This window comes from Uloborus diversus, chromosome 3 (genome assembly GCF_026930045.1).
Source record: "Uloborus diversus isolate 005 chromosome 3, Udiv.v.3.1, whole genome shotgun sequence".
Taxonomy (NCBI): Eukaryota; Metazoa; Arthropoda; class Arachnida; order Araneae; family Uloboridae; genus Uloborus; species Uloborus diversus.
In genome coordinates this window covers 125,868,912-125,941,000 of record NC_072733.1, presented here as the reverse complement: position 1 = coordinate 125,941,000, position 72,089 = coordinate 125,868,912, and the positions used below count along the sequence as shown (strand labels likewise).

At 32.6% G+C, this 72,089-nt stretch overlaps 1 protein-coding gene across 3 annotated transcripts; it reads right to left on the bottom strand.

Annotated features, from left to right (window-relative positions):
- Nucleotides 1–15,421: 15,421 nt before the first annotated feature.
- LOC129218391 (flavin-containing monooxygenase 5-like) lies at nucleotides 15,422–56,689 on the bottom strand. Of its 3 annotated transcripts, none has more exons than XM_054852639.1 (5): nucleotides 56,648–56,689; nucleotides 32,177–32,550; nucleotides 28,832–29,098; nucleotides 24,601–24,924; nucleotides 15,422–16,376 (listed from the first exon to the last, which is right to left on the bottom strand). In XM_054852639.1, exons 2-5 carry the CDS (start codon nucleotides 32,540–32,542, stop codon nucleotides 15,702–15,704), a joined length of 1,632 nt encoding a protein of 543 aa, XP_054708614.1. In that variant the 5' UTR covers nucleotides 32,543–32,550; nucleotides 56,648–56,689; the 3' UTR covers nucleotides 15,422–15,701. The 3 variants fall into 3 exon arrangements, with proteins under 3 accessions (XP_054708614.1, XP_054708613.1, XP_054708615.1); XM_054852638.1 differs by lacking the exon at nucleotides 56,648–56,689 and adding an exon at nucleotides 40,986–41,048 and having other exon boundaries at nucleotides 15,423–16,376; XM_054852640.1 differs by lacking the exon at nucleotides 56,648–56,689 and adding an exon at nucleotides 39,500–39,739 and having other exon boundaries at nucleotides 15,423–16,376.
- Nucleotides 56,690–72,089: the final 15,400 nt, after the last annotated feature.

Below are 72,089 nucleotides of genomic sequence, written 5' to 3'. Positions count from 1 at the left end.
GTCACGTGCTGGACAATCCGACTCGATAATTTCACCAACATTTTGTTAGTTCTTAATATTTACATCAAACTGGAGTAAACACATTTTTTATTCTTTACATTTGATGCAAAGATACTCCTGTTACAGTATTATTTTTATTGAATAATTTTGTTACTGAAAGTTTAATTTATTTGCATGAGTCACATGGGACAGCGAAAGCCAATCTCTTGTAGCATTACTTAATATTTTTGCTTCGATAACATAGCAATGACGAAATAAATTGAACGTTTTGAAAGCTATGATTATATCTTTTCATCCATAAGCTCATTACTTTTTGCATTAAAAAAGGCGTTCCCCGTAACGCCGAAACACGTGTCTGCAGTAATCTGCAATTTGTGCTTTTTTTTTTTTTTTGACGTTGTTACATCTTACTTTACTGTTCAGCACAAAGGTATTTATTTATCTTATATCTCACTTGTTGAAAAATAATTTAAACCATTGAAAAAAAAAACAGCGTTAATGACCATTTCACTGAAAACTGTCATTTTGTCCCGTACGTGACGGTTCTTATATTTCATGAAAAAGAAGTAATGTTAAAAGGTTATGACGATTTCTTTTTTGCTTAAGAAGTCACACATACGCTTGTGCTTTCTTAAGCTACAAATTTTTGTTCATCACCATTTTAAATTATTGTTATATTGAAATAAATGAAATTATTATTTTATTGAAATAAATGAAGCGTCACGTGCGGGACGAAATGGTCCGTGTTCCGTTTAATGGCCCTTTAACGTTTCATAAAGTTATTCATCCTCTCACACTGGATATCCTCGGAAGAAATATTTTTTGGCTTAGACAAAACATATTATTATTTTCAATTTGAGAAGTATCTTAAAATCACCCATCCGAGACAGATAAGATTTCTGGGAGGTCTCAAAAGTTGAAATTTTCTCTACTGAGACAGTCTGTAGCTTAGTTGTGGTTTTTTAATTTCTTTTATTTGATTGCAAAATTCGTGTCGAAAACAGCAGTGTTCGAGTAGGGAAGGTTTTTGTTTATTAGAGATTCGGGTGGGTGTACTAGTTTTCTTTCTCTATTAATTCAACATTCTTTCCGTGTTTGTGAGAGGTTTTTTAATACGCCTTCCAAACAGGCCCGTCATTTGGGCAATCGGGGGGGGGGGGCAATTGACTCCACCTGGATTTTAGTAACATAATGAAATTTTTTATTTTTGTACGCATTTTGTTGTTTTTTCCCTACAAAATGCATTGAACACAACACTTCGCCCCCTCCCCTGGAAAATTTTGAAATGACGGGCCTGCTTCCAAAACCTGGACGAAATTGTGACACACATTTTTATTTACTTATTTACTTATTTTTATTTACTTATTTACTACTACTACTACTTTACTACTTACTACTTTATTTACTTATTTTTATTATCATATTACTATGTTAAGTCCGAAAACTAGTAAAGTTGATAAGTTTTTTTTTTCATCCAATGAATATCAATATCCACATCCAAAGAACCATCCATGCACGAAATACCCAATACTTTCGCTAATCCACCAGTAAAAATTGATATTCTTCAATTTCGGTCTCTTTTAGTTATTATATACATATATAGGGGGAGATGGAGCACGTTGGTTCGCTTTTTCGCTTCTCATATTTTATATCATCGAAGATTTAAATTAGTTTTGTTCCATATTCTACAGTTAGTTTCACTAAACATTTCTTATAATCTCAGATTTTTTTGAAAATTTGGAATTGATTAACTTAAAAAATAAATAAATAAATAAATGTTTTTTTTTTTTTAACTGAAACTTGTAAAGTGGACCAACGTACAACATGCGTGAGGTACCTTGGTTCGCCTATTATAAAACTAGAAAATCGCCTGTCAAGGTATGACAGGTGAAAATTGCTTCTACATTTTAACGAAGCAATTGCATGTTTGATGATATTTTGATAGTTGTAAAATTTCAACTATCCATGCAATATAACTTTTCAACAATTTACCCTAACTCCAGTGGATGAACCCTAAACTGCAGTAGATAGCGTTAATTGTTGTCCACTTTTTCGTTTCTTCATTATCCTAAAATGACAGTCTTACCAGTAAAACAGTTAAGATACCGGATCCAGTTCAGCCAGGTCAAAATAAAGCATTACCCTGCATGTCAAGCATTACCGAAAATAATATCAAACTATCATGCTATGGCGCGAGCTCCGTTGTTGAAGATGTCAGAGCGTTACTCGATCAGTGCATTTGTTATTATATTTATGAGGATACAGTCGACAGAATCCCGACTTACGCGAGGGATGCGTTCCAAGACCCCTCGCGTAAGTCAAAATTTCGCGTTGTGGAAAAGGGTATGCGTAAAATTTTTCATAAACATACCTAATTATTTTAGACATTTGTTAACAACACTTCAAACTGTTTTAAACCATTCCTTAATTATACATTACCGTTTCTTACGTGAAGAACTGAATTTTATTTGTATTAAAAAGTTGTTTTAATCAACATAAAATACTGTTACAATGCACAAAATCTGTACTGTATGGTACGTACAGTATGTAGTAATAATAAAATGATGACACTGTACAGTAGATCCAGTAATGATATTTGTAACTTTAAAAAATTAAATTGTTGATGATTTATGCTGCATAATCAAATCGTTATTCTAATACATTTTAAAACTCAGTTGCTTCTTTAGTTCTTTCATAACGTTTCCGTTATGACAACACCCTTCTTCCTGGTTTCCTTAATTCTCAATACAAGAGCAGTTTCCATTTTCATAATTTTTGAATTTCGTCTTAGACACTACTCGGCGAACTTTTACAGATTTTCTTTTTCTTGGCTTTTAATTGTACATATGGAAGATTCACTCAGACCTACTTGTCACGCTACCTTCAACGCATTTTTTAGTTGTTAAAGTACATCGAGAACCTTTAGCTTTTCTTTAATTGTTAGAAACTTTCTCTTTTTCTTGCTGTCTTCACAAACTTTGGATAAAACAGTGCTCTTAGGTGTCATTATATTTCATTCACTTTCGCATAGAATGAAAAAAAAATTAACGGTTAATGAGGAGTAGTTATTTGTATACATAAATAAAGTTATGTTCATATTAGTACAGTGTGGGAACTCCTGCTGTTAGTGATGCTAAAGGGATAAAAGTCCGTTCACGAAAAAAGTATTTTAGTAGCCAATAACAAAGCCGATACTTTACACCGCGATGTCCTTCTGAAAATTTTCGTGTTGCGGGCGAGGAATTCGCTTTAGGTCTAAAATTATTTACTGGTGAAAAATCGCGTTATAGCCATTTCGCGTAAGTCGAATCGCGTTGTAGCGGGAGTCGACTGTACTTCAACTAACTTATTTTCTTTTGAGTATAGAATGAAAGCATAATGTTTACAAATCAAGAGTACATATTAAATGAATTTTAATTGATTAACCACCTTTAATTAAATACAGTAATAAGCATTCACCATTAGTAAATAATTATTTTTTAAAGATAAAGATAAAAATTAATTATTGAACATTCATAAGAAAATTGATGCAGATTTATGTTCACAAAAGATGTGTTAAATATCTGGGAACATAAAAGTGCTACTTCCTGACACACTGGGTTCTGGAAGAATAAGTCCTATGTAATTTTTATACAATGTTACATATATTTGCCTTGGGGGGTGGGGGGGGGAGCTATTTGTTTCCTTATTACATTGCAAAAAGCAATGTCAAAAAGAAAATAATCCTGGTAACTTATACTATATATTTCAAAGAAAAAGTACTATAAAATTGATATCTTGAAGTTAGTATATCTTTATATTCTAAAATTAAATGTAGAAAATGAAATTAGATATTTCTTAAGAAAAAGCTTATCTTTTCCTTCTTTCAATCAATTATTTGTTTCATTTAGTCTAGAAATGTGTCTAGAATGTTTGTTTGACCATTTTTTTGTTTATTACAGGAACTTTATTAGAGCATGTATTACATATTTTATTCTTCAAAAACAATTGTCTGCAAAAATTTGAAAGAATATTTGAAAATATAAATAGTTAAAAAGTGCAGATATGGAATAAATCTTTCGGTAAAAATATTTTTTGTAAATGATTAAGAGATATACTTTTGTTCCCCTCCCCCCCCCCCAACCAGCCTGTTTAGTTTTTATTGTTATGATTTCCAAATTACAGGGGTTTGTAACATGAAATGAATGTCATAGTGTACAAACACTTAGAATATTGTTTTATTAGAGACTTGAGAGAAAAAAAATTGAATTACTTGTGGTAGGTTGGTCTTGTCCAACGTGCCCCGCGAAAAGTGGACCAACGTACCTCACATCCTCGGTTTGAAAACTGATGCCATAACTCTTTTTTTGACAAAAAATTTAGAAACTTCAAATAATTGTTTAAAAAAAAATAAAAAAAAAACGAACTTACTATAAGAAAGGTGTTCAAATTTTTTTTTCTGCAATCACGATGAAATCTTAAAAGAAAAATAAATATAAGTAAAAATAAATTTGCTGTTTTCCAAAAATCACTCAACACAACTGAAATAACACTTTCTGGAATAAAATATTTTCAATTTCACTATACCATGCGATTTCATTATAGGATTTGTAGGACCATAGGTGCTATTTGTAAGTCATAAATTAAAATAAAAAATATTAAAATAAGTACTAAAATAAGCATTAAAATAATTGAAAGGAAGTAAGAGTATTAAAATAACTGAGACTGGTCCGTATAAACCCTATTTTTCCATACAATCAATTTCCTAGAAGCACTTATAATGTTTTCATTTTTATTTTATCTATTTCCTTTTCAAGTTACATTTCCAGCTGGTTCCTTGTAATTTATTATTTTACAAATACATTTGTTATAAATTTTTTATTTAATAAGATAATAAATAGATGGCGCCAAGAATTGAAAGTGGTTTCAAGCTATTTTTATTTGCAAGATACAGTGGCTCCCAAAAGTGTTCGTACACCTACGACTTTCAATGAAATTGATCCATTGGTTAGAATTAATATTTCGGAATAATTATTTTAGTGTAAGATCTATGATTCGTTTTTAACAAAACTACATGAAAATTTTTAATAAAACATTAAAACATGATTTTTAAAAAATCAAAAACCAAAAATTGCCGGAAATTTTATCTCACAAAAGTCTTCGTACACTTTGAAAAAAATGTCAAAAAATAGGTAAATAACCTAACTTTTTACAAAGTTATTATTTAGTAGAATATCATGCAGTATCAGCAACAGCTTTAAAGCGTCTGGGAATAGATTTCATTGTTTTTTCTTTCTTTTTTATGCAATTTCTGAGTGTTCAGCCGCTCCTCTTACTGTTTCTAGTTCGCTTTTCGTTTCAATGGTGTATTTTCGTAATCTAGCCGCCAGATATCTCCAAATATGTTCCATTAAGTTTAAATCTGGCGATTGAGGAGATATTTCTAAGTTTAAGGACATTTTTTGAGGCACCAAACGCAAACGTGTACTTCTTAAAGTTATATTGATAAAAAACAAAGTTGTTTCCGATTACTAAATTTTGGGCTAATAGTTTAAAATTGTTTTTAAAAATATTTAAATGAACAGCATGATTCATTATTTCTACTAAAAATTCTAAATTTCCAAGTTCTGATGCAGTTATGCACCCTCACACAAGAACACCTTCACCGTCCTGATTAACTGATCCAACTAAGTTCTTAAGATTAAATTCCTCATTTTTTTTCCCATTGACAGATATACAACAATTTAACCCAAAATATGAAATTTATTTTCATCTATAAGTAAGACGTTGTTCCAAAACGTTTTGAGCTTATTTATCACTGATTTTACGACGGAAAGCGTAAGCTTACTGTTTTTCGCACGAACAAGAAAATTTTTGCGTGAAGAGGTCCTCTTTAATCCAGCTAATCCGAGAACTTGGCGAACAATTTTAGGTGAAAATTAAACATAAAATGTTTCATTCAATTCTGCAGAAACTTTTTCAGCACTCAAATGTGTATTTTTCATGATTTTTTTAACTGTAAACCTCCGATCACGCTTTGTTAAGTTTGCCAGTTGACCTTTTTCTTACCTTGTTTTCGATCCGATTCTTGTCTTTAAATCATTTTATCAAGCACTTCACCATAGAATGGTATAAAATAACTAATTTAGAGACATTTTAAACCAATTTATGTCTGATGGGAAAAAATCATATTTCGAATCGTGTTTGTTGTTTTCTACGCATACCTGCCATTAAAAAAAAGCAGAATATTAGGGAATAAATAAACAAAAAATTAAAGGCAAATGACTTTATAGTGTCATTACAATGCAAAAACAATAAAAAAAACCACTTATGATAATTTTAATCATGAAATTATTCGAAAATATTTCAGTGTACGATGACTTTTGTGGTGTATTTTTTCTGTTTCTTCGTTTTTTGACCCATTTCAAAAATAAAATCTGGCAATATTTTGAAAAAAACCGCTGGGTTTTATTCAGAATGGCATAGGAATTATGTGAAAAAAATTGGACTTCATATTCGAATTCAGTTTTGCGTTATTTAGGTTTTCCTACAAAATTTCAAGGTGTACGAACACTTTTGGGAGCCACTGTATATCGTTTTCCGTTTTCTCTTATTTCGTTTCATAGCTCAAATTTTACCCATTTTTTCTTTCTTATTTTTCCCTCATTGTTGCTTTTTAAGATCAAACTTTGTTTTAGTTTTCAAAACAAACATACCACCTCCACCGATCGACCTATCACATACAGATTTTTTTAGAAGATTGTTCCCTCATTTTTCTGAAAATTTCTAAATTTCGCTCACATCAGTTATTTTTTTTTTCGGTTTGAATCTCAATTGCTCAAAGTCAAAGTAAACGAGCTGATGTGTGCATCACATGACTCCCTTTTGTTCCAATTTAATGTCATTTTCCCATTATTGGCAATTTTAATATGATTCAATAGTTTACTCTCTAAATATCACCAAAAGTCGCCAAGTTGGCGACAAAACTTGGCGACCAGAAGACTGGCGATATATCGCCAAGTGTCCGACAAATTATAACATCACTTGAGTTTAAATCGAAATTGATAATGATTCCCCCCAAAAGGTGCAAAAGAACCCCTTTGGAACATGCGAATACATACAAAAGGGAAAGTGCACAACTAGGCCCTACTAGGAGTCTCCGTACCAAATTTCAACTTTCTAGGACATACCGTTTTTGAGTTATGTGAGATACATACACACACACACACATACATACGTACATACAGGCGTCACGAGAAAATTCATTGTAATTAACTCGGGGGTCGTCAAAATGGATACTTCGGGTGTCTGTAGGTTCCTAGGCATATATCCACGTGTGGTCGGGTCGAAAAAAAAAAACTCAACATTCATTCGGGGGTGAGAAAAATGGAAATTGAGGCCGATTTTTGAGTGAAAATTTTTTTGCGAATACAATACTTTCTTTTTTGTAAAAGGAAGTAAAAAAGGAGCAAGTCGAAAACGTGCAACTTTAGGGCATCCGCAGGTAAGAAATACAAAATTTCAATTTGGATAATTCAAATAAATGTTTTAAAACAATGCGTAAAGAAATATATATGAAATACGTTATCTAACATATAATGGTGTTAGGCAGAGATATGGCAAATCCTAGGGTTAAATTGAATCGCTTCAAACAGAGTTAAGAGACAAAACAAGGAAAAAAAAAATATTCAAAGTCATTAAAAATAACAGCTAAAACCACTCCGATGAATTGTTTTCACCCTAAAAAAAGTTTATGAATTTAGCGGTTATTTTACTGATTTTAATCACACTTTTTTCTTTCCTCAGAAATTTTGCTTTTACTTAACTCCTTTTCATAATCAACTCCTCAAATAAGTATAAAACAAAGTTTTATTAATGCTATAGAGTAATATAAATAAATAGCCTCAATATTAGTGATTTTAGCGACGCTTGCTAGACGTTATGTAGGGGAATGTGGGACAAAGTGAAATGGCTAAGATGACTGAGCTCTTTCAAACTGAACAAATAGAAAATTTGTCTTGAAAATTACAGTACAAAAAGAAAGAACATCGTACTTTATAATAAAACTTGCATTGAACCAATATTTTTAATTTTTGGCAGGAATTTTCAGCCTTCAAAAACAAAGTGGAAAAGTTTAACTTTTTTTCCCCATGGGGAAAAGTGAAAAATGATATAATTTTCTAATGAAATATTTTCTATTTGATTGTAAAAGGCATTTTGATCAAATGACTCTGTAAATAAAGTTTTGAATGAATAAATGAAAAGAAAATGGAACAATAAACGAATAATTTTAATTAATTATATATGAAGAAAAACAAATGAGTGTGTAAAAGAGTGAATGGATAAGACAATAAGTGAATGGATGAATATATAAGTGAATTACTAAATGAAGGAATGTAAATGAATTAATAAATCAATACGTAAGTGTTTTAGTAAATGATTGAGTGAGTAAACGAAATAAGCTATTTCACTTTGCCCCGCATGTACTCGACTCTTTGAGGAAAATATTTCAGATACAAATAAACTTAATATTAAGTCAATGAATAATGCACCACATATTTTAAGGTTCTAATTCATATTTAAAATGTTCAGAACAAGAAATTTATTATTTTATAATATCAAAAATATTTTCGACTTACAACAAATATTACAATAAGAGTATCATTTTTTGAAAATTGCCTGTATTATCATGAACTGTAATCTTTGTCGGGGTACTTTTTTTCCTGACTAGAATAGACTGTATGTGCAACTACATTGTTAAAATATTACCAGATAGGTGGCGCTAAATGCAGATTGACTATTTCACCTTTTCACTTTGCCCCACACACATTCCCCTACTACTGCTTTTTGTACTCAGATATTGAACAGCGTTGTGCCTATTTGTTATTTCAATTCAACAGCCTCGGATAACAGATTTATAACTGCTAGAGTGGTATATTTTTAGAAGAGCTCCTAACATAGTGTTAGGTAATTTGTCATAATGTATTGGTCTCTAGTTGAATATAGAGGTTTCATTGAGTAGTTTAAAATGATTATTGGAATCACTCTTTGCATAAATTCTGTAAATATTATGCAAAAATTTCATTATAAAAATACTCTTCGTCGCTTCTATTTTCGAGTACAGTAGAATCTTGAAAACTCTGCTTAGTATGGACCGAAAAGTGGCTGCATTTATTAGACTGCTGAGTTATCGGGAATACACCAACTGTTTTTTCGCTTAGAGTATCTTCGCCTGACCGAATGAAATCGCGTTTTTGCTAATCTATTCTATACATCTGCTATCGATATTCATCGGCGTTTCTCAAATTTTAAGCATTCGCGATCCGGCTTACAGTCTCAGTTTTCATCGCCTCATCCTCCTCGTAAAATAACAATGCCTATGAAATATTTTCGGGTTAAAGCTGCACCTCAACCTTGACTAAAGATGAATGTATGGAGAAATCTACCGAAATTATTCGTCGGAAATTTTGTTTCTTAAATTAAACAATGGATTCCCATTAAATTATAGTATTTTATGTTTAATATGAGCTATAAAAGTTCTACGTAATCTGAAATAGCTTATGCTCGCCATAGATGTAGCATAACTAGATGCACAACTCCATAGCCCCGATAGCCACCATTGAACTTTCAAATCTTGCCGTTAACGGGTCAAAACGTGGCGTAGCTTGTGAGGATGCAAAGTTGCTTGCATCCCATCCGGCTATGGCAAAAGTTGTTTGCACCCTTATGATTTTCGGACACATGCATGCCTACTGCTAGAAGATTTTGGTTGCTCATGGAACCGGTTTCTCATTGTGTATCTAGTTATTCCTACATCTAATAATGCTCACGCCCCCTCTTTAATGTTTCACCAAAGGGGGCACTTTCTACAGATTGAAAAATCTATGCTTATACATTGTCCACTATTGCACTATTTGCTATCGCACAACATTGGTCCCGTCCCTCAGGGCTGTGTATTATGTCAGGTTTTCTTATGAATTATTGATATGCTTAACTAACTCTAATCATGATAGACGAAAATAAAGCAGCAACTCTTGATTATAAAGACGAATTGACTAAAATGGCAATGTTCCTGAAGGATGAGAAGAGAAGATTGTTATAGAGCAATAATAAAATGATGTTGTTCTTATTTTTATATAAAACTAGCTGTACCCGACGCGCGTTGCTACGCCAACAAAAAAATACATCATTATACTGATTTTCATGACAATCGGTTGAACGGGGCAGAAGTTGCTACTCTGCAGTGCCACCTGGTGGCGAGTGGCTTCAATGAGCATATTATGCACCTTCTCCGTGGAAAAATACATATATATAGCAATTTTCATAATAATCGGTCCAGGTATCAAGTGAAGCCGTGACTATAACTCAAATTTTGTACTCACGCAGTTTGCAAGATCAATCAATCGCTAAAAATATCAAATAGAAAAAGTTTTAAATCCCCCCGTTGCATGAAAAGCCATAAAACAATAAAGAAAGAATTTATTTGTTCAAACTCAAGAAAAATGGCAACAGATAACTTCTTATCAATGAGATCTTTCACGCGAATCAATTTCTGCAGCCGATAATTTTATTCGTATTTATCCAATGGATTGTGACTTAAATTGGAATAAAAAAGGAACTATCGATCGGATTTTTTTCGAACTGGTCTATAAACATGCCCAGTACCAAAAATAACAAACGGTGAAAGTTTCAGCCAAATCTGCCGGGTAGTTTTTGAGTTCATGGATGACATACAAACATTCATTTATATATATATATAGATGTACCGCCGCACGAGAGAGGCTATTTGCAGCGGAATGAAGCTTTCAGAAAACACAGCCGCGTCGCGGAGAATGTTGGTGGCTGTCCCTTTTCAGACGTGTTTGGCAAAAGGTCAAAATAAAGCCCCACAGTATAATTGCTGCCCATCTTTGCGGGCGTTAGGAGGAATGATAAAGTTTAGGGAATCTTCTTCAAAAGTTTTTCGAACTTGAAATTTCGAAACCGCTGCAATAGACAATCTTAGATGTTCGTCTTAAAGGAGTACGGGGAATCTCCCCTGAAATTTTTTCTGAAGTTAAAGCTCTAAAGACGCAGTTCTAGGCCACCTTCGGTGATGTAAAGTTAGGATCCAGAGGATACTCTATTATTTCTAGAAATTATTTGAAACTATAGCTCTAAAAATGCAATTATAGACGAATTTGGCGATATTTGGGGAATGAGAAGCCTGGAAAATTTCAAAATTATAGTTATAAAAATGTAATAGCAGGTCATCTTTAGTATCGTTGCGAAAAATGCGACTTTTTTCGAAAAAAAAAAATAAAACAATGAAAGGGAAGGAGGGTGTCGTGTCTCTCCTCCGAAAATTTTTCGAAATTGAAGCCCTAAAAACGCTATTGTAGGTTAACTTTGGTGTTGAGAATAGGGTGTAGGACTCTTCCTCAAGCAATTTTAGTAATTTAAGTTCAAAAAATGCAATTTTAGGCTACCTTTGGGAAGGATGGGAGTTTGTTTGTATTTCTGTTTCTTGGCTCCCTACCTATCTTCCTTTATTTATTTCAAATAAACATATAGTGAGAACCATTCAGTCCGTTTTTTTTTTCAAAAAAAAAAAGGCTGCTTTGTTTTTTCATACAGAAATTTTCGATTTTCAACCTGATATTTTTATTGTTTTATATACAAACATATGCAGCCCTGGAAAAAAAAAATTTTATTTGTTTTTGACTGCGATGATATTTTGCAATGATACCTTAGATCGTTTTTATCACTATTTTAAGTATCATGCTTCCTGAATCGTTTGATAAAGTTTCGTTTTACTTTTGTTTTGTACTTATATAAATTCTAAAAATAAAAGAAAACAAACATCTGTGGACTTTCAAAGAGCTGGAATTTTCTTCTCATGGTGTACTTGTACACAGTTCATGGTTTTAAAAAAAGGAAAATTCATCTAAACATCTAGGGATAAAAAAAAAAAAGTTGAAACAGTTCAAAAATATTAGATTGAATCTTGAATATGAAGTTGATGCATTTTTTTCTTTGAATAAATTACTGGTTGAGATTTTGATTTTAATTCTAAATTGCACCTTTTGTTCAGAAAGCTTTAAAATGCATGACCAAGGAGAGAAGTTTCGTGCTACGCAATGCGTGTATTCCGGTCGAAAGAGGACCAGCCGACCTGACAGCTTCCACTGTTTGTTTACGATCTCTGACCTACCCACCTTGAGTAAAACATGTCTTTTTTTTCCCCCTGGAACCATCAGGCACCCAATGCCTATTTCTTACAACAAGAATAACAAATAACATTAATAACTTCATGAAGGGCTGTATTAGTTTTGGTGATTGGCAATTACAACCTTGTACTTCCTATTACGGACGGAAGTAGTTTAGATTTCACAAACAAATGCACTTAATTTCATTTCAAAAAATGCTGATTCAATAGCGAAACAAAATTTAAATGGGCAAATGCGACTTTCTTAGATATTTTAGGTTACTCTGGATCAGCGTTTCTTAAATTGTGTTCCGCGGAACCCAGGAGATAAAATCCATGGAGATCAATCAAGGGTTCCACGAAACTCTCTATCTATATTTTCCTTGCTTTTCACAAAACATAAAAAATCAATTAAAATCGAGAATTTTCAAAACTTAAACACAAATTTTAAACTTTAAAATTTCACTTGTGTCTGCCTTTTTTTCAAAGTCGTTTCCAGATTTTATTTTCGTTTGAAATTTTTGAAATTACGCTTTGGCTTTAAAAATTTATTTGAAATAATTTTTACTTTGGCTGTATATAAAACATTTCACGAATGTTGCTTCAAGCTAGACTACTTAAGAATAAATCAGGGGTTTCACGAGAAAAGAGGTTATTTAAAAGGGTTCCACTCATTATAAAAAATAAGAAACGTTGCTCTGGATCATTAACTTCTGGCAATCCTTATCTTCTTGATATTTTCTGCTGTTGCAATATTCTGAAATAGAGCATTCACCCTTTTTATTATGATTCTCATTTTTCTGTAATTGTAAAAAAAAACTTGAGTGCCAGTGGCGGCTCTAAGGGGTGGGCAAAGGTGGCAATTGCCCCCCCCCCCCCGTCGGAGACCTCTTGCCTCCCCATCGGGGAAAATTCATAGTTCCGTCGGGGTCATTCCATGTCAAATCATCCAGGATTTTTTGAAAAAGCAACCCACCATCTCCGATTTTATTCAAATTTGGTGTACTTGTAGACTTTTTGATGCTGATTATGAAAATATAAATTATATTGGGATTGAAGAAGGGAATGAAAAGTTACGGGTCTTTAAACATATGCGAAGATGATTTTTTTTTTTGCCACCATTTTGATTGACTGGTATAAATGGCTATAACTCATAAACAAATTATCACAGAGCTTTGAATTTTTTTTTATTTTGTTCAGTATGATGTAAACTTGAATTTAAGCTGCGTTTAAATTGTACAACTCATTTAAAATTTTTTCTGTGAGGATTTACTTTTAATTTTTTGACTCGGAAACGGAGAAACTTTGACAGAAATTTACTCAAAGTATTCGATTTTAACCAAATTTTGTGCACAGGTACCTCTGAGTGTGATATAACATCTGGTAAGAAAAACCTCGGTGGTTCATTCACGAACAGTCGTTAAAAACACAATTTTTTATTTCCAGTCAAAAAATGAAACTCCTTTCAAAAATATAGTTTATTAAACTGTGTTTCCCCTAAGAAAGCAAAGACGTGTAAAAGAAGCAGAACATGAGAATTTAGGTGTGTACAAAATAAATACATACAAACGTCAGAATAAGTTGAGATTATCTATCAGTAAAGGTATTTACTACTTTAACTTAATATACGCTGAAAACATTAAATTTGAATCCGAAAGTACTTTATCTGCAGGAGATATCGAAACAGAAAGACTATTATAACCTTAATTTCAAGTGAAAATTCGCAATCTCCCGTAGTCCTTCAGACTGTAGGATTTTTACTGTCCTAACTTGAACACAAGGTTTTTAGTTTTAATGTAGGTTAAATATTCCTGAAATAGGAAACATAGGAGAAACTTTAGGAGAAAATGTAATTACCACACATACTTCATAGGATGAACGAATTATGAACTCCATAATGTGATGCCTGAAAGCACATAGTAGAAGTTTACTAAGCTACCAGTGTTTGGACTGGTAAGTGTCTAAGCTCGCTGCGGGACCAGCATTCAATGACTTTAAAGAGTCTGAGTTTCTTCTTTTCCAGATACAATCTTAGAAATAGAAAATAATTGAGAAATTTATTTCCCTTAAGATAACATTGATGTGATCTTTCCCAGTAAGACAAATATTTTAATTTTTCATGCATTTATACACATCCAGTCATATCCTAAAAGCAGTTGATTAAGCCTTACAATTAAAATTTAATCCTTAAATGGGAACAATGGAACAAATACAAATCTTGCTTTAAAAATTTAATTTAACTCATCAATTTCAATTATTTTTTTTTTTCGTCCAATGGGGGCTGCGTTTTTTCAGGCTATTTAGATTTTTAGCAGACCCAGTGCGATCCCCTAATACGGCATCCAGTCTTTCATGTGCCATCATTAAAGCGCGGATGTCAATGGCACAGATAATTTGGAAGTCCAGTTTCCACCAGATGGAGGCACCTGGGCTCTCTTTGATGCGAAATTGCACTAGGAATTTAATTTAGCCTACGGGATTCTAAGCCAAACGAATACTCAAGGGATCTTTTACATGCCGCATTATCATACGACATGGGCGCTGATGATTTTCTGCATCTCAAAAATCCACCGACTGGTCCCAATTCCAATCCTAAGTTTCCATAACTTCGAAAGTACGAAATTGAAAAAAGCTCTTTTGACACTTTCAGAAAAGCATTGTGGGACAACAAAATGGCTGATTTGGTGTTTCTTCTTGTAGTAATTGCATTTTTCTATTCTGTAATTTAACAATCTACGAGTTGAAATATAAAACTAAAGTTATAATAAAATGTCTTTTTTAAAATTTAACATTAAAGTAAATTTACCTATGCCCAATATATTGATCATGTGCATTTCCAACTTTTCCATCATTAAGCTACCCCAATATATTTTTAGATCGAGCTAAAATTTCACCTGTTTTTTTTCATAAGAAAGAACCAACTTGAGGATGAGAAAGTCATATTTTCATACCTCAAAAAAAAAAAAAAAAAAAAGCTCCACCCTACCCTCCATACTACTTGTCAGCTAATTTTAAATCAATGGTCTCCAGCTTTATTGTAGATGGAAATTTTACATGAAAATAAAACGGCATTTATCCGTATATTTGAAGAAATTAAACCTCTATTTACGGTTCGAAAATTATGTCTCAACTAATTACATAAATTTTGCTTGGGTGACATCGTTGTTCTGTTTGCTCGATGCAAGTCAAATGTTTTCAACTGTAAGAGCTGGCGAAGTGAAATATATTTACAAATAAATTTCACAATAAAATACTTATTCTTTTTTTAAAAATTTAATGTCAAAAAGTATTATTTTCTAAATATAAAATACTGTACATTTGGAATAAACATAACATAAAATTTTAACAGGCATTTGAAAATTTTCCTTCATTAAAATATGAAATATCGATGTGTTTTTCAACAAATTACTTGATGACAAATATATGAAAAACTCCAAGCTTTGATTGTATGAAGGAAATTCTTTTATTCCTAGAATTTTTGACGCTCAACTTTAACAGTGAATTATGGTTCTTATTTTAGAAGTTAGAAGTTTGTTCAAAAATCAGCAATAGCAACATTCAAAAAGAAATACCAGATCAAAGGTAACAAAAAGAAGAGCTTGGCAATGGTACCTCCACTAATGATTTTTTTCTTCCGTAGTACTATTTCCTGACCAGGTTTTTGGAATGGAGCGTAAACTCGCTCTTTGTAAGTTAAAATTGCATCTCTTGCGCCTTCCCATGTGTGGGGTCCTTGAAGTCGGTACTGGTATGGAAGAGAAGGCCCAAAGAAAACTGCCCAAAAAAGCTTCGGATCTGTCAATGCAAGTTTTAATAAATTGGGCTTTGCACCGATTTCTTCAGCAAGCTCATCTTGGTAACCAATAAAATCAACTTGAAGAGTGTGTCTGGGGGAATCTACGAATCTCTTTCGGATAAATTCTTCCCTTTTCCGGATATCAGCATACATTTGTTCTTTTGGTGGTAAATTTAAATGTCCACTCATGATCCTCGCCGTCCATCGGCACTGCATCTCACCTACTGGAAAACCTGGACCAGATGGTTGGATGAGTCCTAATATGGCTAAAGTTGGATGTGGTAGGTGTGGTGGATATATAAATTTGTATAACTGCACTCTGTTGTCTTTAACTGGAAGGATGTCGTCGCTGAGAAATGGAAATTTAACACGATAACCAGTCGCCAGTATAACGGCATCTACTTCAGTTTCATCCTATAAGGAAAGAAAGAGTTGAAATTTCAAAGTCATAACCCAATGTCATACACATTTTCAGCATCGCATTTGAGGCAGTGAGAAGCAAAGAAATGCAAGTGGACTCTTAAAAGTTTCGAGTAAATCGCTATCAAAGTTCAGATCCTATGTAGGCTTTCATTGAAATTTTTTTCTAAATCATGCTCTGCTGCAGCACCTACTAGGGCAACTAGTACTATATCTGGTCCCAAAGTAGAGGAGAGGTTCTTCTACCGTTTGTACTGGCTATCTCCAAAATTTTAATTTTGTCACTTACATCCTTTTGCTTCTCACTGCCTCATTTCTAAAAAAGAAAAGAAAAGATAAAGAAATCCAGTCTCTATTCTTTGTATGATAAACTATGTTTGTTAATAGCTTTTTATAAACAATTGTTTTTAAAGAACTCGACAATTTTCTTTGAAAATTATCGCATTTTCTAGCATGTGATATCTGTTTAAAAATTAAGGTGTTGATGCACATATTATTTAAATTCTCAAAATGCAAGCCTGAGTAGAGTTTTCATAGATATTCGGGAAATCAATGGAGCAGTCATGCGATAAGATTAGGACATAACCGGCGTGGGTGCTCATAGGAGTGGAGCTTTTGCACATTTTCAATTTTATGTACATTTTAACATTTTAGACAAAATTCAGCCCACTTAACGTGAAAAAAATAAGATCTGATGGGCTATAGGGCTGTACTTCTTTTGCTAGAAATTAATAAGTGGATAAGATATAAAAATTGAAACAAAAGGGAAGAATCAATTACGATGTGAAATTTCTTCTGTGTACGATAAGTATCATAATTGAATCTCTGAGTCCGAAAGCCAGTCATCTCCTGGATTTTACCGAGGATGATGGCTGATTTTCGAAATCATTTTTTGAATTTAAATAAATAAGAAATTTAAAGCTTGAATGCAATTGAAATGAACTGCTTGAAAAATAAAAACGAAATTTTCGTTTAGCAGTAAAAACTTAGCGTTCTTGCTCGGCAAATACATTTCCCTGTAAAAACGCCTGTTAAAATAGTGCATTCCTATTATTAATTCCATAATGTATTTCCCTGAAATCCCAAATGTTCTCTCGTGCTTCTTTGGATCTAGCTTCTCTGCAACCACTCTCTTTTCTACATACCACGTGTGAAGCACTACTTGTAGAAGATCCTTTAACAAGCAATTTGGAAAGAGTCAGGCGCTCGAATATGCCAAGGAACTAATTTCGTCACGCATCAATCGATCCAACTTCATTTTTTGTTTTTCAATATGCTGATCAATTGACGCAAAGAAAAAATGGTTGCTGCCATTCGAAAACCTCAAAATTCTCTTGTTACAATCGTAACGGTTAATTCTTCAGTGATTGAAATCGTCACAGTCTAAAGTGCACACACACCTTTAAGTAAAAATGTATGATATTTCTGTTCCATTGGATAGGTCACTGTGACTTCATATGTAAGGAAGTTTCTTTTGGAACACCCTGCACATAATTTTCTCTATTATGTTCCGCTTTCGTAGCCCCAAAATTATACATAACATAAAGAATAGCGAAGAGTCAAAGGAATTTTCCTTGCAAAAAAAAAAAAAAAGTGTGTAGAGTTTCAAATGCTGGCATGTGCATTTTCAATACAAGCATTTCTCAAACTGGCCAGGTATGAAAATATAATCTACCGCTTGAATTTTAATTTTTTTTTATATTTATTTTAGAAAATCGTTTGTTTCCCCTTAAATGATAAAATCTTAAGGGCTTTCAATCATTGCTATTTAATTTGCTTGTATTTTCAAAAATATCCCAGTCTTTTAGTTGTTCATCTAAAGTTATGTAACTTGATTAATATTTTTCGGTTGAAGAATATTGATGCTATTTATTGGTAAATCATTAGCATTGACTCTTGATAAGAAATCGCTTGGGCTTGAAAATCTTAGGATGTGCTTAGGATCATAATACATTGACGAAAAAAACACCCAACGAATGCCATCAATGAAAGTTTTGGTACATGTTAAAGATGCTTTAAAAACGCCATGGTGTTTTTTTTTTTTTTTTTTTTTTTTTTGAAGTGTCTAACACTAGGCATAAATTGTACACAACTCAAGTAGGGAAGAGTGGCAATGAATCGGACATGGGGTTAAACTGGTCTCTACAAATATCTGTAAACGTACTTTGAAATAATATTTATTTTTAGTACCAATTAATAGCATTAAAATATGTAAGTAATCTGGTAAAATTATTGATCTTCCAAGTTTAGTTATTTTTTTCTGATATCACAATTAGTATTATGTTTGTTATCCTAGTTTTTTTTCTCCTTGAAATAAAGAATTACAGCAGGGAAAATAATTAATTCACAATTTTTTTAATCTCTTGATGCCACATCTTAAAGAAAGGGATTTCGTTTGAAAATCTGTTTCTGTAGTTTTTTGATTTTAATTTTTTAGAGAATTCATTATCGTATTTTACTACCTTAAAAGGAAGTACTCACTAAATCTCATTCAAGTTTATCAAAACTTACTTTGTACTGTTGTGCACAAACTCTAAAGCAGCTTTCAAAACGCTCTCAGTTATAAAACGCACACAATAAGATTAAGGTAAGGAAAGGCGCTACGGGTACACGTTTATCTACAACTTAACTGTTGTAAATGCTGTTTTTTACTACTAAAGTTCATTTTAACGTGAAGAGCAATTAAAAAAGGCGATTTTTGTAAACAATATCACGTGACTGAAAACGCACAGCCATTGGGCCACGTCATAAAACACGATTCTTCCTCTGATCCGCTACCGCTATGCAACAGTCAATGTTCCTTTCCCAACACCTTGCTTTTGCTATCGCTGTAATCAGGGTCCGAAAGTGGATGTCATTTCATTTTTTTCCTTTTTTTTTTTTTGGACGTTTTTCCCGTTTTAGTGAATTTTTCAAAGACGTCTACAGCACTTTTCGCTTTTTTTTTCTAAATTTTCAGGGCATTTTAATCTTATCTATGAGCCAAAAGTTTTCATCTCCGATTTTTGAGACCAGTACAATCTCGAAGGAGCTGTATCTTCTTGTCTGTGGGGGGTCGATAGTCCTCATTGTTCACTTTGAAAAGGAAAATAAGGGGAACGAACAAAAAGAACAGGTTTTGATACTCTGTACTGACTGCATTTCAGATTCTGAGTGAAATCATTTTCTTAGAAGTAGATTTTTGAAGACTGTCCTTCTCAATACTGAAAAGCAAAAGCATTAATATTTTTGGCAAAAGGCAGCTTTGGGTGTTTGTACCCTGATTCTTAGTAAAACAAACCTATGTGTAAGTTATTAAAATACTTAAACTATTTAAAACGGGATTCTGGCCTCATTTCTGAAGTGCTGTTTTAAAAATTATAACAGGATTTTTTTTTTAATTTAACTGCTTTTTTTAGGGTCATTTTTTATTTTAGTTTAGTTGGGTTTTATTTTAGAGCATTTTTAGGGTTTTACTACGTCATCATCTGCCGGGCCTTGGTTACGATCAACGATTTACGTTTTGTTTTAATTTCCTTTTTTAAACGGATAAAACTAGTTTTCATGTAAAATGACGGAAGAAGGGCTCGTCAAAGGCCAATCCGATGATTTGCTGAAGTTGGATAAATGACATTAAAAGTAAAAAAATGACCATAAAAAACAGCTAAATTTGAAAATATGCTGCAATGATTTTTAAAACTGCCACTGGAGATTAGGTCAGAATCCCATTTTAAATAGTTTAAATATTTTAATAATTTACACATGGGGTATTTCTCTTTTTTTTTTTTTTTTGGCAAGACGTCTTAGTTTTATATCCGAGGAAATGAAAGGAGTTAAAGCAATGAGTTGAGTCAAAAGCTTATACATTCGTAAAAAGGGGAATTTTTCGTCTGATAAGTAATTTTCAACAAAAAAATAGTAATTTTAAAACCAAATTTTATCAGTTTTAACATCCTTCCAATGTGTAAAGAAAAATTGATGCCATGCTGTACTTGATTTTATCATTTTTAATAAGTTACAAGTATAGTTAATAGGGTGGAACGAAAAAAACAAAGTTTTTATTTTCGAATCGTAATAGTGCGGAAAAGTTGCGATTGGTAAAGACTTACAAAATAAAACAAAAATTTTAAAAATCGAATAATATCTTCCGATCCCGCAACGAGCCTAAATATTTGAAAAAATGGAAAATTTCGTGTTTTCTTAGTGATTTTTAAAAAATTTTGTTTTAATGCTTCTTTTTAAGGCTCTAAGATGGAAAAGTTACGATTGGTAAAGCCTTCAGAAAAAAAAAAAAATTGAAATCGAATAATACCTTCTGATCCGGAAACAAGCCTAAAAAATCGAAAAAGTTGAGAATTTCAGGTTTTTTCCGAATTTTTAACATTTTTGGTTCAATGTACTTTTTCAGGCTGCAGAACGGAGAAGTTACGTTTAGTGAAGACTTCAAAGCAAAAATAAAATATCTTTTTGAAATAAAACAATATCTTCCGATCGCGCAACGAACCTACATGTTTGAAAAAATGTAAACTTTAAGCCTTTTTTCAGCTTTTTTTTAAATTTTAGTTTAACGATCCTCATAAGTTAGGTATGAAATACTAATGGAAGAACGTTTGTTTATAAAACAAATGTGATAGTTTAGTATTAGCCTCCCTGTGAAATTGTCCACATGGCCCTTTAATCCCGCGAGACTCATATTTGTTTATGCCGCTCAGTACAGTGTATGCATCTAATATACCCCATTAGCGCCTCACGATCTTGAATTTATGAGCTTTTTAGTTGGCTTGTGTCTATAGGTATCTTACTTAAATGAATAAAGCAGTCGTGCTGGAATCAGTATTTCTACATGTTTCTAATGTGCGTGTGAAGTCGATTTGCTCTGCTAAACGTGTTTCAATCATGAATCCATCTTTGCAGAAAAGAATTACGAGAAAGTCCTTTCAGTGCCCTGTATTTGGCCACCCGAGAGATTTGCCAACAAACAAGCTCCCTACTTATAAAAATGTACTTCAAAGTTGCTTTCAAGAGAGATTTGAGTTAGCTAGAAAAGTCAATAACACGAAAGTGAGTTTTTCCATTGATAAGGACATAGTGGCGCAAAAAGTTTAAATGTATCTTTGATAAGGCTTCGATTCCTACAGTTTCCCTGAAAAGAATTGCTCAGCTCATTGATATCTTCTACAAAAATTTCTCAATTTCATGAGATCTTACAACCGAGACAAGGATAAACCAAAGTTTAAAAAAAGGATTGATAAATTTAAAAGTGAAGCAAGGAAACTCTTTGACGTCTCTGCGTGTAAGTGCGTAATGAATGTTATTTGCACTTGTAAAAAGACCCTAGACATTTGTGAATGTCCAATTTACATGAAATGTACGTGTGAAAAATCTAGAAAGATACCGATCTCTGAACATAGATTTCTCTATCTTCAGAGGAAACATGGCATAGGAAAAACTGGAACTTTGGACCAAAAGGAAACAAAAAGGTTGAAAAAAAGATTTCAAAGAAAAGCCTATGCCTTAAAACGAAAAGTTACTGAGTGCGTTTCAGTCATAAAGATGAATCTGATCTTTCAAATGAAGAACAACCAAGTGACATTTATTTTGAGATGTTACATGCCGGTCTGGTTTGAAATAAAGAACCGCAAAAATTTCACAGACGGTGCCATTCATGTTTACAGAACAGTTTAAACCTGTCGATACTTACTTGACAATCTAAAACAAGTTGTTTACTCTGTCATTGAAAGAAACTCTTTCTTTGCGCATCCCGAAAACTTATTAATGGCAATGGTGTTTGATGAAAGGAGGCACATAAGAGAACTAGCGTTTAAAAACGTCTTAAAAGCCAGGGAGTCTGTTTCTAAAGGCAAAAGCATTAGAAACTTTGTCATTCCATCTCTAAATTTCGAAGCAGAAGATTACACAGAGATTATTGATTGGAACACGACAAAGCTATTTTCTCCACCTTTTCTTCGAAAAATTCCTAACAAAGACATTGAAAATCTTATTGCAACAGGCACTATACCCGACTGGGATATAAAACTATTCCCCTGCCATACGCAAGCTGTCGAAAGATGTGTGAAGCTAGTGACGGAGGCTTCACTCAAAGTGTGGATTTAAATCAAGCGATGGCTACAAAAGAGCAACATTGAAATCTAGATCAATAATGCCCGAATTTTCCAAAAAATCTGATTATAAATTAGCTTCAACAAGTAACACGCAAAACAATAAGACTTGTATACTGGATTGTAAATTTGGTAAATATTTTATAACTTTCTATTATTTGAAAATGTTTCATTGTTGTAAAGAATGGAAGATTTGCATGTTTAGAAGATACCTCAAAAGTCAAGGAATAAATTTATGTTTATGTGTAATATAGGGTTTTTTCAAAAGACTTTTCCCTGTAACACCGGGGAAAAAAAACAAGAAGAACAATTTTTTTTTTTAATCACTAAGAAAAGATGAAATTCTTCCTTTTTTTTACTTTTCATGCTTGTTCCTGGATCAAAAGGTATTATTTGATTTCAATATGTTTTTTTAAATTTCTGAAGGCTTCAGCAATCGTAACTTTTCCGTCTTAGAGTATTAGAAAGAAACGTTGGAGCAAAGTTTTCAAAAAATCGCTAAAAACACATGAAATTTTCCATTTTTTCAAATTTTTAGGCTCGTTGCGGGATCGGAAGATATTATCTTATTTTAAAAATTTTTGTTTTGTTTTGTAAGTCTTCACCAATCGCAACTTTTCTGCACTATTACAATTCGAAAAAAAAAACTTTGTTTTTTTCGTTCCACCCTAATAGTTAAGCGTTTTTTTTTTCTCAATATTTTATAACTGAAAAATTTATTCATTTTCAACTATTTATACTATTTTTAAACCTCGACACACAAAGGAAGGGGGTTATAAGTAAGAAGGTTGCCGTGTCTGTGTATCTCTGTGTCTGTGTATAGTACTCTAGCACCTAACCGGTTTTTTATTTTATTTTTTTATTTTTTTTTATTCGAAAGGTGAGTTGATCGAGAGTGTTCTTAGCTAGGTTACGTCTTCGGATGACATTAATTAACGAAGATATTAATTAAAAATCTCTAAAAGGTTTTTCGCGATTTTTTCAGTTTAAAAATTTAGTACCAAAATAAAAATAACTTTCTCTTCGTGTGATAGAATATGTTTGGAACTTCCATGTTATATATACTTCGAATTATAATGTTTTTTTAAAGCCTTTTTTAAATATGGTTAATCACGCCTTTAATCACGCGATTGGTAACCGAATTCATTGTTGGCTGACAAGGAAAGAAAATGCAATGATTTAAAATGTTTACTTGTTGCCCGTTTATATTTGTTAACAAATATAATACTTGTAATTAATTTTTAATAGAAAAGTATTTTAAAAGGATCTTCATATTTACCTCTTGATTCTACATTTGTGACTCAATTGGTTTTTGTTTTAAATTTTAATTTTAGTTATTATATTCAACAATATTAAAACGATTATCGATTTCTAATGAAGCAATCATATTAAACTTTAGTCACAATCCTCAAGAACATCGGAATTGCGTTGCAATTTGAAACTACAACATGATATTCTTAAATCGTAAAAAACCAAAACTATTCAAAAAACCAAATTCTTATATCATAAAAAACTCGATGCAATATCAATATTTGTCGTTGAATAGGATTCATTCACAAAATGTCTTTTATTCTACATTTTTCCCCCACTTAAAAAAAGAAAGCCTAAATTTTTCCTCAAAGTAAAAAAGCCCAAGCAAAATGCTTTTAAAATGAGCACTCTTTCGTAACTATAAAAATCCTATTAAAGGCGGAAAAAAAAAACAATACATACAGCCTAATGACTTGTGAAGCCCTTATAACCACTGAATACGTTCAACTTATGCCTTAAAACCTGTGTTTGCAATGCGTTGATTCCATGTTCTCAGACTCCGCCATTGCAATGCGAGCAGAATGTACGCACGGGGAAAAGTGTTTATTGACGTCACAAGCTCTTTCCGCCCGGTAGTTTTGTTTTTGCGGGGGCGTGGCCTAATCGCTTCTAAAACTCGTTTTAATTACGTTTAAATTAGTTTAATTGAGGTGTTATTGGTATATTTCGACATAGTTTTTCATGATCTTTAGTTTACAAGTGAGTTTGAAAATCATGCATGTTCCCTATTGAAATGAAATACATAAATTAAACATAATAATAAAATAATGAAGCAAAGGTTGCTGAGGCAACGGATTATAAAATCGCACCTTTTCTCCTTCAAACACAACTCCATTTTTCGTGAAATGATGGATGCCATTTCGGACAACAACTGTTCCACTAAGAAGTTTTATTGGTAGAGTATCACTAACAGTTGGATGTTGGCTCCAGACCCTGTGCTTAGGCTTCAAGTTGTACGTCGTGTGGTTGAATCTTTCATTTAGTTGTTTTTCTGAGAAATTGCAAACCAAATCGTATGGAAGATAACGCTGCAAAAGATTGAAATATCGTCGAACGAATGCAGCGTCAAAAGGATGACCTTTCGGCCCAACTCTTGGAAGAACCCATGCACCACGCCGACTGCTCAGATACACCTGGAAATTATAAAGAAACAATTTCAGTAATATACTTTCAAAATAAATATTTATAGTTATAATAAGATAAGGATGCAAAATAAGGTAACCCTAAGGTTCATGATCTAGTGTCTTGATCTATGAGTCGGTTTAATTGGCTCTCAATTTTGAACATTCATCACATGACCCATTATAAATAAGAAAATAAAAAATCATGTGAAAATGTATGTTTCAATTATGTTTTTCAGCAGTTTTAACAAAGAAAGGTGAGTTGGCCTTATTAAGAACACGGTACCACAACAAAGTCAACTCTGAAAGAACTCTAAAATGGACTATTAAACTAAAAAAATGAAAAAAAAAAAATTCAGTATAAAAACATTAAACTACATTTAATAAACTCAAAAAACATTATCAAATATTACATATTTTCTTTAATGGATGGTAGAAAGATCAGTCATGCTATTGCAGGCCATAAGTCGTTATTTTCTGTTTTTTGGTCACCCCCCTCATATGTGCAGCATATGAAGTGCAGGATCATTTCCTCCACCCGATCTTTTGGTGTCTTAATTCAATTACACCGGAGTCCTAATAAGGCCAATCTAGTGCCTATTGGGCATCAATCTACTTTTCTAAAACTATCTCAATCGTAAGAAAAAATGACGGTACACAACATTTTTCTTTTTGAATTCATCAACTAGGCGTTTTGGAGCAAATTAATCTTTTTTTATACTATTAAACTACAGTGAGCCATGAAGAAACAAAATTTATCATAAAATAATATCAGGTAATTTTGACAAGATACTTTTCCAATAACTGTTGCTACACTTTTGCCTATTGATAAATACTTGTTAATAATAATGGCCTTTGATTTGGCTTAGTCAGAAGGATTTAATTTCAGAATGTTTGTTTTCAACGCCCCATCTTCATTTTAAATTAACTACATTGTACTTATTAGCGAAAAATTGTTTCATGATCAGAGTACATAAAAAAATGTATAAATTTACTGCACGCAAGAAATTCGTAGTTTGGGGCAATCTAACGACAATTCAGTACAATTTTTAAAGTGAAAATTCAATTGTATTTAAAAATCAATAGTAGGAAGAATATAGCAGCAATGGTAAAATCTGTACAGTGATAATAATAATCAGAAGGATAATACAGTAATAATTAATAGTTATAATAAAAATAATAGAGCAGAAATCGTAAAATTCTTTCTATTTTTACAGAATTTCAAAATTATGTCATTTTAAAAACCACATCTTTTAAGGATATGTATGATCACGCATCAACTGTTTCATTTTAATTAAACTCGACAAATTCTTTAATGATTAAAACATTTAATTCCGAAATACATCAAGGCACTGTTTGAGGATAAAGTCTGTAGGTATGATCACGCATCAACTATTTCATTTTAATTAAACTCCGACAAATTCTTTAATGATTAAAACATTTAATTCCAAAATATATCAAGGCACTGTTTGAGGATAAAGTCTTTCAAAAAAGTTTAAGGTTTTCTAATAATATTAAATGAGTAAATAAAATCATTAAAAATTTTATTTCTAAATAAGTTTTTTAAACCATAGGGGAATGTGGGGCAAAGTGAAATAGTTAAAATGACTTAGCTGAACGAATCTGATTTTTTCTTTTGAAAATTGCAGTACACATAAAGAAATAATAATGTATTTTACAATAGGACTTGCATTGAAATACAATTTAGATTTGTGCCTTCAAAAAAAATTGGAACATTTTCACTTTTTTTTTCATAGGGCAAAGTGTAAAATGAAATCTTTTTCAATTGAAATATTTTCTCTTAGATTGTAAAAACGATTTTTAATCAAATGAATGCGTAAGTGATTTAGTAGAATATTTAACGAGTAAACTAATTATTATTCTGATTCACTTTGCCCCATCCACTTTGCCCCGCGACTAATTATGCAAAATATTTAAAATACAAATAAGCTTAATATTAACTGAATAAATACTGCACCGAATATTAGTAGGTCTCCATTAATATTTCAAATGTTAATAAAAAGAACTTTATCATTTGATAATAACAAAAATAATTTTTGACTTACAGCAAAATATTGTAATTTGAGTGTGAATTTTTGAAAATTGCCCGTATTATCATATGTTTTGATATCTTTCCCTGACTGGAATGGACTACATGTCTTACTACATGCGTAAAATATTGTCAGATAGGTGGCGCTAAAAGTAGAGTAAATATTTTGCCACTTTACTTTGCCCCTCTTTTCCCTACTTCATTTTAGGCTGCCAAACACGATACAGTACACTCTCGATTATCCGCGGAGTGGATTTTCCGCGAGTCAATCAACAATCAGGAACATGCATTTTCGCAACAAAAGCAAATACCAATGACTTTTTTTTTTTTTTTTTTGAAAAATTGCAAATTTAAATTCAGTTGTTTTTGTTTTATTTATTTATTTATTTATTTATTTATTTATTTTTTGAGCCTTCTTCATTGTGCATACATTTGTTTGTTATTGTCGGAAAGTTCCGTTGTGTAAAAATACAAAATATTTTTACTGCACTATATATATTTCAACTGTTTGTAAAAAGTATCATGCATCAGTGCAGCCGAGTTTTAGAGGAAGGACAATTTTCAAACTTATTTGTCTTTGTGGTTTATCCGCGATTTTTATTATCCGCGGCAATTGTGCCACCCAATTCCACGGATAATCGGGAGTTCACTGTACATCATCTGATTAAGATATGGATTTTCAGCCTTATCTCAATCAACTAATGCGTGAATGAGAAAAGTTCCATATGATCCATTTGCAGCTGGTGCATTCAAAAAGTGGGGGTTCAAACGAGGTGTGAAGGGTTAGGGGGCGGAACCACTAAGGCTGTTTTTTTTTCTTTTTTAATGCATGTATTTGGGATATATTATTCAATTTTAACATTACGGATAAGTTTACCTCTAAAAATATGTGGAATATGGACTTAAAGTTCGAGACGGAGGGCCATTTATTTGGAATTTTTAGTGTTATAAATCACGTGAAATAAGCCAAACCACTGAGTAAAAAATCATTTTTCAATCGATCTTTAGTTTTTGACTCCGGAAAGTGAAGGGACAAGGCCCATTTACTTTTTGAAGTGAGAAGCAGTAGCCTCCTCCCCCCTCTCTTGCCCCTTCTCCGTATGAGCCGCCTATGATATGATCTATGTACTTAGCACAAAAATTTTCAAATATACGCTAAAATAGTTGTTTGGTTGCTTCAAAACAAATGTCATGCACTGTAAAGTAAATCTGAACGAATAAATAATAACTAAATTGTGAAACGAAATAGTACATTTAAGTACATGAGACACGCGTGTTTACTCTCAAGGATTCATAGTTTACATTACACTAAAATGTTTATACTTCGTTTTTTGTACCTGAAAGTAAAGTTTATAAGTGTTTGTACTGTTTCTTACGTATAAAATGAAGGAAAGGTGTTGCATTGCTTAGTACCAAAGAAAAAAAAAAAATATATTTATAAACATGCAAAGTGGATTTTTGTTCAAAAAATTTTTAAAGCTTTCAAAATGGATTTGTGACTTCGTGACAGAAATATTTTAACCTATATCAGTACAAACAGCCTAAATGTATTGCACCATCAAGCAAATTAATAATATAGGGAAATATAATGATGAAATTTGATTTGACGTCAGTGGGCAGTAGAGGGCTAATATTTCGTAATGTTAAAATTAAAAGTGGGTGAAAAGTTAAAATTTAATGTGCGAAAACAACACAACATGAGACAATATGCACAAGTGAAGGTACACAAGTATAGACGTGTTTTGGGGCTACAATAAACTTGACTACCAAAGAATGAAGACAGGAGTTAACAAATGGAAGTCATCTGAACTCGAATGTCTTACTCATTAACACTTTCATTTTGAATCCCTATTTTTCACTAAAACTAACCTTACTGGCTACAGCACTTAATTCAACAGCAGCATCCATTCCTGAGTTTCCAACTCCAACAACGACCACTCGACGATCTTCGAATCCATCTACCTTTTTCAAACTGTGCGTATGCATAATTTTTCCGTTAAATTCTTCTTGCCCTGGAAACGTGGGTTCATTAGGATATACATGATGACCTATGCAAACTGTAACACAATCAAAGACTTCGCTGATAACTTCTCCAGTTTGTGTGTTCTTGTTGGTAACAACCCAGCGACCTGTTTTCTGAAAAATAAATTTATTCAAAATTAGCGTGACATAAATTACAGCCGATTCCCTATATCATACTGATGCAAAAATTTTTGTAACATATATATATATATATATATATATATATATAAATATATATATATATAAAGGAAGTCCCATAATGGTAAGATCACTTAGCATACAGGGTTGCCAAACGACTTGCATTTTAAGGGACAGCCCCATATTTTGAGACATCGTTCCGCGTCCTGGAGAACTTCGATACGGGACGGCAAAAATCCAGTATTCTTGTCCAGAATAACAGATATTGTTGTGGAAACATTTGCGCGAGTAAAAATGCAACGTTTAGTGTGTTTATATCGTGCCGACATTTACTGTGAAGAGGCTCTAGCATATATCATTGTACCGGATGACTATAACGTGCCCCTATAACTTTGTTGAATATGAACTGAACCAAAGAACATTTTTGAAAACAATATTGCTACATCTGAGGCAATTTATCAAATTATCCAGTTAATAGAGTGTGCAGCATAAGAATTATTCTAGGCGTTTCTTAATTTTCAAATGTTTGTTACTTATTAAGCATTTGTAGCTTTAAAGTTAATGATTATGAACTATTGAATTCAAAACAAAGTTACCTTTTGAAATAGTGGAACGAAATAAGTATTTTATCAAATTAACTCTCAATTGTTTAAAGCTACCTTTTTTTTTCTTTTGTGCTTCTTTATACACTAGTCCCCGGAGCTGGAGCCTAGCCTCCTACAAATGCTATTAGTACCATTGCCACTCTGGTAATCGCTCCCGAAAATTCACAACTTTTAAAATTTGGCAGCCCTGGTTAGCAACGTCATTTAAATACTTTTATAAAATATCCCACTAAACTTGAAGATGGCAATGCTACAAAACATGTCTCAAATATGCAAATCAAATTTTATTTATGAGAAAATAATTTATTACATTTGCAGTAATTTAGCACAATCGAGCATTAAGCTCGATTATCAAGAAAACACCTCGCTTTCCGAGCTGCTCTGCCGTCACACCAGGCCCGTGCCCTTAGCTAGGAACTAAAACAGCGGTATTATGTAAATAACTTGCTTACTTACAAAATTCGTATATTTAAATGTTCGTAGACATTAACAAAAAATTACTAAAAGTAAAAACTAAAATATATGACATGGCAACCATCCCCCAGTTCCCCTATTACGACTACTTATCACAGTCGTGCATACGAGGATCTCCAGGGGTTTCGTAATACCCTCATTAGCTCATAAAAAGCAACGTAGAAACGAAATCGACCAAATTTATGCGCTTTAGATTCACTAATTCCACGCTGAAGGTGTTCTAAAAATTCTATTTTATGTTTGAATCTTCAAAATTTTCCGTGTAAGAGCAGCTAGAGTCCATCTTCTGGGTGCAATTTAAAACTCCCGGAATTTCGGTATTAGGGTACCTCAACTCTAAAGCTTTATGCACAACACAAAGCCTTGTTTTTGTTTTCGCTTTATGTTTATTTATTTATTTATTTTTTTGTAATGAAAGTCTTCCCAGAAGGAAAAAAAAGAAAACGGAATATCTCAGCTTATCAGTACAGGCCAATCCTTTTTCCAAAATGGACATTGTCCAAACTAGCCCCTGTCTGGCTACTGTATTGAGTCACATGCGTGTTATCCAGACTTGTTTACAACGTCTAGATCATGAGCACTAGAAAAAGAGGATCGTCAAGTGACCTGAAGGCCGTTATCTTAAAAACAGAGCCTTGAGACAAACGTGATGGACCGACGAAGTGCAATATGTGAATGTGAAAAGGGAAGAAATCCCGCTTATACGGAATTCGGACTATTATAAAGAAAAAATTATGAATAAAACTGAGTGAAATAAAGGTGTAACTAAACTTTCTTTAAGGGGCTACTAAGTGGAAAGGGGACGAAAAAGACATCTGGCCGACCGCAAAAACTGTTTCAGCAAAAAGGATGCTGTACTGAACTGAATCACATAAGAGTGAAAATCACCAGTAAAGCAAATGTGATTTCTTCTCTAGCATCGCACAACAGCACCATAAGAAGTGTTGGGAATTGGACACATTGAAAGAAACAAAATGAAGTTAAAAATAAATGTCCTCTTTACTCGCAATTACGTATCTTGAGAGTTTGAATTTTAAAAGATAATCCTTACTGATGGAAAAAAAAAAACTAGTTTAGATACATTAGGTGAAAAACCATTACTGACAAAATTTTAGAAAAGAACCTACAATTTCTCCGATAGGCAATCCAGTGACCGATCTTTAGCAGTTTGGAGAAACTTTGGATTTTAAAGGTAATAGGTTTTTCCAAATTGAGAATGCTGTGGTATGTATTGCGACATTTTGGAAGACATCCTATTTTCTCATTCTCTTCATTCAGTAACTTCTACCTCTCGAAGAAACTAGTTCCATTACATCTCGTCTGGTGCAACACCACAGACGACTAGAGGACTTTTATGCTTTTGTGAAATGCAAATATTTTAATTTTGGGCATACATTTTTGAGACATAACAAAATTTGATTTTTGAATAATTTATTAATTTTCCCTTAATAACTTGTTTCCAAATTTGGCGTATGAATGTAGTTGATTTGATACAGTAAACAGTTCAAAGCATTCCTCTATACAAATGATTCCTATTATTAAAACATTTCTCATGTGCTTAAACTTTTGAACCGGGCTACAGTTACATATTAAAATTCACAGGAAGTACAGGGGGAAATTTTAGCTACAGTAGTGCTAAGTGGAACTGCAGAATATGAAGTACATGGTTCAGCACGTGGCTAAGTTATAGATCCTTATATGGGACATACTGCTAACACCTGACACGTAGACAGATTATACACCTTCAAACCTCAGCAAATATTATGTCCACCAACTACAACCCAAAAATATAACTTGAATGATGATGCTATTGAATGCTTCGAAATTAGTTGGAGGAGTTTTGGATTGCAGAGCTTTTTGTAAGCTTTACCAGCAATGTAACTGTGTTTATTTACTTCTACAAATTGCAACCCACTTACATCTTTTCGAAGTAAAAAATTTAAGAATTTGCTTTTATAAAAAATCATTCATTTACCTCATAATCATCTGCTTTATCAATTTTCAATGTCTCATGATGATACCGAATGTGCCGAACACAATCAAACTTCTCAGCCAAGCTTTTGATGTAATCGTACATCAATGTGTGATGCATGTAGTTTGGGTACTCAGCAGGAGGCGGACAATCACTTGCAGCGCCTAATTCTTTGCTGGTATTGATGATTGTTGTCTTCATCACAGATGCTATGCCGTTGACATCGTCATCATGATACCTCCACAGGCCACCTAGATGGCCAGTTCTCTCAAAGCATACAGGCTCTAAACCCTCGTCTTTCAATGCTTTTACGGCCCCTAGACCACAGGGACCAGCTCCAATGACTGCTACCCGCTTTGTTTCCGGCATTTTTAGGTCTAGAATGCAAGATAATTGTATTATTAGAGGACTATGTATGTAGTTTATAGGGTGTTCAGTTTTAACCTGCAAGACTTTTATTTTCGCAATCGTTAGTCGTAGATGTATACTAGTCCAATTGCAAAAATGTTCAAAATCAGATGCAGAGTTAAGATATTGAAAGTTTGAAGTAAAAATAAAAATGAGTCAAAAACTACAAAATTTAACTTTTTATATGGGCCTCAGTTCCCCTAACTAGTATTTAGAGAAATAATCTCCATTGGAAATTATTACTGACACAAAAAACTTGACATTTGTGCGGTTAAAACTCCAGGAGATGATCAATTTCAAAGTTTTAAGGGACCATACAGAAGATGAGATTGAAACTTATCGCCCTTTCGGAAGAATGACAATTCGTCAAAGTAAGAAAAACAAGGAACTTATCCTTATATATTATTTCTGTAGCCTGTTTTTGGTTTCTACGCCAGATTTTCCTCAATTCTTGATCGATTTCTTTGATTTACGCCTTATTTTAAAGTTTATGGTGCTGGCTACTGACGAAAAATAGACCCACGGTCTAAAAATTCTTTTTTTCAGCCGAAAAACCTGTTTCAAAGAGCCAGAATGAGGTTTTCGGTTAAACTTATAACTTTAATTTGCGCTATGACCGACAGAGCTGAATAGCTTGATCGGCAGAGCGTTCTCTTCGTAACCAGGAGAATGCGTGTTCGGGCCCACGTCCGGACGATCTGCAACAAAAAATTAGAGAAATACCGCGCAATACATTCACAATAATTAAGTGAATAACAACTATGAGGGAATAGAATAAATGGGAAGGAAACTCTCCTTGATGATATGAAAACTTGAAGTGACTTTGTGCTAAATTACTTCTGAATTGTACACTTTTTTTTTTTTTTTAAGCTTTGGCTCTGGTACGAAAATTAAAGCATAATGTAAGCGAAAATATAAGTAACAGGTTTAAGATTTCAGACTACAATAGAATTGTTTTTTTTTAAGAAAAAAATAATAAATCGTATATTGAATTACATATTCTTCTAATGAGTTTTTGACTCTTTGTACAAATAAAAAAATTACTACCTCAATTTGAAGGGTAAAATATATATTTTTTCTTCTTTTTTCAAAAAAACAAATAGCTTATCACATTTTTACTACATTCGAAAAGCTACGCTTAAAAAAGAGCATAGTTCAATTTATTTTGTATTTTAACCGTGCTGTTAAATGATGAACACGTGCTGCCATCTAAGTTATAACGGTTCAAGCAGACTGCGGTAACAAATTGTAAAAATTTTCAAAAAAAAAAAAAAACGTTTTTTTTCAATATCTTATCTTATATATTATTCCCCTCTCATTTTAAAACTTATCAGGCTGGCTAATGACGAAAAGTAGACTTACGGTCGAAAAATCAAGTTTTCGAAAACGCCCCTTGCTGTTTCAAAACCTTGATGCTGCCTGTAGTTCTTATGCATTTTTTAAAAGCAAAGTTCTGATGCGGTTTTCCATTTTTTACGTCGCTTTCGGCAAAAAAAAAAAATAAAAAAAAAAAATAGCCTGTGTGTGTGTGTTCATATTTTAATAAAGCTTAAAAGCACTGGACTTAGTTGTTCGGTTAAATTGATAAGTTTTTTCGGTAGAACGTTCGGCTATAAACTATCTGAACTTCGGGAAAGCTTGGACTGTCCGACATAATATCAAATTTATATTAGCATTACGCATTACATGTACTCATCACATACACACGTATTAAAATAAATGCAGTGGAAATGCTACTTGGTGTTTCGACTCCTTTATGCAGGCTACAGTTATCATTCGGATAAATTGACTGGTAATCGAAGGGTGTTCTTCCCTTTTTTAAGCTTTGACTACATCCAGACCACTCAGCATAATGTAAGCATAAAAAAGTATCAGATTTACCTCAAGGGAATCCTTTTTGTGCAGAAAAAGATTTTCATTGTATGCTGAAATGTAGATGTTTCTAATAGCAGTATTCGACTTTTTGTACAAATGAAAAAATACTACTTCAAATTTAAACTACGAGTTTCACCCAGTAAACCTTTAATTATTTATTTCTACTACGATGCAAAACAATAAAATTTTCATCAACTTCCTTAGTAAAAAATCGTTTTCTACTAATCTGCTTTCGGCTGCAAAAAAAAAAAAAAAAAAAAAAAAAAACATTTTGTTTAAGTTCGATAAATTACACTTACAAAACGGACTCAGTTCAATTCGTTTTGGTTTCGAATTTTAAGTGTTCGATTAAAAAAAACATGTGCGATCATTTAAAACGTAACAGTTAAGCATGCTATGGGAAATTGTTCAATATTCAGAAATAAAAACACTTATTTTCAATCGAATTTATTACTTCTATAGAATGTTTAACGTGAGTGCTTCGTCATTCTTTAATCAAATTCCATGATTTACGAATAATTTTAAATAGTATCATGCTGGTTAATGACAAAGTATAGAAGCATGATACTATTTTATTTTTGGCAAAAAGCTTTTTTACTGTTTTTTACTACGCATTCCTTCAATGAATAGCTTTCGAAAAGGAAGGCGCAATTGCTAGGTTTGTTGGGTTGTCGGGCTGTTAATTAGAATCGCGCCAATTCGAATCCGTGCCAATAAATATCTCTTTAATGTTTCTTTTTTTCCAGAAGATGCTCACATAGACAGGACTGTATTTGCCACAACCTGTTTTTTCACGTGCAAAATTATCGCTTTTTCACGAGTCAGTCAGCCACACTTTTAATCATATTTAGGCTTGCATTGAAAATACTTTTTCGGTTCTTCTTCATAATGTTCTTTATTTGAAATTTTTAAAGAACGAAATTCCTTATGAAACAATTCAAAGCACAGTGCGGAGTTCCGCACGGGTCGACTAGTATTTTTAATTGTTATTCAAAAATAAATGCAGATGTTATGCCGTGATACGCAAAAACACACTACAAAACTTCGAAGAATTTGAGAAATCACGCTTTATGCACACACATCATTTTAAATACTTGTTAACCGGTATATTTTCACCCAAAAGGTGTTATTGACGGCGAGTGAAAAGTGGTTACGAAACGCTGCGTTTCATATATCAGTGAATATTGGTCGTACTAATTTCAAACTTTTTTTGTTGGAATTATTTTTCATTGGAGATTATTTCCCTAAGTATAAGTTAGGGGACCTGGGGTCAGTATAAAAAGTTAAATTTTGTATTTTTTGACTCATTTTTATTTTTACTTCAAACTTTCAATATCTTAACCCTGCATCTGATTTTGAACATTTTTGCAATTGGAAGTATAAGTATACATCTTGGACTAACGGTTACGAAAATAAAGGTCTTGCAGGTTAAAACGGAACACCCTGTATAATAAAGTTTTGAAAGAAAAACTCTTGCATGCAATATTTTAGCAGCAGGATATTTGAGGTCTCCACCGCGTAAAGTATTTATTTACTTTTGCATTTCGAATTGTAACATTGTCTAAATAGAACATTGGTGGAAAATGTTCATAAATCGAAGACATACGTTGAATGAATCAAGTTGTGTTTCATTACATGAGAACAGTTTCAGCGATAATTTATTTTTCAAAGTCAACACTGGTGTTTCCTGAAATTAAGTTGGGCAGACCGGGGCACGTTTACGCGGATTTTTTTTTCAATGAATTTTCTAAATTTTATGTTTTAACTTAAGAAAGTTTTGACATTGCGGTTTTATGAAGCTATTACTAGAGTCAAAATTGGTATATTCAGCTGTTTCTCAGTTTGTGTTTTTAACCGTTAAAGAAATTATTTTGCAGTCCAAGTCGGTTGTGCGTAAACTTGCCCCGGACACTGGGCACGTATACGCATATTTATTTTGACACCTAAAGTGGTTCTGTTGGTGTTTCGAACATAATATCTTACCATCGTTAAAATAAAGCAAATTTAATGCAGACTGAATAGTGTATCGAGTAAAATCTGAACGGGCATGAAGACAACACTACATGATTGTAATATTTATAAGAAACGAATTTGTAACTCAATTAAAAATTAAATAGTGACTTCCAAAACTAAATAGCTTGAAAATACTAAAAAGTTTTGAGACAGTTCGGAGCGAAAAAAGTGTCAATGCACGTTTAGAAGTAAGACACAGTAAGAACGTGCGTTTTAAGGTGCTCAGACGTCAACGCGAAAACTTGCCCCGTTACAAAGTTTGGATTTATTTTTAACGTGCAAAAAATAAATAAATAAATAATAATAATAACGTTTCAGTTCATACAAATACAATTCTCAAAAAAGGATAAAATTCTGCTGATTTTTATATGTTTGAATAAATAATACTTAGTTAAGAAAAATCACAGTAAGCTTCAAAACGTTCAACACAAAATTTACTCAACTTGATAGAAAACAGATTATTCTTTCTGCATGCTGGACCGAAGTTCGACTGATGCTCAAAAACTTGTGATGACATTTGCTAGGGAGCAGCATCAATCTGTTATGACTGTTGGCTCTACAGTTATAATTCGTTTTGAAAAAAGGGCACCGCTTAAACATGCATCGGTCTACCCTAATATATCTGTTACATATTCTACACTTTTTTCATTACTCTTTGCTTCATTCATTTTTTTTATTTTTTTTTAAAGTTTTCACATGAATTTTTTAAATCATTTATTTTGGTAGAGGTACATGAAGTGGCTTTCCTTTTTAAACAATTCAGTTTTATGCTAAGTCAACATCGCTTCTCCTCATTCTTTTATATTCAGAACGGAATTGCTTTATCTGCAAGAGGTTCTGAGTAAATATTGGGAAGATCGATATTATTATCAGTGCTGAATATTATTCAATCTATTTGGGACAAAATCTAGCTTTGAATTTGTTTGCTTCATCTTTTGTGATTTGTGCTTGACGTCACTCACTTATGCAGCAAGAGAAAATGTCATAAATTCCAACTTCTTATTTTTTAATAAAATGGAAGTGTTCAGCTATGAGCGATATATCAAAAGCCCGGTTATGACATACAGAGGCTGAAATTTTGTCCCTGTTGGACTCATCAGTCTGGAATACTCAATGAATGAGGTGGAGGCAGATATCATCTCATTGAAACTGAGATTACCTGCAAACTGGTTGACAAAATTAATTTACCACACATACCACCGTGTAAGCTAAATGATTGAATTGGTCTAAATGCTATCACTGTAGAATTGCCGATTTCATTTTGAGTTGCCATATCTTTATTTCCCCATACTGAGTCATTGACATTTTTAGAAGAATTTTGGAGCTCAGTTCTCGTCTTTAGTGAAGGGGTGATCCATAGCATTTAGGGCCGGTGCTCCATCACCATTGGAAAAATGGGTATCTCTGTCTGAAATGTCATGGGTTCCCAAATCCACGTGTTATGTAGAGTTCAAAATTTAACGTTATCAAATTAGTTATATGTGCCTCTATCTATCAAAGTGGAATGGGTATCTTACACTGGTGGTATATGTGTATACAGGGTGTTACGTTTTAACCTGCAAGATCTTCATTTTCGCAACCGTTGGTCCTAGATGTATACTTCCAATTGCAAAAATGTTCAGAATCAGATGCAGAGTTAAAATATTGAAAGTTTGAAGCAAAAATAAAAATGAGTCAAAAAATACGAAATTTAACTTTTAATACGGCCCTAGGTCCCCTAACTAATATTTAGAGAAATAATCTCCATTAAAAACTATTACTAACACAAACAAAAAAAAAATTGACATTTGTGCGACCAAAACTCAAAGAGATATTCCAGTTTAAAGTTTTAAGGAACCACACGGAAGATGAGATTGGAACTTATCGCTCTTTCAGAAGAATGACAGGTCGTCAAAGTAAGAATAACATGGTATTTATAATTTTCATTGCTATTCAAAAATAAATGTAAATGTTAATCCGTGAAACGTAAAAACACACTACAAAATCTGGAATAATATGAAAAATCACTCTGTGCACACATGTAATTTCAAACACTTGTTAACCACTAGATTTTCCCCCAAAAGGTGTCATTGACGGCAAGTGAAAAGTGGTGTAAGTCACAAAACGCTGCGTTTCATATCTCGGTGAATATTGGTCGTACTAATTTCAAACTTTTTGTTTTGGAATTATTTTTCGATGGAGATTATTTTCCTAAACATAAGTTAGGGATCCTGGGGCCCGGATAAAAAGTTAAATTTTGTATTTTTTGACTCATTTTTGTTTTTACTTCAAACTTTCAAAGTCTTAACCCTGGATCTGATTTTGAACATTTTTGAAATTGGAAGTATACGTCTAGGACTAACGGTTACGAAAATAAAGGTCTTGCAGGCTAAAACGGAACACCCTCTATACTTTGATGTATAGAGGGCACTCGATTCTGAATTACGTACTAATTTACCAGACAAATTACAAAACTAAGTTCGTCTAATGTTTTTTTTTAACAAACCTACTATTTGTAACGATAGCTAGATTTGTAACGAAAGTTAATTTCCGCAGATACAGAGCAGCTTTTAAACTGAAAATAAATGTTTTTAAAAAAACCTAACTTGTTTCACTTTTAACGTTTAAACATACATTCGTATCCTCACTCGAGACATTTCATGAAAGGATGATACCAACGCGTTTTAATTGATATGTATATTTAATTTTTACTTCAAAATTAGAAAAGACATTTCTGGGACAAGAATTTTTTTCAATTTGAGAAAATTCGAAATGATTAATTTAATAAACGGTTATTTATTATTTGTTACTGTTAGTATTAGTAATTATCAAAGTAAATTATGATTTTATATAACTTATTTGCTTATTATGGAAAAAATGTATAAAAATAGTAGTAATGTAATATTAAATAAGTTACGCTTGTTATAGTAATGGAAGGACAATAATTGAAGGATAAAAGGCTCGATGATTAAATTCAATTTATTATTTACTACATCATTCTTAGGCATTATATCAAAGATAGAAATAATTTCTGCTGAATAATAAACTCACAATCTGGAGAGCATCAAGCGTTCGGGAACATTAGGAGTTGCTAGAAGTTGTAGTTTTTTCTGATTGGAATAAAACCGAACTGCACAATATATTTTAAACCTGAATTTTAAAAGGCAACAGTATGGCTCTACCAACTAACACAAGTCATGTAGGAGCCGTTAGAATGTTTGTCAATACCAGCGCCTTTTCCTAATAACAGTTGAGCAACACTAAAACATCTAACCCCAGGAATAACACTAAGATATCCAACTGTTGCTCTGAGGCGACGATATGCCAAAATGATTTTGAATTGCAACCAGTCATGTTATTTAAATTATATCGAAGCGAAGATAGCAATTTTCTACTAAATTCAAATATCGAAAGAGGTCAAGAAGGATCTAGTAGCCTCAGCTTCCTTTAAATGTTCTCGAAGGTATCTAATGATCCGTTTTCAAGGTTAGGTGACGTAAACATTCGAAGCTGGTTTACACAGTCATTGTGTCTGAAGAGATTGTGAAATATACGGAGGAGAAAACTGGGTTGGGATACATCGTAGCGACTGCCTTACGAAAACTTGAGAAACATTATTCAGTACTGTGATCATAGATAATTCAGTTTTTTATAGTTTCTCTTTCTAATATAAATAAATGTAACGTCTTAGTAGGGAATTTGAAGAAAGTAAGCAGAAGTACAACACTTTTGTTCATTGTAAAAACTAGTTTAAAAATTTAGGGCCTTTTCTTTGAAATGTCTGAGAGGATTTTGTATTTCGAAATGCTACAGATATGGTTGTTGCCTCGTTTAGGTGTGTGTGTGTGTGTGTGTGTGTGTTGATTAACTGATAAAATGAACAAATGATTTAATCTGAGTACTACTTTCATAAAAAAAGTAGCAAGAAACCAACACAAACACACACACACAGGGGGAAAAAAGCATTTTGCCAGTTACAATAATTCGAATGCTACATCATAGTGAGAAATCCCACCCTATACTAAGAGGTTTCACAAAGCAAGGAAATTTTTACAAAAAAGGCAATTTTTTGTCTGATCGTCGGATTGCTTGATTGATCTATGCACAGTTGACTTTGATGCCATGAAAAGAAACAAAAATGTAAGAATAACAGGACTAGAAGATACAGCCTTACAGTGAAGATCAATGACCTTCATTGCATTTTTTATCATAACGCACTAAAATTTTCATATATTTGAACTGTAAGCAGGTGTACAAAGATTTATCAAAAGAGCTAATGGGTATAAATATTGAATATTTCACGAGCGTGAAAAAAAAAATGATTTTAACCAGCAGTAGATTTGGAGATAATTAATGCCTTTACTGATTATTATCTTGGCTGTTACGAAAATAGCTATTTCAAATAAAATATATTTAAGTATTAGATTAATTTGGACAACAATGTGAAAATATAGCTATTCAGTTTTTACACAATATATAATCTTATGATAACTGATTCAGTTTTTTGGAAGAACACTTTTTTAAATAAATACGTTACCGATTCACTAGTAGACAAGTTTATTCAGAGTACTGCCGAAAAACGTCATATATTTGTTTGATTAAATAACAGAAAGAGTGTGCGCATCGTTAAAAATTTTTAACTCTTTTTTTTCTGATAAATTTCGATATCTTTCATTATCAGATAATGGCGATAAAACTCCTGACTGTGCAGTATTTGAAAATGTCGATACGTCAGGATTGATTAAGGTTATTGTGAATTGTTAACACATAAATGTAGGTGAAATTTCTCAAATAATTTGCGAACGACCGATGATAATCTTTGTCAGCAAGATCAAAGATTCTTTTGAACTGTGATTAATAGAGTAACTTTTATGAAAGATAATTTTCGATATGAAAAATTTAAAAATCAGAAGCCGGATTAAGTAGATATTTAATAGATAAATAAAAACATAAATCACAGAACTTTGCCTGAATTCACGTTTTGTTCAGAATTCTGAGTCCTTAAATTATCAATTGTATTGTAAAAAATATAATTGCAGTTGTAATTTTGAACTTTAAAAATGACACTACATTTGTCCACGATTTATTAGTTAGCACGATGACTTTGAAACATGAAAATGTAACGCTATCATGATGGTCAGAATCGGACGTGGTAATGGCGATATATAGTTTTCACACAAACAGAGAGGGTATTGTGAGGTCCTCTATAGAACTAATGTTAAGAAAATACTTTAAATGCAAAAATAAGTTTACCAAGATACATATACAGTCGGACCTCCATATATCGAAGTAGCAAATTGCCGGAAAAAAATTCGATATATAGAAATTTCGATTTATAGAAACGATCTTATTTTATCATAAAAATCTCCTCAAACATTAAAATTAAAGCTAATTTTCGTGCATGAAACCCAATTTCTAATTTATATGAGCATCGAATTAAACGAAAGTTAATAACTGAAAAATTAACAGAAATCACATTTTTGTGCCTTCATACATCTTTATTCTTCGGCAGTTCAACTAGATTCGCAACATGAGTGGATTTTCGTTTTGACACTGTAATCGAGAGAAAAGCAAAAAATTAATCTACTTAACTTGAATGATTTTTACTGCAGCTAAAAAGACTAGGAATGATAATCAACAGACAAAAAGGATAACTTGAAACTGATTTTACAGTGTTACTGGTTACAACTAAGATTTGAAATAAACTTGAGGGAATTTAAGAACTACAGAACGGAACAACGACCTATCTACACACTCCTCAAACCCAGATTTCTTATGAGTTTCTTAGCAACCTTTAGTAAACATAATTTTCTCCCCTAACCTTCATTTTTCATGAGACAAACCGTCTAAAGTGGAAAAAAAAATCTACGAATGTCTCGAAAAAAATTTCGATATATAGAGATTTTTTCGATATATAGAAACAATTTTTCTATGTAATGAACATTGAAATTTGCTGGGATTTCGATATATGGAAAATTTTTATATGTGGAAGTTCGATATATGGAGACTCGACTGTAAATATATTTGTGTTGAACAATCACGAATTACTTATTGTTTTTTACTTAATTCTTGAATGACGTCCGTCTTTTGATTTTATTTTTCTATGATTATAATGCTGACGTCATGTGCATCGGAATCGAATTATTTATAAACGACTTTCTCGACTTTACACAATCCTTTTTACGCGAAAACAGTATCCAGTACACAACATCCAGCACCTAGCACATGACATCCAGGATCCAACCCCTAGCATTCATTTGAATTTTCACGTCTTGAATTCAAATTATGGATGCGATAAAAGCCATTAGTAAAAACAAGAAACTCAATGAGTAGAGTCCTATCGCAGTTCGTGATTGCGAAAAACATAATTTGAATTCAAGATCCCAAAATTCAAACTAATTGTTTTAATGAATGATTCTAATGAGGAAGGGAAAGCATCAAATTGATTAAGAGAGTTTCTAATGCCATAAAGTCAGTTTATGAAGCTTTAAACGTCATTTTTTACAAAAAAAAAAAGAATAAATGCTCTGACAGTTTTTCATGCTTATTTGAATGACCGCATTATACTGGATTGCCTAGTCATATGAATGAATTTTACTTGATTTGCTATCAAATACAAGCAAATCCCAATCAGTTCACCAACGGAATCCAGATACTGCTTTTTTTGTGATCATCAGTCTGGAATAGCCAGAAACAAGCTGGTTGTCGACGCCACTCTTATTTCTTAAATGCTTGCAAATTAGTTTGAAACTACAGTATATGGATGCCGTAAGCGAGCTGATTGGTATTTGCTTTTAGTTCTGCCTTATCACCGGCTTAGGACTGTAACTTGTAGCCTATTGATATTATATAGTCTACATAAACTAGCTCATTCAGATATGTTTTAATGTATGCTAATGTATGCATTTATTATAAATCTATACTGTGGTCACGTTCAAAATAAAGAAAATGAGGGGGAGATAACTCAAGAGTAAAACATGCCATTTATTACCATGTATTTTCATGAACGATCCGGCAGGAAGAAAAAAAATCTTGCATATGAAAAAACCCAATCAGCAATAATATTCAACTCTCATTTTTTTTTAACCATATGGAAAAAAGAACAAGAGGCTTTTATGATAATATGTGTTGTTTGAACTGTACAGCTACTAAATACATTAAAGATCAAATTATACGTTTAGCCAAACTCTAGGATGTTTTTGAGTCAAATTGTGTCTTCAAAACTTCTAACGACAAAAACTTTGTTAAAAAACCGCAGCAAAAGAGACCATCCAACTATGACCAATCAAATGAAGACATCCAACTAATGAAAAAATCTAAGAAAAGATAGTTGGATATATGGCATTACAAAATTCGTAAAGCACTAGCCAAAAATGGAAAATGTGTCACTATTACTAGGTTATACTTAGAAAAATATAAATATACAACTTAATATTAAACGTTTGAAAATGTTGACGTACATTTATTTTCTAAAGTTCTGGCAATATAATTGATTTTTCAAATATTTGTGACTTTATATAAGATCTCTGATGTTTTTATAAGCAATTTCTTTTATGGTTTCTGCCAATGGTGCGCTTTCGAACCATTTAGTTATTTTTTCTTTGTATTTACATGAAAGTTAGCTCACGTATGACGTAGAAAAACAAAATCTTTTCAAAAAATTTCATTAGGAGTATGCTCTGTAAAAAATGCGCTTTAGTCCTTCTTGGAAAACCTCAGACTTCTCCGAACACTACTCTCTGTCTCATATTACATTTCAGATAAAGCAATGACAATTGCCCAAATATTCCTTTCATCACGATACCCAGTAAGTTTTCGTAAAAGTGTGATTTTAAAGATTCGGTCTTTCTAGAAGTACGGACTGCAGTACTTAGCTACCCTAATTACAGTAAATCCCGATTATCCACGAGCGGATTATCCGCAAGTCGATCAGATCAACAATCAAGGAATGGAATATGTATTTTCGCAGTAAAAAGCAAATAACAATGGCTGTTTTTTTTTTTTTTTTTGTCACATAATTGTAAATTTAAACTCAGTTGTTTTTGTTTTATTTGGTTATTGTGCTTTCTTCATCGTGCATACACTTGTTCTTAATTAATGCTAAGTTCTGTTGTGCAAAAATACAAAACATTTTTACTGCTGCACTGTATATATATGTTTCACTGTTTGAAGAAAGTATTTTGCATCAAACAGCTAAGTTTTTGAGGAAGGACAATTTTTGCCTTATTTCTCCCTCATTTTATACATTTTGCGGTTTATCCGCTATGTTTATTTTCCGCGGCTCTTGTACCACCCAATTCCGGAAGTTTACTGTACTGTGAATGAATGCAAAAGAAAAAGCTATAGCATCTCTGTTTTAAAGTTTAAATTACGATTACATCAAACGCTTGAACCAGCTTTTGGCCCCCCTGTTTTCCCCTCGTCCACATAACTGTTACTGAACAAGCCCCTTTAAACTATAAGTCGAAAGTGTGTTGTCTGATAGGGCCTTCATACATCGAAATAAATGCATTTTTCAAAAAATTCTCATGTAGTCGCCCACCAGTGAAAGTGAATTACAGTCGGCTATAATAAATTCAAACGTTTTGGTAAGGAAGAAATTACGAATGCATTCCAACTAGAAGTATTGATAAAATCATTTATTTATTTTTATTTATATAAAACGGCTACTTTGTATTTATTGAATTAGTTATTCCAACTGGCATCCGATATCTAAAGTCAGAAATGAAAAATGCAAAATCGACATTAGTATACAAGAAAGTAGGATCGTGAATAAACTTCTTGTATGTTGGTGTAACATTTTTCAATAACTTTCACATTTAAACAATACTTTTCATCAATGACCTGCTTTAAAGTATCAGCAGTACACCCTTTGCGTCTAAAATTGTCTTAGTTTATCAAAACAAAAAATCTTCGAGAAAAATTTCCTGTGCCATTTAAATGTAATCTTCTTCTCTAGTGGGATACACCATTAAATAGTTACTTCATTTTTTGTGTATTATTAATGCGTTTCATGGGGGCTGCATTATAATGTTGAACTACAATTTAATTTTAAATCAATTAAAAGACTGCACAACGTTATTGCAATAAGTGAAAATTTGTGTATAAAATGTGATGTGGTTCAAATATACTCATTTGGTTTAAAGCGAATATTTTTCAATTTTTATTTTCCTTCCATTTTATTTTCTCGGTTTCGTTGCACTTCTAGACACGCTTCAAAATGAGCATTCACAAATGTGATCCTGATCAAAACAGTAAAAAAAATCGAGCAATAATATTTTGCTACAAGAACCTCCTCCTCTCGTCGAAAAATCATCCATGCATATCTTATTTCGAATCTAGCCCGCAATGGGCCGTAATTGACGTTTTTCAATTAACCTGTTTACGTTTTGTGTTGCAGAATCAAAGATTGCGTGTTTGGGCGCCACGATGTATCGCGACCAAAAGATTTGCATACTATGTTACATTTTTAAACCCTTAACTTGTGAAGAGTGAGAGTGCCTTACACCCCAGAAAAATTATACCTTTGCATTCAAACATTTTGTAATACAGTCAAACCTCGTCAAAACGAACTTAAAGGGACCTTTGAAATCAATTTGTTTTAATCGTAGTTCGTCTTATACGAACAAGAATCAACCCCAAACAATTAAACGAGGGTCGCAAATGTAGTTCGTCTTAGCAGCAATTCGTTTTAATCGTGTTCGAATTAACGATGTTCAACTGTATTAACATATATGGATTTATATGTATGTCACTTAAGGTACTGTTTTGTTGTACTTTTAGAAATAAATAATACAAAAATCATTGGACATTTTTCTACTTTGATTTACTTAATTTTGTGGAGTGCACAAGGAACGTAATGTTGAGGTTCCATACACCCCAACATTATAATCCTTGGTTAACCTTTATGAATCTTTGCGTAATCTCACCCTTACATGTATAGTCTGATTGATTCCTAAAAAACACGTCAAATGATTCCAATGGGTTAAGGGCTAATATACGCGTTCGAAACATGAATAGTAGAACATTTTAAATAAACAAATAAAAATGGTCATTGGAATACTTTTCGGTGCATAACAATGCTTGAGCAAAATAGATTGGAGGGAGGGGTGTTGACACCCCACAGAGTTCTTACTAAGATTGGCAAATGGATTAAAAGTATGAAAAAAAAAATCATGTAAAGAATTTTACAACCGAACTTCCCTTCTCCTGAGAGATAATTGACTTGTGACCAAGCATCCACCCACAGGAAAAATCATACTTATAATAGATAATCACATTTATAATAAGAATGTTTGGTGCCTACGTATATTTTATTACGTAACAATATTTGGACTGTTTTCACGCTGGTATCAGCTACTGTATACATAATTTCATCGCCTAATAGTATTTTTAGTCTAATAAATTAACACTAACGTTGTGCTATTTGCATATTTTTCATTCCGTACTAATTTGTGGACTCTGGACATTTTTCAAAGTTAAACTTTTACTATTAGTATAAGTATATAAAAATAATCAAATAATAAATTTATTCAGGTAGATACACACTAATTACTGAATGGTATGTAAATAGCAGTAGATATTGAAAGAGTAAGATACATAGAAATATAAATAGCTATAGAATGGGACATTGTTGTGAAGCTTCAAGGAACAAACTATTCCAGAAAGGGTGTAATAAATATGTTGGTTTTTGCGTAACTTTTTCTTCAGCTCTGGGGATTTTTTTTAAAATTGAAACAAAACTACTATAGTTACTGTTTGTATGGTAATTAAAAGCAGTTGTTGGACTGTATGACAGAAGCTATGCTTTTGCTAAGAATAACTCAATAACATAAACTTATAATGTTGAAGGTATACTGAAACAGCAAATTGAATTGTTTTAGTTATGCTGTTTAACTTAGCATAATTGTTTATTATATTCTTCCCAATAATACAGCATATCGTTAATAAATCCTTAATAAAAGCATAGCTTCTGTCCGCTAGTCCCGCGCGCGACTGTCTTTTTTTTTTTTTTTTTTTTTCATGTTTGCTTGACTGAAAAATAAAAGGTATTTTAAGCTTCCCACTATTAAATAAACATATGCTGTAACAAAGCAACTTGCAGTAAGAGAAATGGGTTAGGGATATTCCCTAACTGAAGCACCATTTCATACTTAGGTTAAAGGCGGTTTTTGAATTAAATTACGAAAATTGAAATTATAAATAAAAGCATGTTCGTGGAATATGTTCGTACAGAGGTTTAAAGTTTCACAGTATAGATATATGCAAATTTTTAAGTAACTACGACATCTAGAAGTATTTAAAAATTCGAGAAATTCAAAAACTAAATGACATATTAGTCCTCCGGGTGAGCTTGATCTGCCAACCTTTTGGTTAACAGCCGAATATGCTTGCCCATTAGGCCTCGGTTCTTCGCTTACAGGTGAATTATTCAACAATTTTATATAAATAAAGCTCTACGCATGTGTGTCGAAGGTAGTTGTTGGGACGCTTTTATATGTTATTTTCTTCCAGTTCTCTCAGACCGCACAACGTCTCAGAAAAGCATGGCTTCAAGAAGGATTTTGTAGTACTTTGACAAAAGCACCTAAAAAAGCAAAATAATAATATGAAAACCGTTCCAAGGTAACGTATCTTCCCTTACACCTTTTTTTTCCGAAATAACTGCAGCTCCTTTGCATTTGTAGACCTTATCATCACAAAAATAATAGGAATAAGGAAAATCAAGACAAAAATATATATATATATATATTCATTTCTTGAAAGTTAAATTTCCTCTAGATAAATGTGAGCCAAGAAACGAGGAAGTTGTCAAATCTGACCTTAGACGTGCGAGAATATTAAGTTGAAGAAAATCCCTTTTTATGAGAGAAGAAATGAAACAAGCACGAATATTTTTCCAGAACGCTTATCCTTATTTCCATTGTTCAACAGTCGCTAAATAAGTTGTTGTTCAGAATGTTATTGAATGAGAAGTGATTTGACAAATTGGTTCAAACTACACCGTTATTTTTAATAGTATGATTCAATCGTTCTCAATTAGAAGTGCACCAGGGTTGAATTCAAAAATTTTCTAGTTCCGGATCGCCAATGAGAAATAACTGAATTACGAGTCGAGACTAATTTTATGCGAAATCGGAACCTATTATTCCAAAAAAAAAAAAAGGTACCGGAACTGAAAATATATCGAAAACTACGTCAGAATCATGCATAATGTGGTTCTCCCCTGCTATCTTAGAGCGAAAAATACGATGTTCAAAGGGCCAGCACAGCCGGGTGCGGAAAAATTGACAGGACGGACTCGAACAGTTAAACCAGAGGCGGCGATTGGGACTGAAAAGTGGGGGCGGGGGCAAAGGAAAAAAAATGACTAAAAGCCATAGGACTTTTAGCCGCAGGAAAAAAAAAAGAGAGAAAGAGAGAAAAATACAAAATTTTGCTAGGGCTGGTTTTGAGAGCAGAATGAGTGGTAATTGATGTACTAGCAACTTAACTCACGCTTTTATTGAGATTTTGATGAATTTTGTACACAGTAACTTTCCTCAAAGAAACACTTAGACATGAATTAGTCTTACATTATTTATCCCAAATTATTTTGATGTCACAAACACTTGGTAATAATTTCATTGAAATTGTATTGCTTTTTTTTAAGTAAAACAATTGATTTACTAATATCTGAACATTTTGACATTTCTGCTTTTTTGTAGTTTTTAGTTTTGGTTTCTAAATTGAAAAATAAAATAAATAAATAAACCATAAAAAATGAGGGGGAACCCTCCCCCGACCCCCGAATCGCTGCCACTGACTTAAAGTAATCATGTGGTAAACTTATGATTGTAAAATGTGTGATCAGTATTAAATGTAAAATAAACACATAAGTAGTACTGTTCGTTCCTTAAAGTATGTTGTGTATACATTTTTCTGACAGATTCGCGCATTTTATATGTGAGTCAGAAACAAACAATAAATATACCATCAAGGCATTAAATTATGTTTTCTTTTCGTTTGAGTACATCTAAGAATAACCCAATAACCCAAGTTAATGTTGCTCAAGTGACCTGTTCCGGTTGAGTTGCATATTGCTTTGTAGTCGTTTCAAATGGTTGTGTTTAGAAAAAACACTGAAGAGATTGCATAGGTTTTTGAAGTAAATGGTTTTGTTGAAACAAACGGAACATGAGTGCTTTCCATTAATTATACTTGACTAAAAATTTCAAGAACATTGGCAGCTGTTAATTCTATTTTAATACTATCTAAACTTATTGGATTTAAAATTTTTATAATACACTTAAGGTGTCTTTCTTCATTATTATCCTTTAAAAAAAAGAAGAAATTGAAAATATCATTTGCTCTTACTTTCCTTAAGCAAGATTAAACAGGGAGCATTTAAAATTACAAATGTTTTAAATCCAGATCCGAGAAATTTGTTGGAAAAATGGCAAAAATTTTATAGAGCTTATTTTTCAATACTTTGCTGACATTCAATAGCACATGAAACATTTTTAAAACTAACCAAATTACTAGTAGTTTAATCAAAATTCTGGTTTTAAATTCAATATGTCAATCTGAATAGAGAAACAAATGAGGCATTTAGCATCAAAACTAGTTCAATCCATGAATTTCAAAAGGTTTTTTATTCTTCCACAATTTGATACTTCGTTGCCTGTACTATCTTACCACAAAGTAATTTGGAATTAATCCTTGTCAATCATATCGAAAATTGCTACAAAAAACCCGTTTTATTCCAAAACCAGATCACTCATTGTTATTACCATATCATCAATGCAGAACCGTGCAGAAAACATCAACAACATTTTTAGAATAAATTGCTTTTTCAATTTGCATTTTTGATTGTACAAGCTAGTATTATGCATAATAGTGAGGACCATATGAATTAATTGGAACTTGAACAGAAAAATTAATTAAAATATGGATGATATAATTCAAAGTCAGCTCAATTCAAATTATTATTTTCTGTAAATAAAATTAGAGCAAATTTAAAAACGAAAACAAGAATGAAGTCGCACACCAAATGTTTTTCAAGGAGAAACTATCTATTATAAAAAATAAGGTGCAGAGAGCGAAATGTTTTTTGTCTCTCCTGTAAAATTTAAAAAGTAGATTTGAACTAGTTTTGATGCTAAACGCTTCAAATAATAATTAAAGAGAAGATCTTAGTCAGCTGTATCATGTAAAATGAGAGTCGCAAAATCTGTTTAATGCATAAAGGATATTTTTTGTTGTATGCATTATGCACCATATTGAACTTCGAGAGTTGGAACAATTTCACGTCTATGGTATGAAAATCATATAAAAGGGTAATGATAAAAAAAAAAAAAACACATTTGGCCCAATATCGTAACTGACGTTTGGCAAAAACAGCTTTTTTTTCGATTTGCAATCTCCAAATATTTAGAATTAATTTAATTACTTATGTTTTTGTTTTTCGTAAGTTTTCGGTTAAGTTTTTTCATAATTTTCTGTAAAACTTACGTTTATTACTAAACATTCCTCTTCATTTCCAATGTTTTTTAGCACATTCAAGCCATAATAGGTTTTATAGATTAAAATCTCTTCCAAGTGTTTCGAACAGTTCACATTCAGTGAGAGAGAGAGAGAGAGGGGGGAGAGGGAGGGAGGGAGAGAGAGAGATTTGATGGCGATTTGAAGAGCTTGTTTGCTGGAGGTATAAATGTGACGAAGAAGATGTAAATTTACTGTGGGTTTCTGCTTGCTACCTCTTAAAACAGAAGAGCTTGCAAAAAATAGTCTGGAATGTATTTAGTAATTTAAACTTCTGATAACTTATAACACAAAATTGCTAGTTATTACATGCAGCTATGTCAGGCTTACAAGAATTGCTTTCTTCAACGTAGGAGACGCAAACTAATGGATGAAAGAACATCCAACAAAAGGCAAAGGCACCCCCAAACCCTTGCATATAACAACATGCAAATTTTTGTGCTTCATCTTGTCTTTTTTAATAAGTTTATCAATTTAGCAAGTCATTGTTTAAAACTTTTTCAAATTTTCCAGTGCCACTATTGATTATATCGTTTTTACGCCGCTACGCAGCAATTTTGCAAGCTAACTTTTGCGAGTTTTCTGGCTAAACTGATTAATTAGATGGAGGGTTGCATATGGTACCTTTTAGGGTGGAATGTTGTAGCATCAGCGACACCCCCGGAAGGTGCCAATTGACTCCTTATGACATCCCTATATGACCCTTAAAGGTGTCATTTGGTTCTTTAAGGCACCCTGTGGCACCTCTTAAGAGTACCCGTTGGCTCCCTCTTGTACCCACAATGGTGCCATAGTCCAAATAGTACCCTTAAGGGGGTGCCGATAGTGCTACAACGTTTCATCCTTATAGGTGCCATATGCAACCCACAGTTTTAACAGAGCAGAAAGAGCACCAAATTTAGATTTTAAATCAATAGTTTAACCCAAAATTTTGAGTTGCGTCACTATCGTTTCCGGGGTGTGATATATGGCTAAATTTTCAAATCAAGTATTTGTCCACTTCGCAAAAAAAAAAAAAAAAAAAAAAAAAAAAAAAAACCGTTTACTAAAATGTGTAAGCACCCTGTTTGAAAAATTACTAATGTGCTCAAAAATGCTCCACTACAAAAATAGTACCGCAACTAGAGGGATATTTTCATCATGTTTATTGACAAAAAATCCGAGCAAATAATAAAAACGTGAATCCTCACTAAAGACAAGCATATAAGTATAAACATTAAACAAGTGTTTAACAAATTGAACCTCGAACAAAAAGAGTAAATCCTTTTTTAAAAATCTTTTATACCTTTAAAAGAACATAGAAATGCATGAAATTTAAATGGAACTTAAATTATTAATTAGGAAAGAAATTGGAACTTTTTATGGTATAGTAAAAACCCACATTCAAACGTTTCAAAGCCATCTCAAGTTTTCGATTCAGAACAATAGAAATTTCTGCATTACAGTAATGAAAATGAGTTACGATTTTTTTTTACATAATTAATAGCATTCAATGTTTGAAAATAGTTTAAAAAATAATTTGATGTTTTCAATCTAAAATTTAACGACACTAAAAAAAGACAACCCTGCAACAATAGTCATTTAAAAGAAAATTCTTTATCGAATCAGATTAAATGGAATGTTATGATGTTGATCAGCTCTAAATGCGATAAAGGAGTTACTATGTATCATTCAATAATACATAAGTCCATACCTGAGGCCAAAGGCAAGGGGGTTGTCCGAACAGCTTTTTCCCGCTTTACGTGACAGACAAAATCAGTTACGGTCTTACCGGATTAAGTGATACTGAGCAAAAACAATTTCTCTCTCTCTGTCTCTCTTGTTCTTTTTTATTTTTTATTTTTAATCGCAAATTGATGTCAGCAGGAAAGGTTTCCAAAAGAATGCGATGTGAAGTGAACTGCATTAGCATAACGTTTTTATTCCAATTGGGAGAAAAAACTGCTTGTTTGCGCTTTCGAATGAGAGACGGTATTTTAACCCCTTGCTTATTAAATATGTTTGAGAAAAACGTGCCAAAAATGGAAAAAAAAATAGTTAATTTTGTTCGTTATTGTCATTAAAATGCCAGGAATAGATTCTTCTGTCATAAAACGTAACAAAATGGAGTTTCAAGATGTGTCTTTTTGATCAAAGCATTGCGGCATCGGGTTTATGAATACCCTGTAAAACATGGAGCCATCGGCATGGCCAGAAATTAATTTTAAAGAGTGCGTATTGACATTGCAAAAAAAAAAAAAAAAAAATCAGTTTCGAATCACTCGTTGGAAAAAAGTAAAGCGCTGTTATATTAGTCATATTTATTTTATTTAGAATTATTCAAGCGTTAATGTAATTTTAATGAAGTTGAAAATTACAAAAATAAATATATCTTGAGAAAAATGAGAAAGATTCCAAAAAAAAAAAAATCGAATAAATAAAATTCTTGCTTACCAGAATCAGTGAAATTAGCTTTGAAAAAAAAAAAATCAAACTTATTTCCTAATTGGGGGGAAAAAAAAGGTCACAGAGTACATTAAAGTACAAGTTATACTATATAAGCACGTATGTGCATATGCATTTGTATATTTTGTACTTCTTTTGACATTGGTTGCATATAGTAAATCCGTAAAAATGGTACTTTTTTTAGATGGATTTCTGCCATTACCGGGTGTTTTTCGATTTTTTTGAGTGAAGAAAAAATTTTGCAAAACGTTTTTTTTTTTTTTCACAGGGAAAGAAAAACCAGGCGACTCTTGGAAAGCCAGGTGTAACAAGTTTGGGAGGAGGATCCCTAACTTGGCACAGTGAATGTTTTTTTTTTAAATCTTTTATGGGACATATCTACACATCCATGCCTTGTCCTGAGGTAAAGGACTAAGTCTCTTCCGTAAAATAGAATACTTCGTTCAAATTGAAAGCATCTGATTAATATGCTACAAGAGGTAACATTTCAAAACCGTCCCAAATACTTGACTGTACTTACAATTACGGAAAAAATTCAGCAGACCTATGGCAGACGGAAGAGTAGTCGTTTACAGTGCAATATACGATTGTGTTTCTCATTTTTATAAATATGGAGAGACTAATAACCGTAGTTGCAATATAATTTTTTGCAAAAGAGTTTAAAATGGCCAAATTGTTGTGCAATCATGTAACATCTTTCATCTGTTCTGAGATAGAGCGAATGGCTCAACGTAAATACCGCTAAAAATTGACTAAATCTTTGCTGTTTGTAAAGATGGTGAAAAACAGTTTAAAAACACTTGCAGTATGACTATGTTTAAAACTTAAGACAGGAAAGTTGAATTTTCATCATTGACATTTAAAAAAGAAAAAAAAAACATATTTAAAAAAAGTTTCAAGACATTTAATTAAAAGTACCGTCAAAGCGCCTTAGATGCAACACTATTAGCTAATTTCCTTGACCCGCTAATGCATACCTGACCTAGCTAATTTATCTCCCGTCTCATATTTTCAAAAATTGCCTTACGCAACAAAATGGAGAAAAATAAACAAGCACATGGGTTCGGTATTAATCATCTGTTTTTAAAAAAATAAAAATAAAAAACATGAAAATATGTTTTATGTATGGAAAAAAAAATACGATAAGATGACAAAACGATGTAGTAAACATGAGAAAATGCTAGAACTTGTTTGATTGTGATTTGATTCAGTACTCTGTAAATATTTCAAACTTTCTATGACTTTATTCATATTTTTTTGAATGTTTTGATATTACTACTTTCAAATATTTTTTGAGGAAAACATTTATTGATACAACTATATATTTGTTAATTGTATCAGAAATTTATCATCCGTTATAAGATCTAAAATCGGTACAGATAAAAAGATCAGACGAAGTCTCATCTATAATTTCCTTTTTCGTATTTTTTGAAACGATCGCCGACTATCGAGATATTTCGCTGCTTTACACTTAAGCACAGACAAAATGTTTTTTTTTTTGGGGGGGGGGGGGGGGGAAGGGGACCAGAAACTCCCACATCTCTCTTACATGTACATGATTTTAACGTATTAAGTTTACAAAAAAAAAAAATATTTGCACTCATTTATCACCATAGAAAAAATAATCTAAATTTTGACTGATTTCATCAAAAATTACTCATTAAAAATTACCTGAAGCAACTTTTTCATTAGGCTTGATTTTTTTTTAACTTTAGACTCTTTCAGACCATTTCATGTTTTACTTGTGTTACCCTCACCCATTTTGAAAACCTGGCGCCACTGACAACAAAAATTTCAGCAGTAACGCAAGGATTCGCAACAAGAAAACAGAACTGTTAAAACTTTAAGATACTCATTAGTGCAATTTATAAGAAATGAAGAAACATCTTTGTGCAGAAAAGTAAAAAAAAAAATACTACATCGTTAAATGTCACAAATTTACAGAGAACTGCATACCCGTGTTTCGGGGTTATAAGGGATCCCTTTTTCAATGCAAATTAAATAAGCTCATGGATGAAAATACACCCGATAAGAGCCAAAAGCTCAATGTTGGATGCCTTTTCATCCATAAGCTCACTTCTTTTGCATTGAAAAACAGGCTCCTTGTTACCCCGAAACACGTGCATGCTCTGTAATTTTGTGCGATTCTACGTTGTAATATTTTTTATTGCATTCTGTGTTAAATGCTTTCAAAACTAATTTTATCTATATATGAAAGTTTGCTGAAATGGAGTAAAATTCAAGAATTTGCTAGTAAACCGAAGAACAAATTCTTTGAGAAAGAAGTCGAGTTTGATTACACTTAAAAATTGCTATCCGAAGAAAGCAACTTTGTATTGGTATATTTTTGTGGCACTAGCGTGAGGGTCAATCAAATGCATTTATATCTTGCTGAATAGATTTTTTTATAACAATCCAAATAGTTGATCTTGACATCTTACAAATGAAAGTTTATGCAAATCAATTTCTCTGATTTCCAAACCTTTTCAGCAAAAAAATGAGAAAGTATCAGACTTATTCAACGAAGATTTATTCCGGGGAAACTCTTTTTCTCGGGCTACCATGACCTTTCAGTACCGGTTTTTAACATATTCAGAAAACTATAAAACCTATCAAGGAACCAAACCAGTGACCAGTTCTTAACTGGTGAAAAGCCTCGAGAAACACCATAAAGCCCTTTTTCTTTGGATTTAAAAAAAAGTCGACAAGTTTTATTATTATTATTATAAATGAATTTGATAGTAGAATTTTTACAACAATGAAGTAAAAAAGTATGTTTGGTTTGGTGGAATTGCTATCTAATTAACGTTTACACCTAAACATAACTTGATACATTACGTCAAGTAAAAATTGGAAACAATAACAGGTAGCAGGTATTTTAGTTCAAAATACAACTGTAGGATTATCTCTGTGATTTAATAGTTTCCTATTTTTAAGCTGTCAATGTACATATTTATTTGACTAAATAATAACCTACCATTATTACATAGTTGCAAATAGTTGAAGCCCTTTTAAAAGTCCCATAAAAATGACAGCATTATTTACACATGTGATGTAAACATTTTTATGATGTAACACTTGTAAATAATCCTCATTTCAAGAAGTAATAAAAAAATATCATTAGCAAGCAAATTTTAAGTTGTAAAAATGAAAAATAATACGAATAAAGTCAAATACGAAAGAATGGTATAGAACAGATCAGAACTGATAGGAAAAAAAGAGTATACTCACGTTCATTTAAGAAGCGGCAGCTCAAATAGTCCAACAAGTGTGAAGAATGAATGCCATTGGGGATAATTTTCAACTGGTTAGTCTAGTTGAACTTTTGATTTCTCAATTAGTTGTTGGTGCTGCCATCTATAAAAAATAATGGAAAACAGAATAGACATCCAAATTTATTTTTGGTTTTCTTCTTAGAAAGGATGTCTTAAGTCAGGGGTGCCTAGGTGGGGGGGGGGGGGGGTCATGGCCCAGGCTGCGCCATTGAAATTTTTAGGATATACTTTGAGGGGCAATTTTCACTTTTTTTGAGGGTGGTGCGATATTTGAAGGGGGGGGGGGGTTGCCCTTGCTCTTAGGGGGGCATCCTTGCTTTAATTGATGGAGGAAGGGAAGGATTAGAAAACATAACTCAAATATTTCGAAAAAAGAAAAAAACTCATCAAAAAACTTTGATTAGGCTACTGAATATCGAAAAAAAAAGTCAATTTAGACTTTGTATGTATCTGATAGGAAAGAAAACAAAAACAACGTACATTTTAAAACTTTTTAAAGAGAGTGTTCGGAAAAACGATATTTTTATTTGAACAAGCGAAAATTTCTCTTGGTTGTTATAGTTTTGCATAGTGACAGGAAAATTTTCATTTCTAAATATCAATAATATAGGTAGTGTAGTAGTAGTTTAAGGATAATAATAAAAAATCGAAGGATAACGAAATATTCAATCGCGTTTCCATCAAAATTTGAAGTACTGCAAAGGTTTATTTCTGTTACTACGACAATATGTCATTCTTCTGAAAGAGCGATAAGCTCCAATCGCATCTTCCGCACTTTCCCTATTAATTTTTAACTCTAATATCTCCTCCAATTTTGGTCGAAATTGTTTCAAATTTTTTGTGTTGGTATTATTTTTAATGGAGATTTTTTTCCCTAAATGAAATGTGGGGTAATGGGGGGACCATATAAGAAGTTAGATTTCTGGATAGTATTAGATAGAAGTATTTTTTCTCCATTTTTTGTTTTTTTTTTTTCAAACTTTTCATCTAATAAATCAACATCGTATTTTGACCATTTTTACAGTTTTGAATATGCATCTAGGACTAACAGCTGCGGAAATAAAGGTCTTTTGCAGGTTAAACGGGGACACGCTATATACAGATATTGTTTGCCTGTTTTTTTCCCCCCTTAACCTGAACATAACTTTGGGTACGCCGCTTGCACAATACACAAGTGAGTTTAATACTCTGGTTTCAATAGTAAAAGTAACTGTAAAAATTGTGGGAAAAAGAAAAATATTTGAAAAAATGTTTATTTTTGATAATTTTATATATGTTTCAAGGGAGAAAATCACCCCCCCCCCCGAAGCCCCTTCTTGCAACACATAACAATAATCTAGAACTTGCTTCCTGTCTAGTCATTCAGAAGAAACTGAAGCTAAAATATGAACAGCTAAAATATCGTCGCATCAGAGCAGCAGTAGGATAGCTTAGTATTATTTATTCCCTGGAAAAGATGTCTTAGTGTTGCCAAAGGCTCCTTCCCCTTCAAATCAAATTCACTATTATAAAATTATCGAAAACTGAAAAACGTAGGGAAAGGTGTCTCCTGAAAACTGTGGGTGATGAGAGAAAACGGATATTTTTTTTTTAGATTCGGAAAAACATTTTATATTTAAATCAGCTATAAGGATTTCGGAAGCAATTTTTATTTTCTTCACTTTTTTTTTCCTGCTTTGCAGTGTAATTTCCCAGGTGTCTAGAGCTTCGTGACTAGCAGATGATTGTACTTCTTCTATTAATGATTGGAATTTTGGCACTGAAAGTCGTTTGCGAACCGAAAGCCTCATTTTTTGTAATAATAATTGGTATTTTAATCATTAGTTTCACTGCCAGTACTGTCTTCTAAAATTCTGCAGTCCAACTGAAAGCTGAAGTAAAAATCTGCTGATAAGGTTTTTCCTTTTAATTCTTTTTTTTTTTAAATCTCGGGGTGAAAACACCTTTCATAGTTAAAATTATTTATTTGAAAATGAATTTTTAAAAATGTCAATATTACTAAACTGTGAAACAGGAGTTTTCCTTCGTTTTTCCGAAACTGTCAAACCTGTTTTCAAACCCAAAAATCCTCACACATTTCCTATTTAAATGCAAAACTTCTCTAAAATTTTCGCAAGTAGAACTTTAAGTTTATTAAGATCTCTTTAAGTTTAATAAAAACCGGATAAAACTGGTACTTGGAAGCAGTGGCGTGCACAGAAATTTTGGGGCCCGTCCATGTTGTTTACCTCAAAATTTCACACCTAAATGAAAAAATATTGGGCCTCTCTCAGGCTCGGGCCCGGGCCAACAGGTGTCCCTCCACCCCTCCCCCCGAGCATGCCCCTGCGTGGAAGCTAAAAAAAGACCTCATTGCAACTTGCAACTCATTGAAGGGCAGCGTTTGCGAATTGACCTGTGGCTCGACTCGACGTAGGGGAGGGTGGGGCAAGATGAGATACTTAACCAAAAAACAGTTGTGTTGGCAAGCCAAACTCATAAATCAACTCGAAAACTATGTGTTTAATATCTCTCACGTATTACAAAAGCATATAATTTGACTCTATATCCTATTTCCAACAGAAATGTTTCGACGCATGTTTTAATTTGATGAGTCAAAATCCCATCTTACCCCACCGGGTGGGGTAAGATGAGATTCAGTGTTTGCATAAGTCGCAAAGATGAACAGCTTCATCGTCCTCATCCTCCTCTCCTGACACGAACAATGGGTCTATTTCTTGCATTCGCACAGCACCTAATCCATCCTTCTGTCGATTGGGAATACACAATAAAGTCATTCGGCATCAGAAGGCTCAGACGACGACGATGAATCATTTCGCTTCCCTTTAAGTACAGTTTTTGGTTTTGATTTTTCAGTTCATTCTTTTGTTTTTATTTTTTGGCTAGCCAACTTAATTTATAAATGATATGATAAATTTCAATTATCTTGAATCTTCTCCTCTCTCTGCTTAGATTGTTCTATTTTCTACCGTGCTTTTCAGTCTTCACCATAAGAAGGTACTTTCTTATCAGTCGTAAAGAGATCTTCTTCCAAGGAAAACATAGTTTTCATTGAGCCCAAAGGCTTAACTTGACCTAAACTTCTGGTTTCTTTATTTGAATAATATTTTCCAGCTGTCGAAATTGTAAGAAGTCTGTCCAAAGGCTATTTTTTAACTTCTTTCACTGTTCTATAAAATGTAGCCGCGGTACATTATAAGCGCGAGATGATTTCTTAAATCCCGCATTTCTCCACTCATTATGGATTCAATGGCGTGTTGCATTGATCCTTGTGACCAAATTCGTCTTCCTTTGGTTGGTTCTCACCATCTTAAGAAAGCTGAACAGAATAAAAAACAAATTGCAATGTATGTGGGTAAGATGAGACCGTATCCCATCATGCTCCTTTTAAAATATCTCGTCTTGCCCCACTGACGGCATTTGGCGTGTTATTTGTCTAATCAAGTTTAGGTTAAAAATAAAATTACATTAAATCTCTGTAAATGTATCCTTTTGCATTGTGGATTACGATTATATGATAGAAAAAAGGTTAGTAAAATCGTACTTACCAAACTACATGTGGAAAGATGATCCAACAAAATAAGAGCACAGCAAAACGCGTGAAAGTTGAGAGAAAAACTTTATATGTTGCAAATACGCACACAGCGCACAACCTGGTTGATTGACCAACGTGGTTTCTTCTTCTCCCACCGCAATTACTTGACTACTTTTTCGATATACACTGGTGTGCAAATATTAAGGACGAAGTCGAAAAATTAGCATATCAGCTGAACGAAGAGGCAGAGCGGACAGAAAGACCAATCAGGAGATTAAGTAAGGTGATGTACGGTAGCACATGCGCAAATATGCAGGCAGACGTAATGGGGGAGTGTCTGAGTTGTATAAAGCATGTTGTCGGTGTAAGATCAGTATTTCTGGCAAAGAGATTGCACGCCGTATAGCAGTTAAAATCACACCGAGTTGCTGCCTCAGCGAGAAATGGCGAATAATCAATCTGTTAGACGACATCTGGATGCTTTTACCCGAGGTCGAATCATTGGGAAGTTGGAGGAAGGCCGCAGTGTGACAAGTGTAGCTGCAGAGTTCGGAATTGCTCACAGCATCGTTTCACGACTTTGGAAACAATTTCAAACTACAGGAACCAGGGGTTCAGTAGTGGTCGTCCACGAGGAACCACACCCGCAGTTGACCGGTATATTGTCTTACAGGCCAGAAGAAACAGGCGGGAGAAATCGCTAGACACACGACACAGGTGAATGGGAGACCGATATCGCGTTTTACCGTGGCCAGAAGACTGCACGGTGGTGGTCTGTTTGCACGACGTCCTATACGGTGTGTACCTCTAACGCCTGCCCATCGGAGAAGGCGTTCTCTGTGGTGTCGGGAACACCGGAATTGGAGAGACGATGAATGGGGACGAGTACTCTTTACAGATGAGAGCAGATTCAGTCTGAGTAGCGATTCTCATCGCATACTCATCTGGAGAGAGCGGGGAAGCCGCAATCATCCCTCGAACATCATTGAAAGGGACAGGTATGGAGGTTGTGGTGTTCTCGTTTGGAGAGGCATCATGCTTGGTAGTCGTACAGACCTTCACATCTTCGACGCAGGTTTAGTCAACGGGACCCGTTATTGTAGCGAGATTCTTCTTCCATATGTGCGTCTTTTTAGAGGCGCTATGGGTCCGCAGTTCCTTTTCATGGACGACAATGCACCATGTCATCGCACAGTAGTTGCCGAACAGCTCTTAGAGAGTGAGGATATTGAACGTATGGATTGGCAGGCACGATCTCCAGATCTCAATCCCATCGAGCATGTATGGGATTTTCTAGGCAGACGCTTGGCAGCTCGTACCTTACTACCAGTAACGATTCGGGAGCTTCGATTGGCGCTGCAAGACGAATGGGCAGCAATGCCTCAACAACTCATTGACACCCTCATTCTAAGCATGGGCAGACGCTGTGAAACCTGCCTAACCTAGAAACCCCTACTAAAGACCGGATGTTTCTTGCTGGACACCCATCACAGGGATGTTTCGGCCTTCAGTCGCATTGCGCTCCGTGCTACTTTTTCAATAAAGCTTCTTTTCATCCCTCTGATTTCTCTTTTAGTAAGTGTTGCTTACATTACACACGTCCTTACGTATTGGGGTTCTTACGGTATTAAATGTGTTTTTTGGAAAGCTTTTGTACAAAGTTATATTGAAAAAACCGTCTCGTCCTTAATTTTTGCACACCAGTGTATATCGGCACTCACCTAGTGAACAGCTTCAGTATCTCCTCCTGCCCCGCTATCTCATCTTGCCCCACCCTCCCCTATAGCGCTTTCAATGACGAACATTGAAGTAACTAAAAAAACTGACACTTAGTTTAATTGGCAGATCTTGCCGTAAACTTTATTTTCGATAGCTGACGTATTTTAGTTTCAAAAAGTAAATGTATCTTTATCTTTCTTTATGAATTCCACAAATATTTTTAATAGTAACCAACTGAACGACGCTTAATCAGGGCAGAAATAGACGAATAGAAACGTATAAATATAAGTTTTTTTACATCACATTTTTGCGCGGTGTTTCACGGGTAATGCTACCAGCCATGCATTAAAATTTATTAATTAACTGCAACATTCTTTTGTTCAGGGCCTATCAGTTAACGTAAAAATCATCTATCCAATTTTATAATTCCTGTATTAAAAAGCTGAGAAGGGTCATTGTGGTTAGACTCAAAACTTTAGTGATGATGATCGCACGGCGATCTTTATGGTACTGGATCAGCAGTTCCGGGGGTTCAGGGGTACTCACAGAGAGGGATAATAGCGCAAGTTGCGCCATTAAAATTATTGGGGGATTTTCAAAGTTTTTTATTTATTGATTTATTTATGATTTAAATTATTTATTTTATATTATTCTGTTTACTTTTCATTTCATTTATTTATTTAGTTTGTGTGTGTGTGTATGTCATTGGCATAACGCAGAACTTTTCGAATAAAATAATAATAATAATTATAACAATTATAAATCAATAAAAAATATTTCTAAAAAATAAATAAAATAAAAAAAGAGAGCTAAAAAAGAAGGGAAAGAGGGTTGAGACAAATTTGAGGGGGGAGGGGGCGATTTCGCGCCATTGAACTTGAGAGGGGATGGGCACCCCTGCGGTCGTTGACGAGCTGAGGGCTAGAGCCCACTAGCAATAGTTAAACCATGAAGTACCGTAAATTATTATTCGCTTTGTAATGGAGTCAGTTCCAGTTTTTTGAGATCTCAGCTTTATCACGTTCCTTTACGCAAACACAACGCTGCCAAAGCAGAACTACCTATAAGCCGAAGTCTCTGCAAATGGAATGTTTTACTTTAGTGTGCGCTAATTTTGATTGTGTAATTTTTCTTTTTCGAAATAACTAAAATCAAAACTCCTGTACTTTATGTTACTATTTTACTTACTGAAATTTGATATGCGTCGTACTTCGCAAGTCTAGGTTGACTGGAATCTATGCCACTGATATTTCTTATGTATGGTTAAAAAAATTTACTTTTCAATAATTAGGCGGAAGAATGATGATCACAGCTGCTATAGAATTAAAAAATATATATGTAGTCGTACTAAAAAAAAGGTGAAATATTTCCACTTTTTAAAGGCCCAAATTTACTGCCAAAAATAAAAAATACTGTTTCGATGAAAGTTTTATTTTAAAATACAATGTGCTTTCTTTATGTACTGTAATTTTCGAAACCAATTTCCGTTTCCTTCATTTTGAAAAAGCTCAGTCCTCTTTACTATTTCAATTTGCCCCACATTCCCCTATATCTAATGAAAAGGGACATTCGGGCCTTTAAAAATTGCAATTTTGAAATTATGTCCCCAAAAGTGCCGATATAAGATTTTTTGGAGGTCACAGTGATCTACCTCCGTGACCTTCCATCGGTGAAGCCCTGCATGAAAAGTTTCATCCTTTCTCTCTATAGGTTAAGAGCGAACATACAGAAATAAAGAATATCAAAATTGTTTGCATTGCACTAATCACAGTATTTTTGTACCAATATGATTTGAAACTACAAATCCACACCCATTGCTCTCTGAAACTTTGTTTTTTTTTTTTTTTTTTTTTTTAATCAATATATAAATACTATCTGTTTATATCCCTTGAAATACGTCTCAATATTAAAGTAGTGAATCATCCATTTTTACGAAGAGGTAATTTGAGAAGCAATTCAGTAAGAAATAGGGTGAAACTAATTAACCTTCATTGAAGAAATCAAAGCACTCGTTTAATGAACCAGCGTCACAATGATGTTTTTTTCTGAGTAAGGTTGATGATATTCTCTATTGTTAAACACAGAATGCTCAGTTCCTTGTTTTTGCTTAGGGATGTTTTCTATGAGTACATACGAACTTTTTCTGACAAAATCAGGGAATCACTTTTTTTTCTGACTTAGTCTCCTTAGTGTTAGTTGTCCGCATATTTATTTCGAAAGGCGAAATTATGAAGTACTTAAACAAAAATGTTTATATTTAGTAGACAGTGTAATATGGTAAAGATTCTCTTATACACAAAATTTCAAGTTTGTAGGCGAAAAATTAAAGAGTTATGATGCGTCTAATATTCCAGACTTAATTAATATTTCAGATAAAAAAAACAATGAAATATCAAACAAACGTCATTGTAAAATATTCTCCAAACAATAGCAAAATATAACATTAGCATTTGAATGATTAATAAAAAATAATATATTTAAAAAAATCAGAAAGAAAACCTCGCTCTTGCGGCGAGAATCCATGGTTGTAAAAATGAGCCACTGTCTATATATGTTAGTGATGTCAATCCCAAAACGAAAAATCCTTTCGCAGAAAATAATAAGCATAATGTAAAGAGTCAACTACAAAAAAGAAATTTTTAATAAATTATTAAATGATTAGCTGCTGCTTAAAGTTCATGTCCGGTATACTGAACGTCAGGTCTGAAGGGGTTAAAGAAGTTTTTACTAATCATGAAATGAATACATATGCTGAATTGTAATTAAAATTTCAGACAGAACCGTTAATTTAAAAATTAATCTTTAAACACATTCAACGTTGTACGAAAATTGCTTTCTTTTCTCCTATTAAAATTTTTAATGTGAAAAATGATAGAAACAAAGCACATAAAATAGAGACAAATTAAACTTACAGTGATAATAATTTTTACGATATGAATAAATACCTTCGTGCAACAATAGTAAACAATGTATATAAAATAAAAATTAGCAAACTGATTGCAAACACGTGTTTCTGATTTTTAGGGAACCTTTTTCAATGTAAAAAAGTGCGAGCTTCAGGATGCAAAGTCATCCGAGAAAAGTCGAATTGACTCAAGGCTGATTTGTGCTTAAATAGTAATTCTCAATCTTAAGTTTTTACAGTCCACGAGAGCAAAAATGTAACAAGGCAAATTTTATTAGCAGGATACTTTTTTAAAGAGTGTGGCATGCTGTCCCAAAAGCAGTATTGAAAAGAACAAATAAGACTTAAGTTAGGTTCTTGTTCATGCTAAACAATTTCATCCAGTAATTGCTTTTCTAAAAGTAATTAGATAGCTATCTTACCGAAATATATTAACCATAATGAAGTTTTGCAAAATGCAGCAATTGTCGGAAATTTGTCATTTTTTTTATCACTTACCATTTTAAAATAAAGAGATCTGTGTATTGTTTATTCATATTTTGTTTACATTAAACATATTTTAACAAAATTCGATTCGTTCTGTTTGACACAAAGTGAACCTTGACAAGATTAACCTCGACTGACCTTGAAATGAAATAGTACACCATGAAACGACTTATAAAAAATTACACAATGTGCATATAAATTCGCTATTGTATCAACTTAAAGAATTCTTGTACAATTTCATTTGAGTTTTTCGAAGTTCGCGCAAGGATTAGAAAACATGCAATGACTGATCTTCATTTGTTCCAGAATAAAGACTCATCTTGGCTTGCAAATCAGCCTAGTTATCATTTTAATAAAGAGGAAATTAATTCTTACGGAATTTCCTAAATTATTTGATAACGCCTCATTTCCATCCTCACAACTATAAACGAAATGGCTAATTGAAAGAGTTGAAAAAATAAAAATGAAAAAGACCTTTGAAACTAAAATTATCATCTCGTTTTGCTGTGATAGCTTAAAGAATGTACTGTTTTCTAATAATAATAAAAAAAAAATGTGCAAGCTGGATAGATCTAGAGAGAGCGGTTAGAATTAAAGTTACTCTGTTTATATCTACAAAGACCTCGTTGCAATAAATGTATTTCATTGACACTTAGTATAGTGTGCCTGTGATAAGTGGAACCATGACTTTGAGAATGTTTACCTCTTTTTAGGGCAATATGGAAACTTAAATAACGCTGACTTGAGTTGGGTTACTTTTGTAGTAGCTTTGTAAAAGTATTCCAGCTCAAATCCGAGCGAATAGTGAGTCCCTTTTCCACTGAACTCCCTAAAACGAAGTTAACATTGTCAATGTCATGGTTTAACTTATGGGAGCCGTACTATATGTATGTTACATGGATCAAGGGCGAAAGTTAACCTGCGTTAAAAAAATCGAGATCAAATTCTTTTTCACCTGGTGCGGACAACTTGACTCCATTAATCATTGCAATTTTCATCGACAAGTTGCCGCAATCGATAAGAAGAGAGATTTATCAATAGAGAAACCTTTCACGTTATTGTTCGACACACGCAATGAGAAGCTTTGAGCATGTGATTACCCCAGAAAGAAAGCTCAATGAACAAATTCTGCGCTAAAATTAAGTTTCTTGTTCTTAGATTGTTCATTGCTTTCTATGCTCTCATTTCACACTTTATAGTAAACAGTGTGCTGGTAAAGTAAAAAATAACAACGTCAAAAAGCACAAATTGCAGATTACTGCAGACACGAATTTCGGAGTTACAAGGAATGCCTTTTTCAATGCAAAAAGTAATGAGCTCATGAATGAAAAGACATATCCATAAGTTCATTACCCTTTATAATACCTTTTATAAACTCATTACCTCTTAATTAATATAGCGCTTAATAACATGTTAGGCAGCTAATGGCAGTTAATGTTTACAAATTTCGTAAGATAAATTAGTGAACTAAAGCCCTAAACTTGAATCTTAGTCTTATATGGCGTTATATATAACTTTTCATCTAGTTGAAATTCGAAATCTCTATTATTATTTCGCTTTTGTCAGGACACAGAATTTTAATTTATTTTAACAGGATACAAATGAAATTTCTATCATATCAATGTAAAAACATTTTCAACATACTTGCAGAAATCTTTTCCATGTTGTAGATTAAAGTTTGGACACTTCACTTTAAAATGTTAGTTTTTATAATATAGCCTTATTTTCGTTACGTTCTAGCGACACGCGTGCGCTCTGCACGAAAGCTAACTTTCAACTGAAGGGCACAAGCGTAGGTATGAGGATAGACCCTTCTCCTTTTGAAATTTAACCCGCAGCAGTTACCCCTCTATCCCTCCCACAAGTCAAAATTTCCAGAATCAAATTTTCATTTTTGAGGTTTTGGCCAGCTTTTCGGGATTAGACCCTATTGTGCGTCCCCACCAATACTTGCAAGGCAGAAGGAGGGTAACAGTTAATACATACAAAAGTTTTTAAAAACTCACTGCTCCTCTCGTGGGACGAGCGTTCCCTCGTTGTGACTTATTTATTGTTATTGCGAATGCATATCTAACACACATCTAGATAAACTTTTTGTATCGATCAAAATTTTGCACGCACTGTTTTGTGATACAAAACACATGCAGAATAAAATATCAAAATGACGCGACGCTCCGGCAAAACGTCGGAAAACTTTCAATGATTTAAACAATTGTGTTTGCCTTCTTCTGTGTCAAATGAAATGTTTGTAATAAATTTAAGCAAGGATTTTAAATGATTTTCTACAATTGCTTTTACAATGATTTTCAACAATAGTTTTTACAATGAATTTCTATGATGGTTTTTAAAATGAATTAAAAAAAAAAAAATCTGGATATGGGCACCCTGATTACCTAGTGGTATAAAATACACTTTACGACCTATTCTCATACCTACCATATTCACATCAAAAATTTCATGAAAATCGTTCGAGCCGCTTCGAAGGAGTTCAAACACTACCACAGTGACAGGGGATTTTTATATATTAGACTTTTTTTTTGGCATCTTCGGTTTGACTACAAATGAAATGTTTGTAATTAATTCAAGCAAGGCTTTGACAATGATTTTCATCAATAGTTTTACTATGATTTTCAACATTGGTTTTTTCAATGATTTTCAACAATGATTCAACAATAGTTTTTACAATGACTTTCAAAAAGAAAAATTCTGCACAGGGGCACCTTAATTACCTAATGATATGAAACATACCTTATGTCCTATTCTCATACCTACCAAATACACATTAAAAATTTCATGAATATCGGTGGAGCCATTTCGGAGGAGTTCAAACACTAACACCGTGACAGGAGATTTTTTTATTAGATTAGATTTGAAAACTTTTGTTGCCATCTTCGGTTTGTCTACAAATGAAATGTTTGTAATTAATTCAAGCAAGGCTTTAACTGGCTTTCAACAATAGATTTTACAATGATTTACAATGATTTTCAACAATGGTTCAACAATTGTTTTTACAATGATTTTCAAAAAAAAAAAAAAAAAAAATCTGGATAGAGACACCCTGATTATCTAGCGATATGAAATATACTTTATGTCCTATTCTCATACCTAACAAAGACACTTAAAAAATTTCATGAAAATCGATCTAGCCGTTTCGGAGGAGTTGAATAACTAACACCGTGACAGGAGATTTTTATATATTATGTATATATAGTTCATTCTTCAAAAAGTAACTTTTCTGCCACACGCCTTTTACAGAAAAAACTTTACGGAACAATTCATTTAACAATGCTTTTTAATTTCATCAAAAATATATCTATTTAAACCTGCCAACCTTTTTTTTAATAATAATTTTTATTTTAGTATATTTTTGGTACACAACGTGTGAATTCTCACCTCCGTGGCATGTCACACATCTGGTGTGACTGTTTATGTTGCTTAATAACTTGTTTAATTAAAAGTATTTATTCATTTATTTATTATTCCTTTCACAAGTGTCTCAAATACTAATTATTTAAGTATATATAATTTCGTAATATTGTATTTTAGTTCGTTTTTTTAGGATAAGTAGTCATGTCACACAAACAATGCTCACCAACATTACCCAAACTTAAAATGCCATTCCTCATTAACACGTGGCAGTAATGACATCAAATTTTATTTTCCATGATACAAGGGAGCCCCCTTGTTTATTTTCAACCATAGTTGAAGTTGTGATATTTTTGTCGAAAAACAAGGATATATAGATTTTGCTGTAAAAACTTAGTGTGATTATTCTGACTTCTCACCTTTATGAACTCAAATTTCAGGGATGTAAATTAATGTAACAAAAGAAGTAAACATGTTTTTATATGCTTGACATGTGCAGATTGTAGCAACGAAGAAAAAACTCATTCCCCTGAAAAATGTATCCATTAGGCCTATATTAATGGAAAATTCCTCACCTTCGTGACAGACCACATCAATGTCATTATTTGTGAGGTAAAAATAAATGATGGAGGTTAAATACATCAATCTTAGGCATTCTACCACAATTATAAATTGCCAGTATATTCTCAAATTTACTAAATACTATTTTTAACACACATTTGAACTAAAATAATAACTATAGATTAAGCCGTACTTTAATTAAGAGAGCTTAATATTAAATTCCCACTAATCATTAAAATAGCTCATTGTTTGCACAATTAACAAAATTACTACTTTGGTATTAAATTGGCCTTAATTTTTAAACATTAAAAAAAAATTTCCTTTTTCCAAGGCATTTTTTATTTTTTTTTATTTATGAGTAAAATAATTGAAACTTAGCTGGGCCACTGTTTAAGGTTACCTCTAGTAGTAACACTTTCATGTAAGAATGAAAAAAAAGAAAACAAAAGGTTTCGAAATTGAAAAATATTTGCGTTCAAAAGTTACGTTTTCTGGAGAATGATATTATATATATATATATATATATATATATATATATATATATATATATATAGGAGAACATGAATAATATATTTTTTTTTTTGTATCATGGAAATCTTTTGAGACTTTAAGGAAAATAAATTTAAAATTGCCTTCAATTAGTCACACGTGCCTAGGGGGGAGGAGGCGCATGTGAACAAGACTGGGGAACACAAGCCTGGATCCCGTATGAACACGATTAAATGCAGGACAAGTATCGCATTTAAAAGAAAAACTCCCTTAATTTGAAACTTTTACCCTATATACCAATAACATTGAAGGGTTTGTAGTCTATACTGTGTCAGCTTGAATTGTACAGCAATGTGTCAATAATAAAGAAAATGTCCCTCATATATAACCCTGCTCACTGTCAAATTCTGAAGTTTCCTAGAATGTTTTAAGCATTTGATAGACAAGAAAAAAAAACTTATAAGACAACATAGTGCAAAAAACGTTTTATTATGAAAAGATTATTCCTATTATGTATCATACAGGGTATAATAATGTATTTAACTTTGTTTTAAACTTTAAATGATTCTTAAATATCATCAAATGAAATAGCACGATTTTCCACAAAAAGCTCTATCGTGTTAGGAATCAAAATGAGATTTTTCTAATTATATTAGGAATGACTTGATTCAAACTCCGGAACTGGAGCATTCGATTAGATATTTAATACTTCAACTTTAATGCTTGATCTAAGCGTGACGATTTGTTTCTTTTTTTTCAAACGCACTAATCGGATTATTTCGTTTTCTCTTTTTTTACAGTTTTCCAACAATTTAAAACGTTTTCTAAGAACATATGATTTAAATCAATGTTATTTATAGCTATTTTAATGTGTAAGTTTTGAGGCAATCAGTGTTTCATAGCGTAAAAGTGTAACAATGCGTTTCAATATATGTCTGTATGGATAAGTGGATAGAGTGGAAAAGCAAGCTATTCTCGAATTTTAAAATATTCAAAAAAAAATTTAAGTTAATATTTCGTTCAAAAAATCATAAATAATGCTTTTGTTCAGTTTCCTGTAACTGGAGTGATGTTTGGGGGAGGTTTTTATGCCTTTCTTTAAAAAATTATGTGATCGATTACAAATTTGATTTGATTCTATTCTATTTTATTGATATGTTTTCAATATAGTATTAGTTGAATGAATGGAGAGGGAGAATGCTGCTTTGAGGACATTATTATCAGCAAAAACGTTTCTGTTTAGGGGGAAAAAAATTTGCACGCTGCATGACATCTTTGCACGCCTACTAAATAATAGATGATTCTCCAATTTCCTAACAATACTATGTCAATGGAGCCTAACACAAGGATTGTTTGACCTAGAACTTTTTTGCATTTTTTTTAATTGTTAGAAATAACTTTTCCGATGTTACTCCATTCTTATTAAAACAATAACTCATTTTTTTCCTTTTTTTTTTTTTTTAATAATCAGAAAATCACTCTTTTGGCGTGTCCCCATTCGTTTCTCAAGTATACTTAACTTAATTAAAAATTTTATAGCAACATTCCACGAATTTAATTTGTAGTACTAAAATACGCATACTTAAAGGTGTAAAATAATATTCTTTAAATAAATTTAATTATTAAAATAATCAAGGTACATGATATTGAAGTTTGTCCCCATGTTTCACGTCATTCTCCTGTCCTAAGGAATGAGTTCAATTATTATAGATTAAAAAAAGGAATCTTTAATTTGCTATACTACAACACTGTGTATTAACACCGTTTTGTTGGATTCCTTGAGTATTTTGTTAATATGATTTGTCTGATGTTCTAAATAAAATTTTGTAGTTCAAAAATGGGTATATAACATTTTTGCTGTCATTCTCTTGGACAACATTTTTGTATTAAATAAAAGAAAAAAAAATTCTACTCATAGTGTGTAGTTGAATTAAAAGGTTAGAACAGAAAAATAACATTATTTAACTTAACTATAATCCTGTGCTTACGTAACAGGCAAATTACAAGGAAAATGTCATTCTCCTGGTGCAAAATGTCATATTCCTGGGGCAAAAAAAAAAGTCACTCTTCTAGCATTATTTATAACGCGCTGGTTATATTTACATTTAGTAGAATAGAATTTATTTCCAAAACATAAGTTAGAAAGTACGATTATGATTTAAAAAAAAAACTGAATTTGGCAAACTATAAATAAAAAATGTAGCAGTAGAGAAATTCTATTTATTACTATTTTTTAAATTTTTTCTTGTTCAGACGAATCTTTCAAAAAAAAAATTGTTGGTTACTCATTTTTTAACTTTAATGTTTCTCGAATAGGTAAATGGAGTTGCTTTAAAT

Bases quoted from the DNA above. Each gene is read 5' to 3' on its own strand.
- LOC129218391 (XM_054852639.1), bottom strand. From the start codon at position 32,542: ATGCCGGAAACAAAGCGGGTAGCAGTCATTGGAGCTGGTCCCTGTGGT. The intron at 29,099-32,176 runs GTAAATGAATGA...TTTATTTTTCAG, and splicing joins ATAAAGCAGATGATTATGAG to AAAACAGGTCGCTGGGTTGT. The intron at 24,925-28,831 runs GTTAGTTTTAGT...TATAATTTCCAG, and splicing joins TAAGTGCTGTAGCCAGTAAG to GTGTATCTGAGCAGTCGGCG.